This window comes from Lutjanus erythropterus, chromosome 17 (genome assembly GCF_056507025.1).
Source record: "Lutjanus erythropterus isolate fLutEry1 chromosome 17, fLutEry1.hap2, whole genome shotgun sequence".
Taxonomy (NCBI): Eukaryota; Metazoa; Chordata; class Actinopteri; order Lutjaniformes; family Lutjanidae; genus Lutjanus; species Lutjanus erythropterus.
This window is the reverse complement of record NC_139333.1, coordinates 29,099,463-29,169,824: the sequence shown is the minus strand read 5'-3', so window position 1 is coordinate 29,169,824 and position 70,362 is coordinate 29,099,463. Positions and strand designations below refer to the sequence as shown.

At 39.4% G+C, this 70,362-nt stretch overlaps 2 protein-coding genes across 3 annotated transcripts; both read right to left on the bottom strand.

The window, feature by feature from the left end:
- Positions 1 to 45,141: 45,141 nt before the first annotated feature.
- Positions 45,142 to 51,515, bottom strand: kcnj2a (potassium inwardly rectifying channel subfamily J member 2a). Of its 2 annotated transcripts, none has more exons than XM_084740524.1 (2): positions 51,365 to 51,515; positions 45,142 to 48,437 (listed from the first exon to the last, which is right to left on the bottom strand). In XM_084740524.1, the coding sequence occupies exon 2, from the start codon at positions 48,191 to 48,193 to the stop codon at positions 46,910 to 46,912; it is 1,284 nt and encodes a 427-aa protein (XP_084596650.1). In that variant the 5' UTR covers positions 48,194 to 48,437; positions 51,365 to 51,515; the 3' UTR covers positions 45,142 to 46,909. The 2 variants fall into 2 exon arrangements, with proteins under 2 accessions (XP_084596650.1, XP_084596651.1); XM_084740525.1 differs by having other exon boundaries at positions 45,142 to 48,434.
- Positions 51,516 to 56,425: 4,910 nt separating this feature from the next.
- Positions 56,426 to 59,758, bottom strand: kcnj16a (potassium inwardly rectifying channel subfamily J member 16a). Its single transcript, XM_084740775.1, has one exon. It carries the CDS (start codon positions 59,580 to 59,582, stop codon positions 58,332 to 58,334), a length of 1,251 nt encoding a protein of 416 aa, XP_084596901.1. The 5' UTR covers positions 59,583 to 59,758; the 3' UTR covers positions 56,426 to 58,331.
- Between the last annotated feature and the right edge of the window lie 10,604 nt (positions 59,759 to 70,362).

Sequence of the window (70,362 nt, the reverse complement as noted above, 5' to 3'; positions counted from 1 at the left end):
TGCTTTAGCTTGTTGATTCTCATTTGGACGTTTTCCGTTTGTTTACTGTTTGCATCTGTTGATTTTATTGTTTACTGGCTGTATGGAAGCCAACAAGACTGCTGCCTTACAGAGCTGATTTACAGTAATTATTTATCTGTAATATTGGCCGCATTGGAAAACTCAACATGGCTTTTTTTCCTCTTAAAATTATGGTTTTATGTGACAGCTTCTCCTTTCTGAGTAGCTGTGTTGTTTCAGTGTCGTTTCTGTGGTTATGATTCTGGTCACTTTCTGTTTCTGGATGTCTGTCTGACAGTGGGCCAGCTGGGAATGCACACCTCTGCTGCCATAATTAGTTTATTGTCCAACTAAAGTCAGACAGTGGAAACACATGATTGACTAATTTCACTACAGTTGTAACGTCTTGCTTTATCCTTGATGACTTCAGCTGAACTTGCACAAGAAGTGCATCATCTTCTGTAAAAAGGTCTCATTTTGAAAGTGAATGTAGAATTGAATGCTGTAAGAAAAACAGCATGACGATTAAGTTAATTTTACAAGATGTTCTTGTAACATATCCACTTCTTGTATAGTAAAATGTGTTCGTTTAGCACTGTGCAACCTCAATATAGTCTTGGGAAAATGTTTACTGGGACCAGTCCCTGATCTCTGCTGTTGCTTAGCGTATGTTTCATAAGGAGTGAAAAGCAAGGGACTGGGTCAGCTATGGATGCTAAATCCAAAAAAGGAAAATGAAGATTTTAATCGTTTAGGCTCCAGACAGTTTTTTTTTTTTTTTTTATGAAAAATGGCTATCTTGAGAGTAAAGGTTGGAGACCCCTGGACTATATGACTAATTGTGCACATCCCTGCACAGAACAGTAACTGTGTGTGGAAAAGTATCCTCAAGTGGGAGCATTTCTGTTCTGCATAAATCCAGTCCTGTGAGCACAGGGCTGTGACGAGTGCAACTCGATTCTCCCTATGTGCTCGCAAATGGTCAACAATTGCATATAATTGACTTTTTAAAGTTTGGAGGCCAGGATAGAATCAGGGTTTATGTATCTTGGCTTTTTGCTGGTATCACTTGTAGTTTTCCAGTAGATGAAGATGTCAGTGGCCAAAATGTCTGGTGAGAAATATTCCAGATGGACCATATAAAATGTCTGAGATAACAATAGCACATTTTAAACTAAATCTAAGTGAAGTACTTGTGATTGTTTTCTATTCAATATTGAAGTTTGCTGCATGTTGTGCACAGAGCTAAATTAAACAGTGAATTGCGAGAATGACACTAATTAGCACATCTGGCTGTGTGGCGCTATCCACAGTACTGAAAGTTGGGTTGGGGATTTAATTCTAGCATGTTAAATAATCTTTTTGTTAAGTTTTATATACTATAATCACATCCCTTATGTATCCAGATGAGGAAATGACAAAAAAATAACTTGATTATACAGCTATTTAAAACATATGCCCAGTTGTTGTTTGTCAAAAAAAGTCTAGTGTAAGCTCTGGATGGAATAGACAGTGGCTGACGTCTCTGTCCTGTCCTCATCTTACATCATTACAATAATAGCAAAGTATATGTAGGTAAATAATGTTTTGAATATTTGTGGGTAATTCTCTCTGAAGCTTTGAAGCCCCAAACATGTTACTCAGGACACTCACACACTGTATGATTGATATTGTGATGAGAGCATTTACCATGCCAATAACTGAAGAATGAAAATGTGACACCAGCACATACCCGGGGTGACAAGTATCAACACTGCACGCACTTTCTAGTACTAGGGGTGGGAATCTTTGGGCACCTGCCGATTCGATTACGATTACGATTCAGGGGCTACGATTCGATTATAAAACGATTATTGATGCATCTTTATGTATATTGATGCACTTTTTCACAAACACATTTCTTTTTGTCTCACTGAATAAGCATTCGTCACTTGCAATTTTTAAAAACAGCGCATTTGTAATAAGAATTCATTTCGATTATATTTTATTAAACTATTGGAGATATGTGCAAACTGGAAAGTACCAACAGTAGCCACTAGTAGCCGCAGCAACAGCAGCCTGCCGTCTCCCCGACTCCTCCGTCGGGTGGAATCGAGTTACGGCTTCTCATGTTTGTTGTGTTGCCAAAGTATTTTATTTTAGCTCGACACAGCTTACATATAACGTGGCTCTTGTCCAGTTCGCTTCCGCCGTCGACGTTGTAGAAGCCGAAGTGTTTCCACACGGCTGCTTTTAAATTAGAAGGAGCTGTTCGGACCTCATGGCGAGGTGGCTGCCGGTCGGCCATGTTTGTTTTCCGCTGTGCGCGTGTCGCTCCAGGTGCGCGTCCCAAAGTGTCCGGGCGATGACGCGTACCGCGCTTCTTAGTTCCACATTATTTAGAAGCTTCTGTATCACTTTAATTAACAGATTTAAATAATCGAAATTTGGACGTTTGTGAATCGATTCAGATTCGTCCACGTCCGAATCGCGATGCATCTAAGAATCGGAAATTTCCCCCACCCCTATCTAGTACATAAGTGTGTTCCACACGAGTTTCCTGTTAATGCTCCTTTAATACTGTGTATGTGGTAAACAGTCTCCATCAGCATCGACCTTCATGCAGACGATTTACAGACAGAAGTGTGACCAACATGATACTGACCAATCACAGTTAGCGAGGTTTTAAAGGTTCAGGGCCACTGCTGCAGGAACTGGGGATTAACCTCGCCAGAAACTCTACCCGGTAACAACCAGGCATCTCATGTGCTTAAAGCGACAATGTGGAGGTCACAGTGAACAACCTGGCGGAGGCTCCGTGCACAGTGTCACAGCATGAAGTGGGTCACCGGCCTCAATAAAAACTCCTCAGGCTGTAAGATGTAAACAGTGTATATATGGAGTGACAAACTTAAAGAGTTGTCTCGTGCCCATGTTACCTACTGGATTTCCTATGACAGCATGTACAAGGACACCTGGCCAACACAGGGGACAACCAGCCAGAGTTTGATTTCAGTTTGACTTTTGTTTTTCATAATTTATTTTAAGGTAGAATCATTAGGATTTTTGAGCTGAGGTGTTTGTAAATGCACCAGAATCATGCCAGAATGTCAAATACTAATTATTGGCAAAGTGTCCTGAACACCGCCAAATCAGGCAGAGAGCAGAGTCTCTGCAGAAACAGGCACCACCACACACTTACAGGGATTAAATAGGGATTCAACCTATTTAACATCCAGTCTATGGCTCCAACTTGTCATTTGGACTGCTCTACTCATTTTTGCACTCGTAGTTGCTACATATTGCTCTTTTAACATTAAAATAATGACAAATATAGTGTGCAGGGAGAGTGTGATGGCTCAGTAGCAAAAGAATGGCATTATTTTTATTAAAATAAATCAGTTTTAAAATTCACCAAAAAGATTTATGTAGATAATAAAGAGAAAAAGTTCTACAAGTTAGTACACAGAAAAGTGACCTTTATAATGTAGACTGACGGCTACTGCATTTTTGTAGTTGATAACAATATTAATATTTGAGTTAAAAAAAAAATAAGATAATAATATTTTGGCTGATAGTAATTTCTTTCACAAAAGCATAAAAAACATTTTGACAGGGACGGTTTACAGTTGTAATCAATATTTTTATTTTATGTGACAGTGTTGAAAGAGAAGGAGAATCATCAGCTGAATCTGCAGCTCTCCTTGGATTTATGGAGATTTAGAGACTTTCAGCTCATTGTTTAGCTCTTATTGTTTAGCCCCATAACTTTACTTTCTGGTTCAGTCTCACCATATTGTTTCTGGCCACTTGTTGGCACAAACAAACGTACGTGTATGTTCAGTGTTACTCAAGAAAACACAGCATGTGTGTCCATACTGAGTTCTTTGCTTCTTCATAAAACATTTACAAAACAAAAAAAGCTGACTCTTGCAGCAGGGAAAGGCACTAATATTTTTAAGAACTGGCTCCACCAGGCATCTGTATTTGGTAGCCAAAGAGCATTTTTGGTGGCCCAAATGTAAACGTATATAAAAACAATACAGCCCTCCTTAGCTATGAGATTTGTGTTGTTAACCTTTCCCATGAATTGTGATATGGTGTTTCCTGAAGGCATTGTTTCCTATTAAGAATGCATGTGCATCTCAGTGTGCATGCAGCGAAAATTTTGTTTTATATTATACTAACCCAAGGGGCATCTTACAAACATTGCTTACTACTACTTCTAGTGGTTAAAAACTGCAGTGGACACTTTTTTTTTTACACAACTCCTTATTTTGACTGCAGGAAATTTGAGATGAGCATTTTAAAACTTGAGAAAAACACTCACACTATCTCACAACTAGTACATATTTATATTCAAAGATGCCAGACATTAACCAATCAGGACCATGAAGATAGGTCAATAGACTGATGAAAAACATTGAGGAAATATCTGGTCAAAGGCATCATTTCTTATAAATGGACTATCACACTGTCAAAAGCTTAGACAGAGTCTCTTAAATGCTAATATTCATTTAGAATGGAATCTTATTTTTCATCCTGCTTAAAAAGATTATGTCAACATCGTCCATATAACAGCCCCACACTGTCCAAAAGTATTTATTTCAACAAGCAGACAAAAGAAAGGCGAGACAAAACAGGGAGGGAGGCGAGGGGTCTGCTGAGGAGAGCTCAAACTTAAATCCAAAGTTTATTGTGAAGTGATCCCAGCAGCGTAACGTCCACAGAAGAAGCGGCCGAGTGTTTCAGAACAGGAATGTTTGGAGTGAATGAGGAGGGGAAAGCAGAGCAGAGATGTTGGCAGCCTCACACAGTTTCTCCCCTCGTGGTTCCATTGTATCGAATGTCTCCTGCCCTTCTTTCTTTCCACTCGCTCTTCCTCTGTGTAACTCAAGACCACACAACACAATTGGCTGCGGCTTGGAGTAAAATTGGAACATCAAAGAGGAGTTGCTGAATGGATAAAAAGAGACTAGAGATCATGTATTTTTTCCCCCTTCTGCTACTTTGACTCGTCACGTTTTTTCCATCTGAAAAGCCCGGGCCGATCATGTTCCTTGATTGCAGACAGTTTCCCCTTGTTAAAGAGAAAATAGAAGGGTTAAATTTAGATTTACTGAATATCTACTAGGAGACCATACCCTCCTGCATCTGCTGGGGTCAATGCATCTGTCTTGTCTGCATGTATGTCCCCTGCAAATAGCAGCGAGGAGGGACGAGTTGATCTTGATTGATGGTTTTAAATCCGTCATAAAAACCAGTGGTTTTAACTAAGGCTGCACAAGTAATCAAAATATTATTGAAATTGCAATATGGCCAAGCGCAGTATCCAAACTGCAGAAGCTGAAATGTTTTGCAAAATGTGGTGACAAAACAGCATTATAATTATTAGGTTTTTGCAGTGCTCCACAGATGTCCTGACCTACAAAAGATTTGTAGGCCAGAGCATCTCTGCAGCACTACAGTACTTAATTATAATGCTGGTTGTCATATATTTGACTTTTTTAGGGTCTTTTTTGATAGTCATTGAATTGTTATATGTCATTTTTTAATAAAATAAAAAAGAATAACAAGTCAAAATTCCAATTTCAGCTTCTCAAATGTGAGTATTTTCTGGTTTCTTTACTCACATGACTTTTGGACGTTATCTTGGGCTTGGAGTAACAGTGATCAACATTTTTCACATTTTTGTGGACATTTTGCTGACCAAACAACTAATTGATTAATTGAAAAAATAATCATCAGATTAGTCGATTGTGAAAATAATCATTAGTTGCACCCCTAGATCATCATTTCGAAATTGCAAATAATTTCACTTAGACATGCAGTGACATGTTGCACTGTGGAGCCTGGCTGTCATTCAGGAGAGCAGCTGCTGAGGTGAACAAGACACAGTAGAGTTTGATCTACTTTATTTAAGCTGATAGTGATCTAGATCTAAAATATGCTGTGATTTGCCCTGATACAGATCCTCAGGATCATCTCGGGACATCCTCCTCGTCCACAGTGGGGACTCCCGTGATCCCCCTGGTTTCACTGACACAGCAGTGACTCAGCAGCCATTGTCTTGAGCCTGGAAACAGTACCCAGTTTAAGCTCACGGTCATAATCACTTCAGTGTGATTGACATGACATTTACCACCCACTGACAAATCTGACCTTCCCCGAATAATCGCCACTGGAGTGAGAGGTGGAAAAAAAATATGATCCCAGCTGATTCACCATCAGCGGGAAAGTTATTACAGTTGTGGAAAACTGTGCAACTTGACGTGCAAATATTTTATTTTTCCCAGCCGGGATTGTAAATGGGCATCAGTCCTTTTAATAGGTGAGGTGGAAGACACAAAACAGAGTAACCCAAGCCGCAGTATCTGCGGCATGCATTGTTTACTTGCAGCTCAAGATGGGACTGTTTTAAAAGACACTATATCTGAATCGACCCTTTGAGAGGAAGGTGAAATACAATATTTACCTGTCACGAAATGGGACAGCTGCCTGTCCACAAACTGTACACAAACACATACAGAGGTCAGCAGGACAGCTATGAATCATGGGAGCTAACAGGGCTGGTTGGTTGGTTCCATAAAGAACTGTGTCTGGTTTCTTCGAAGCTGCAGAGAAATGCAGTGAATTGGCACTTCTCCTGATGCAACTGAGGGATAATTTGGTTTAACCGAGATTGAGTAAGAAAACGGTTTCAAAAGAGTTTACTGTAATTTCTCTGAGGGAAAGAGGAAGGCCAGTCACATATCCTGAAGAGTGCACTGCAGTCATTAGTTTTGCTTTAATCCAACATTTTAAGACTATAATTCTGTCAGGGGAAATTTTACATCATGCATAATAATGTACAATAGCAGTTTACCAATGTTCAGTGTTTTCCCTGGACTTTTTTCCAGCCTGATGGCACAGACTGAGGGGGAAAAAAGGCATATTGACATCAGTTGTTTTTTTGCATTTAAAGACTTCTTTGCTCGCTATATTCAAGACTTTAAAGAAAGTGATCAGAAGGAGAGGGTGGCTTAATATGCTGTATTTATTACATAAAAATAAGCTGTGTAACCTGTGACCTTTGCAAAAAAGCTTTGAGAAGCTGAAGTCAGACTTTTTTTTTTTTTATTAATATTACACAATTATCAAAACAGTTTGATGAATTTAACACTTGATTAATTTCAGCAATAGATTTTTTGCATATGCTGAGTTTTCTGAGAATGGGGCTGCACAATTAATCTGAATATTATCAAAATTGCAATATAGCAAAAAGCAATATCCAAATCATAGAAGCTGCCATTTTTTGCTAAAGCTAAAATCTGACAAAACAGCATTATAATTAAGTACTGTTTTACTACAGAGATACGCTGGCCTACAAATCTTGTTTCTGCACATCTAAGAAAACAGGTTTGTTTGTTGCAGACCCCAACAAATTTTGATTTTTTTTTTTTTCAGTGAAAAGGAAAATTGTAATACAAAATTTTCATTCTCACTAATCGTCAATCATATTGCATTACAATATCTGTCAAAATAATCACAATGCGTATCACATTTTTTTCCATATTGTGCAATATATTACAATATATCAAACCATAGTCAAAGTTTGATTGTTGCATCATTCTTAAAGTTACTTATTAACTGCACATCTGACCTTTTTTATATGAAAATGTTTTTTTTTAAAGCATAAACTGAAGGGATTCTTTTTTCCAGTCAACATAAAACAAAACTGAGTTCAAACCAACTCCATGCCCTTTGGACCTTGAGTCTCTGGTCTTAAATGTTGCAGATGGAAAATCTGCAGCTTATATATTTCTCTCCGATCCATCAAGCAGACACTGTAGATAAACTTCATTGTATTCATGGTGTCATATGGAGACCTTGTAGCAGCGAGACCTTGTGATGAAGGCTGACCTTTCCCTGTGAGCCGTCAAAAACACACACTCAGGCCTGCAGCTCTGCAGGGCTGCGCTGTGATAAACTGTGAGAGAGCTGACGCAGGCCGGTGTCCGGCCTAAACCGAGCGGCGAGCCTGTAAACAGCTCCTCCACTGAGTCACACCGACTCTCACAGCAGCTGGTTCCACCTATTGTTCCACACTCCCGGAGAAAGCGTCACTGGCCACACAGCGACACTTCTCAAGGGTGTCCCCAGAGCGACCCAGTGCACCTCTTTCACACAATTCATCTCAATCTGTCACGAGAACAGACCCTGAGGGCCAAATCCAGTACTCTACACTAAGTTTTACAGAGTTGAGAAATGCTGAGAGGCAGATTTCTCTGAGCTGAATCACTGAAGAAAAGTTCACGTAATCGTTTAGTTTGTTTAGACTCACACCGTTTGGTCAACAGTGAACGAGACCAAAAAACAAAAGTATCATGAATGCACATGTACCAGTAAAGTGTCATCTCTCACAGTTTGAAGGGGAGTCAGTACAAATTCAGCTCCAGTCCCTGAAACTTAAATCAACTGACATGTTGCATTAATTCAGTGTAGAGTTCATACCAGGTGAAAAACATGAAGACGTGCAGCTTCCAGCAACAATATGGTGGTTCAGCTCCTGTCTCTGACTGTAATCATGAAGGGAATAAAGGTGATTTAAAAGTTTTAGCAACTTATAAGTTTCATTATGTAAAGTCAAATGGATATGGACGAATGTTGATGGACACATTCAAATGCATATAGTTATCCTAAAACCACACAACAGGCCTGTGTGTCAGAGCAGCACCAGTGGTGGTGAATTTTACTCAGAGCAGCAACAACAGATCGTGTGTGTGAGTGTGTGTGTGCGTGAGAGTCTGCAGCAGTTTGGAGAAGCTGTCATTTGTCAACTGAGTGCAGGAATGTCAGTGAGACAGGTGTGGAGGGTGTAGAGAGGCTCGACTACTGCAAGGAAAGACAGGGGATCACCAGCGTGACTGCAGGCTGAAGACTGTAAGCTGATAAATACTCCAACAACAACAACAACAGTAACCTGCAGTGGCTCTGCCCTGTTTGACCTCAGCAGTCTGCATGTTGCCACTGTTTTTACTGTATGTTTTTCTTTAGTCACCGAGGGACACTATTACAGGAAATTTGTGAGAGGATCTGAATCGGGGCCCTTCCTTCTATCTTTTTCCTGAAGTTAGGAAGTCCCTCTGTATATTTAGATCACAGCTGTCCAACATGGAAACATTCAAGGCCCCGAATGGCTCATGGTAGATGAGAGCGATCAAACTAAAACAAAAACTCACACAGAGCCAAACAGGGCTCGGGGGGGGGGGGGGGGGGGGGTGGAGATTTTAATGCAGACACTGATGACGCATATTGACTTAATTCACTGACAATAACAATTTTCATAATCAATTAGTGTTTCCCCTAATCTTTCTGCACACTAGAGCTACAAGTATTAATCAATTTTAAGAAAAAAGTCAAAATTCTCTGATTTCAGCCTCTTAAATATGAATATGTTTTGCTTGCTGTACTCCTTGTTGACAGTAAACTGAATATTTCTGGGTTGTGAGTAGAACAAGAAATTTAAGGACATCATCTGAGGCTTTGGGAAACACTAATTGACATTTTTCATCAGTTTCTGACATTAAAAAAAATAAATAAATAAATCGATTAATCAAGATAATAATCAACTGATTCACTGACTGTGAAAAGAATCATTAGTTGGAGCCCTACTTTTCATAATTCACAAAATGTGAGAATTTGCTGCTTTTATACATTTGATACCGTCTTATATGCAATATTTTTAGTTTGCTTTTAAATGTTGGTCAGACAAAACAAGTAATTTGAAGATGTCAGTGGAGCTCAGAAGCAAACATAATGTACAAGGTTATCAGATAAGTCAAAGAGATAACTAAATACATGAATAAATAACTGTTAGATAAATATTTAAAAATAAAAGTAGAAAAACAAATATTAAGCTTTTCATTTAAGCTCCAATATTTGCCAAAAATGTGACGGATACACTTTTTGCTCCTTCAATTTCTTCACCTTTATCAACCACTTGATCAAACAAATAAAAAAGGAATTTATATAAATAATTATATAAATAGTAATCTTATTTTTAAAAAAACGTTTTCTATACATCTGTCTGCAGCAGCTCATCTGCTTCTTAGGGCAGGTATTTGGACAAAACAAGCATTTTGAGGTCGTTACCTTGAGCTCTAAGAATTGTAATGTGATTGTAATTAATTATGATGAGAAACAACATTAAAACTTTATTTATATATGGCCAGAACAAAAGCAGTTATGACAGTTAATTAAAATAATGGTTAAAACAATAAATTGAAATGGGCTCTTCTATAGTTAAAGAGTAGTAATGCAAATTCCTCAGTGTATTTTTGAGAATTATTAGAAACAGAAAGAGAAACAAAAAGAAAACCATCATTAATCTTTATTACTTTAATAGCTGAGCGATTCTTCTTAATCATAAATTGCTCCTTGTCACTTCCAGTGCCTCCTGTCCCGTCCTGGCTGGGGTTTCCCACAATTCTTCCACGCCACCCTGACCTCAGTAACGTGCACGTTCCCTGCAACCAGCTGTCATGTTGCTCGTGTGAAACAGCTGTGTGTGAAGGGAAAAAGGGTGTGACAGACGGGAGACAATGACTTTAGGAGGGCCGACGTCCGTTTTTAGACTCTACTGACCCGTTTCTAGTGTCATCCAAAGATACCAGAGGAGTGTTTTGACCGCTGCTGCTGCAGGAAGGGCAGGACAACTGTGCCGCAACCTGAAACTTCATCAAAGAGCCGCCCAAAATAAAGTTTTCATCCGCTCGTAATAGAGGTGTTTTTATGTAAAGGTTAGTGAGGAGAGATGCCCCCCATCTTCCTGTAATTGTCCCAGTCATGCTTCTGTTACCATGACTCAGCAGAAACACTGAGTGTGATATGATTTACAACTAGTGAACTAGTGCTCTTAGTGAAATAGATGCATATATCCCTGAAGGTTCTGGAGAAATATTTAGTTTGTACAGGGTTTGTACAAAAAAGTGTGTCATAACCAATGTCTATGGATACCAAATCCAAAAAAAGAAAAATCTCAAAGGGAAGTAGAGAATTTAATCATTTAATTGTGGCTCCAGACAAACTTTTACTTTTTTTTTGCTCTTTTGAGAGAAAAGGTCGCTGATCACCCGGGATAACTGATAATTACCTGCTTCTCATGGTCGATACTGATAAGATAATTGATAATTTCACTTTTTGTACTTAAGAAGTTCACATAACCTGCAATTTATGCACACCTGAGGGTAAGAAAGGCTCAGATAAAATGAGAAAAGATGCATGATTTAATGTTCCACAGCTCTGACTGAACCAAATCTAACTGACATCACACAACAAAAACAAAAATCAATTCTGACTCTAAAAATGTTTTTTTCTAATAAAGTAAATCAAATGACAACATTAACAAAATACACTTAAGGTCTTATAAAGCATCTTGCCAGGAATTCCAATTAAATGCTTTGAGAGTCAGTATTTGTCAGCTAATATATGCCAGTACTGATATGCTGGATAGTTCAATATCGGCCAATAATTTATCTCCACCAGTATTTATCCTGCAGCCCTAAAATCGATGGTACAAATACCCTTGAATTATCCGTCTTAAAATATTGACCAGTTTTCCAGGCTTCCAGCACTGCCCATTTTGCTAGGAAGTGGGAATGAATGTTGCTGTGCTGCCTGGGATTATTGCACTTAAGCTACAAGAAAGCTTATAGGCTAACTGAATGAACGAGTGAATGAATGAATGAATGAATGAATGAATGAATGAATGAATCTCAGGTACCGTCTAAAACTCAGAGGTCTTTTGCATTATGTTCATTTTTTAAAACCTCAAGATTGATATTAATGATTGCATCTAATAAAGCTTTTTATACATACAGTACCTGATTGTAGATGAATGATATTTGTCAAGGTCCTCACATTTATCTGAATCTCCTGGAGACATAATGTAGAACTGTTCAGACCAGCTGCTCTGTGAGGAAGCAACAGGTTTGCATTTGTCACAAAGATCTAAAGGAGCACACTAAGAAACATCCTGGGAGATTCAGACAAAACTGGTCTTTGTGTTTAGACTCTCACAATCACAGAAAACATCTCAAAGCAGATCAGGTAGGTCCAAACAGGAGGGGCATCACTAGGTCAAAGGTCAGCTGTCTTGTGCAAGTTCAAAACTGCCGTTTCTTTGATGTTACTTTCTGCTCAAACTATCACACTAGAAAATCCCTGGATCTGCTTACACAGCAGGTTTGGCTTCTCTCCATCTCTCACCTGATCGTGGGAAAACCACTGAAGCGTTTGACAGAGTGAGCTGGTTTACATATAATCCACTTTAGTGTAACAGAATAGCAACCACACAACCACAAAGCACGTGTGTTTGTAGATAGATAACCAGGGACGTCTACAAAGAAAGGCCGAATTAGTGACAATAGAATTCAGGATATCAGAGATCCATGTTGTTTATTATTCTGCCTCTGGTTTTATTGCTTCCCAGGGAGACCTTTAGCCATTTTTATCTTTTTATTTCAACATGTATATTTTGAAGAACATGACAAGCTAAGAAAAAGCCAAAATCATTCATTTACAAATTATTACGCATTTATTAATTAATTGTTTTCTTAAAACACCTTCATTATTAGATTACAACATTTGTAACTGCATTTTTAACAAAGAAAGCTTTTCAACATTAGAGCTGCAACAATTAATCAATTATTAAATGTATTGCCAACTGTTTTCATAATCTATTAACTGGTTTGAATAGTTTTAAAACAGTAGAAAAAGGGCAAATTTCTCTGACTCCAGCTCCTTAAAAGTGAATATTTTCTGGTTTCCTTACTCCTCTCTGACAGTAAACTGAATATCTTTGGCTTGAGGTCAAAACAGAACATTTGAAGACATCATGTTGGGCTTTGGGGGAAACACTGATCCTCAATTTATAAGACCAAACTGCTATTTGATTAATCAATAATTGAGCCACTTATATAAACTGACTTGGAGACATTTAGGACTTCTGAATTTGAGGAAGGACTAAGCAATGTTTACTACATAACAGGTGTTGAAAAATACAGAGGAAAATTATACCTGTGGATATAATAAGATACAGCCCTCCCATTGAACACTGACAGGCTCAAATAATGTTTAATTCCACATAGTTTCAGTGTGAAAAAAACTTACAATTTCCAAAAGTTGTTTATCTCATATTGTTGTCAGTCTGAGTGAGCCTGGAGGCAGAGTCAGTGTCACTGAGGAACTATCACATTTCACATAAGTAGAAGCCACAGAAGAAGCTGTGAGATTGGATTTCCCGTCCAAAAAAATGAAAGAAAAGATGGAGCCTTTTACGTACAGGCTTTACCCTGCTTCTGATGTCAGCGCGGTGGATCACATGTAGACACGCTTCAGAAGATTTGTAGGACGTTCGGCGGAGCTGACCGACATGAGATACAAGTCCAACCACTGAGACTGCAGGCGGTAGAATGTTTCTCTGCACTGACTAAATGCTAAGAAGAAAATGTTAGTATTACTGTTTTTAATTTTATTATTAAAAATATTAATCTGAAACTAAAGCAGACTGATATTTTCTACTGTATTGGAAGGTTATACAGTTTCCTTTTTTAATGTCTCATTAACTTTAACTGAACTGATGAATTCTGCCTGTCAATTATTGAAACTGAATGCTCATTTTGATTGATTTTCAATTTAATATTGAAATTGTGACACCTCCAGTTACAGAAATACAGAAATATTAATAGCAGATAAAACTTGGTATTGATAGATGAACAGCATCAGCAGAAAAACAGTGAAATGTCAATAACAGTTTCCGCTGTTGATGTTCTGCCATGGCTGGTCCTTCATCAAAATGTTTCGCTGCTGTCATAATTTCCTCAGTACATATGTGGGTGTTGCTGCACGATGTGTTTGTTGCTGATACAGTTTTGAAGCCTGATTCAGTGACTGACGTTACTGCATGTTATTGCCTTTATAGATCCCCACCTCTGAACTGTACTTGAGTCTTGAGAGGCTATTTTGATTTACAAAAGCCTGACTCATAGCTGCTAACTAGGTTTTCATCATCCAGACCAGCTCTGCCGTAAAGAATCCAGGATGACGTCATAATAACGTTGCATGAACAGGAAGTTATTATGTCTCTTCAAGGGCAGCAAATGCAATAGCATTGTGCAAAACACAACCTTTCAATTACTATTATTCTGCCACCTGAGCTCATATCAATGCTTTAGGGCTGCCTTAAGTTACGTAACCACCTTTAAGAGTTACCTAATTATACTCTAATAGGTACATAATCATGAATCACTTTCCTGTGGCAATCTGCTAATATTTCTCTCACACACTTGGAGACACTCACATACAGGTTACCCAGGTATTACGGCTTAATGATTTTGAAAAGATATCCAATTGCAGTTTTCACTGATATTGCTATTGCGATATGATTTGCGATATGAGTGGTAATGACAATGTCTACAGTATTATTCTTATTTTTTATTGAAAAATGTGTTAAAGTGACTATGGTGTGTAATCTGTACCAAATGAAGATGTTTTATTAAGTCTGCAGAATCTGATTTGTAGGACAGGACATCTCTGCTTCACCACATTCAAGGTTTTGACACATTTTGCCTTTAACAAATATTGCACCTCCTGCAATTTGAAAATGCAGACTCCAACATGTCACACCATCAGGATTTATTTACTTTTTATTGAAAATCAAAATATTGGTGCAAAAATCACCATTGCCATTAAGTGTATTGCATATTGCAATCTAGAGCTTCCAGATTATTAATAGATTTTAAATTAACTACCAACTATTTTGACAATCGGTTTGGTTTGAGTAGTTTTTAAGAAAAAAAAATCTAAATTCTCTGATTTCAGCTTCTCAAATTCTAGTTTACTTTAGTGTCCTATGACAGTAAACTGATTATTTTTGGGTTGTGGACTAAACCAGACATCTTGGGATTTTGGTAACACTGGTCAACATTTTTCACCATTTTCTGACATTTTATAAATCAGACTACTAACTGATTAACAGAGAAAATGATTGACAGATTAATCAATGATGAAAATAATTGTTAGTTGCAGCCCTATCGCCATTGAAATTTCAGTCAAAATAATCATATGACTTTTTTTTTTGTTTTTTTAAACCATATCGTGCAGCCCTAATATAATTATTAAGCAGTTGTTTGGCTTGATGGACAAAGAGAGATTGAAGATGCTGACAGGAGAAGACAGGAGAGGCAAGCCAGTCTCCTCAAACACTGCACCTACCTCTTGTGCCACAGGAAACACTGCAGTCATGTCAAACATGGAGAGGAAATTGTATTGTGACGCCAAAGAAAAAGATCAGAGTATTTCACTTACACCACTGACTCTTCTGATGAAAACCTGCCAGTCAGGCAACCCCTCGTCTTTTGAGTTACTCCACAACATGTACAACAATCCACAGCAACAGAAGTCCTGCCAAACGGAGTGGTTGTTTTTTTGGCCCTCATCCAACACACCAAGTCCTCACGGGGTATTCCCTCATTTAGTTCCTTGATTGATTTGTGTCAATCCATCAGGTACATGATGGGCAGCACTGCTGGGTCCAGGAGGTTCACTCTGCTCTCAGAACAAAAGGGGAACATGAGAGATTTTGCATCAGCGTTGTTTTCGAAAGACCTTAACTTAAGCTGATTGCATGTGGTTTTGAAGCATGTCTCCCAGGTTACACACTGATCTTGGGGACGAGTGGAAAAGTACAACGGGCCCATGTCAAACTGCACAAAAGGCTGACTGGCTGCTGGAGGCCTGCTGGTTAATTTCCATAAACATGCTGAAGTAGCTGCCTGACACCAAAAGAACAATGACAGATCGAATATATTCTGCCATATGGCACACAGTGTTTCCATAAAAATATCTATCAGATTTTACAGAACAGAAAACACTTTAAATGAAATCAGGATCAGTCTTCCAACCTCAAACTTCTCTTCTGTGAAAATGGCTGGCATACATTGTACAATATTTGGTACAATTTCTTCAATCAGATAAAGTCTCAGTGAGCCCTCAGCTACCCTCAGATTAGTTGGTGTCAGTTTGGTGCTGACTGCGAGGTTAGCTAGCACAATGGCTGAGGAAGGACAGAAGAGCGAGGCAAATGTGGTTGATGAAGACCTTGTAGTCAAAAACAGCAGCACTTCTGCTATTTGGATTATTTTTGGATTCAGGAGACTTTGTTGTTGATGTTTTTTGAATCACACATAGGATTTCTGTATTTTCCTCCTACTGCTTTGTTTAAGAACAAAATGAGAGAAAAGTAAGAAAACTTTAATGCATGACGCCCATTTCAGAGCAAAAATGTAGGATGTCATAAAAGGCTTTTTGTAAATTTTTTGTCATGGCTGAATTTTTTGCCTAAGGACAAACGTCCGTGCATTTTCCGCTACGTCTGCTTTTCTACTGCTACTTTTTTCTTGTGAGGTCTCCACACAGTGATTTAATAATGACAAAACCAAAAATAAAAATAAAAAAAAAAACGGCACACATTTGTATTTTAAGACATCATGATAATTTGACAACATGTCACCAACATAACACCAAGCTGGACATTGTGAGTCATTTCTCCGATTATGTAATCTGGGACCATACAAAGCCTTGTCTCTCCCTGATGGTGTCTCTCAGTGTGTGAATGGCACTTGGGAGGAGACTCAGCTGAAGAAACAAACAGCTCTATTGATGACACAATAAGAGGAGCTCTTTCCTCTCCTCCTTATCTCAGGATGCATCTCAGGCCTCTCCTAATACCTGCCATCCTGTTTAGATGTGGAAAAAAAGATCTGTGCCCTCCTTCCTCCTCTAATTGCATCATCTGGATTGATTGTTTTGAGATTAAATTAGATACTTTTTAAATAGATGGATGCTCCTATTTCAGTCAGCCAGTGGAACTTCACAAAATCTGAGCCAGGAGGTTTTGTCAGCAAGTTCCCACACATACAAATTATGACTGACTGATCACACTGTATGCTGTGCCAGCTGGATCCTGTTCACTTTGATTTTCCCCTGACTTTTCAGTGAACACCATCAGTGGGCCTGTTGTTTTGTAAATTTTCCAACAGGGCCATGATGATTTCAAAAACTATAATGACCAATTGACAAGGTCAATTACTGCCGACTTGAGCTGTACTTTGAACTCAGTGGCAGCAGAGAATACTAATGCATTAATTAAGAGAGTAATCTCCCAACATGATGTTCAAATTTACTTTTTTCTGAGCACCATCCTATTATGTGGTCAAAGTTTTTATGTTCTGTCAAGGACAACTATACATTATGTTACAGAGATATCTGCTGAGGTCAGCATGTTAATTAGCTCATTTCAGCCTGTCCTGTCTCACAATACTTTTTTTGTACCTCAAGAGGTGATAGTGAGTCACTGTAGTGTCCAGTCTGCCCTCAGTCCAACAACACTGGTCCGCTAGAGACTCGCTTCCAGTGCTTTGACTCACTGGATGCACAGTGTGGGCGCAATCCCTGGTAGCAACCTCCGAACTGCAACCTACACGCTGGCAAATTAGTGACTGGGAAGCTAACAGCACAAACATAAACAAGCTAACAGTTGTTACCTTTTCTTTTGCAGTGATGTAGTCATTTTAATGCCAGAGGTCACCTCCCAACATGCAGATGTTCCACCAAAAAAAGTTCCCCCTTGATGCTGTTTTGCAGTAGCACCGTCGCTGCATCCTTGGTTTAGTGCCGTGGAAGAGGGTCATGAGTGGTTTAAAGAAATACAAACAAGGTAGAGTGTGTTTTACCTTATAGCAGAATGTGAATGTGTGAGTGCTGTGGCTGTCTGGCTATGCTATGCTACTTTTCCACTAAACTAGCTCTGGTTCTTGCTCTGCAACTGGTTTCCATTCAAGATTCATGGGTGTTTTCTAGTTCATGTTCTGAACCAGTTTGTTTTAGGTGGAAATGCTTAGAATGGTTCAAAATTAGGTGGAACAGTAACAGGGCTGGCTGGTTCCATGTTGGTGGAAAGGCTAATGGGAGGCTGCTGAATCTGGTTCCATTACCTTCTGGCCTGGCCAGCAAGATATAAGGATCTAAGAACAGCAAACTTGTCTCTCGGTTTATGAATAATAGAGGCTCACAAGGCCACCAAAGAGCCTTGTTATGGCTGATGTACAGCACACAGAAGATACTTGGTGGGCTAACAGAGACGAGAAGGGAATACAGAAGACATATTATCCGTAAATATGTTTCAACCTGATGATGAACCTCCACTTACTGTACATTTTAGCGTTAAGAACATGGTGTTTACTATAGCTAATACCTCTGGGACCTCCTACTCTAAAGGCCCCAAGGCCTTCAAAGGATTCCCTAGTCTCTTATACTGGAGAAGACTTGCTTGTGACTTCAGGGACCACACGGTACTGTAGGGCTGGGAGTTGACATTTAATAAAGAATCTTCACTGATGTCGAGCACTTGCATCCAAACCAAGACAACTTTCCTAAAACCACTTTATGGAGCAAGTGAAAACTGAATGAGACAGAAAAAAATGCATTAATGTCACTTCCACTTCAACAGCACAACAAAGTGTTGACGGTAAAAGTTCATTCTGATACATTTTAATCAAGTCATATAACAGTGCATCAATGAAAGCAGAGATAATGTGGTTAAAATCTAACCATCGGTAAATGATCTCAACATCACACTCAAGAATGTCTAAGATGTGTTTACCTGACTCCACACACCCAGCTGGTTGCTATGGAGAGGTGAGAGCTGCAAAACGACGAGTCAGTGACTAAGGACCCAGGCAGCAGCAACAGCAGGGGCATCAGGCCAGGTGACACACACACATATACACACTTACACACTCACACAGCACCATTAGCATCCATAAAAAGGCAGGGCTTGTCAGCATTAATCACCCCCGGCCTGTTATTGTGAACTCTTGAACATCTAACAGCAGGTTTGTCCCCATCATCATGTGTGCACAGCACATGTGATCCACAGGAACAGCAGGGTATCAGAAATTCATCCTGTCCTCCACCAGGAAATTATCACAGGGTGTGAAAGAAATGTAAAGCTTTCACTGCCCAAAACTTAAGGGCTGTTTTGTACAAACAGGTGGAAAGACACTCAGCAGCATAACAGGAACACATACATTACAAAGTGAACTGCTGTTAAGTGCCACATGTTTCATAATGTGTATCACTGATTAAGAGCTAGATATGCATTAAATGCATATGCGACATTAACCTCAGACATATGACCCATGGTGACACAAAGGTGCTATGTAGGTGGGTCATCTGTAGTCCCCTGAGGTTTATCCCCATACGTGAACCTTTGTCAACATGTGACCCCTTGTCTGGCCTGCAAAAGTCACATTAACATCATGCTCACATCAGCATCATGCTCACGTGACAACAGTGTTCACAGCACACTGAAGCATCTGTCTATATAGGAGCATTTGTCCAAGTGTCCAGCAGGAAATGAGCAGAGAAATTTTTACATATCGTCCAACCCTATCAGCCACCATCTGCCCATCAACTGGCGATATATTTGTCCTCCCATCCTCCCGACTCTCAGCTGGGAGATGTGTGTGAGTGGTAAGTTCACTATGTTATGTACTAAGGGTGTAATGATTCACTCATGCAACCGATACATTGGACTTAAATGTGCAAGATACGAGTGCATCGGTTCAGATGGCCTGTATCAGTTAAAAGCTAAACATGAATCTGAAACAAATCGATGTAGCACTAGTGCGCCGACACCTTTTGTTAGGACGCGGATGTGTTTAATTTTTGGCATCAAGGAGCTGCCGCTGTAACTTTCCTCCATTTTCTATCGCCTCTTGCCTCTGCCTGCACCAATCTGGACGCCTGCTGCTGCACTCACACACACAACAAGCGCTCTCTCCTCCTTCTCCTGTGTCTCCTCTTCATTTGCTCTAAACAGATAGCCCTGAAAACAGCGACAAGTGACATTGTACTGCGCCGCACCATCAAACTTTCAGAATGCGCTAGTGTGGAATAAGTTTGGGTTTTGTAAGAAAGATGAGAAACACTGCTGCAAATCTTTTAAGCAAAATGTGTCAGACAGCAGAATACAGAGACACAAGTCTGACCCACAGAGACGTCATGTCACTGTGAGAGCAGGTAGCATCACTATTCCTCCACACTAAACAAAACCACAACACTCTTCATGTGAAACAGAGCAGCACATCACCTTACCGCAAAAATACTAATATTTTAAGCAGTTTTAAAGTTTGTTCACAGATTCTCATTTAGGCTACAGGATCTCATTTACACATGAGACTCATAGTAAGATGTTAACACCACTGTAATGTAATGCTCTCTCTGTCTACTGTTATTATATATAATAAAACTATCATCATTTCTTTTTGCAACTAAAAGCATTAATTGAATCAAAATGTAAAGATTTACACATTGCATTGTCTTGTATTGCATCATTATCATCGTATTAAGACAGAACAATCACCAACTCTGGTTTGCTTGAAATAAATCCTTAATTCATTGTGTTAGATGTTTAAAGAGTCTGTAGGCTGTTTTCCTCTCACCCCTCATCCAGCTCAGAGCACTCTGTTCTGGCTGAGTGGGTGTGTATTGTACTGCTGAATGAGAGTGCGTCACGGTACAGCACCTGTCACTCTGCAGACCATTATTTTATCAAAATAAAATGATAAATATCACCTCCAAAAATTGCCCCCAAATTAACAGCTGGTGATGGATTCAGCCCATCACCAATAGGCGATATATTCGTCCAATCGCCCAACCCTAATGAATGAGGATGTGGATGAGAGTGTCCATGGCTGCACTCAGAGCAGACAGATGTTGGTGATCAGAGCAGAGTGAGTAAAGTTAAGCAATAAAGTTGTCTAGTGGCAGTTCATGTGCATTTCACACACAAACACAGACTACAGGAGAAGTTCAAAAAGTTGCTGAGTCTTGCATACTAGCTGCTGGGTAACGTGAAGGGAGAGTCTGTCAGATTAAACCAGAGCTGACCACACTCTTCACTTGAGAGTTGGGACAGGGGGTAGCAGTTCTACAAAACATCCGCAAATAAATGCACATTGACACACATTGGATGTGACCCAGTTCCCATAAATTGTACTGCTTCATGTTTTAAAGAGGTTCATGACTAATTATTCACTAGGCTGTGTAATTACTGTGGTAATTGTATAGTAAAAGAAACTCCAGACAGTTCTGATTGGTGTTTTTACCTCCTCCACTCTAGTGTGTATTGTTATACAACCTTGTATTGTAAAATGACCATAACATGAACCCCTTGAACCTTGAAGCACGTAAAAAATATCAATTTTTTCCTATTTAACAGTGGACTCAGTAGTTGCAGGATTTTCATTGGTTGCCCTGTTGTTGTCAGAACTAAATTAAGCTTCTGATTGAGGAGAGTGTCTGATCCATCAACTGAAGACCGGTGCTTCTGCTCCTGGTTATTAATAAGATGAATGAAGCCACTGTGCTCCAGAGCACAGCAGAGAGCACTCCAACTACCTCATATAAATGAACCGACAGCAGTCCGGATTGAAAACATGTCATATGAGGACAGGGGAATCCATCATGAATGGCAAGATTACTTTTACAAATGAACTGAAAGTCCATTTTTGTCGGTTTTCTCTTAAGCAGAGTGATTTCAGTGAGCAGACTTATTTAAAATTGTCTTTAATCAGGGCACAAATCTGTCAAAGCAGACATAATTAGCTGGGGCTGAAACAAACTGTTTTCATGCCTGATACAGATAAGACAACCAATAATTTCATGTTTTTGTGTCAAAAAGTTCATATAAACTGTAATTTATGCCAAACTTGAAAGTAAGATAAGATAAGATAAGGCTCAGATAAAGTGAGCAAAGATGGATGATTTAATATTCCACAGTACTGACTGAATTCCAATAAAAACAAACACCACAGTTCTGACTCTTCAAATGTTCATTTAGTTTTTCATGTAAAGTAAATTGAAAAACAATCACATTTTACAGAGCATTTTACCCAAAATTACCCTGTGACACCTGTCAAATCAGATATTATAGCTTATATTTATCAGCAGCAATTAGTTATTTAAATGATAAATAATTCTATAAATTTAGGCATGCAGAAATTTATCGTGAATCCCTAAACAACCCCTTTCTCAATTGATTGTGCTATGAAATGTCATAAAATGGCAAAAAAAAATGGCCAAAACCAACAAATATATTCCATTTATAATGACGGCATAGCTTAATATTTGGCACTTCTGCTTTAAAAAAATGACTTCAATAAATGATCGATTACCAAAGAGTTGATGTTTTGTCTGTTAATTGGTTAGCCACTTAATTGTCTGATCGTTATGCTACTAAAATCAACCAAAGAGGTATTAAAAGGACCGGTGTGTATAGGGACCTAATATGGCAGAAAATAAATGTAATATTTGTTTGTTTTCATTAGTCTATAATTACCTGAAAATAATAATTGCTGTGTTTTTATTACCTGAGAACGAGCTGTTTATATCTAAAGGCCGTGGATCTTCCTTCATGGAGCCCGCCATGTTGCAGCGTTCTAGGGTAGCCCACAATGGACAAACCACACACTGGCTCTACATACATCCTTTTATTTTTTTCTCAAATTTTGTAACCCCTGTAGGTTCTGTTTGTTTGGAAGGGGACAGCGAGGTGAGGTGTTTGGATTCTGCAACATCTCTGCTCTATCCCACTAAGTCCTAAAGATTGATCCTTTAAAAGATGACTCAAGTTATTAATCGGTTACCAGAAGAGTAGCCGATCGATTTAATCGACTAAACAGTTATTTAAAAGGAACTAAAGAGACAAACAAATATTCTCAAGTTGGAATTGCCCTTTAATTTCAACAGCTGCTCATCAACCAGAAAATAAAATCAAATAAAGAGCAGAAAATCATAAAATGTGAGCCGTGTGGTGAAAATAATGAGGAGATCTTTTGATCTACAAAGTTTATCAGTGGAAATCTGTTGGTTTTCAGGCGTAATGGTGATGACATAATCTGGTTTGGCTTTGGGCCAGTGCTGGCACAGCAGTGAAGCCAACTCCACCAAGTCCTGCAGGAATAAAAGTTTACACAGTCATTTCTTCACAAGGTGTTAGACTGAAACATATCGCCATCTTTTTCTTTTAATTTGATCAAACCAAATCTTTTTCTCCAAATAGTCCACAGTATGAATAAAGAATCACGTTGCCTCTTCACATCGAGTCAAACTGCAGCCTTCAGACACGACAGGCTGCCACACTCGGCTCTGCATGAACCAATTACTGTTTGCTTAGATCACAAAGCACACAGGTATTTTTGGCAGATTAATTCTTTTATTCTGTTCCCTTTTAACTCATGTACTTGTACGCTACCTGTTCCTTCATCTGGCTCTCTCAGGGGAGTGTGGACCCAGAGCTGACGTGGTTGGTTGTTAGCGTCCTCCCACTCCAGGCTGTGTGCCCATAGCAACAACTGGGCACAGTCGGGGGAGGAGGGGGGGGGGGGGGGGTGTCACATCTCTGGTGTATGCAGAGATAAAGAAAATGCATGATATTCTCCTGTGCAGATACAGAGCAGGGTGTGCTGCTGGGATCCAAAGCTACTTTTATGACCACTTAACAAAACATTTGACACATTTTTTGCATGAATTCCTGTTAGGAACAGTGTGGGTCTTCTTTCAGTTTGTGGCCCTGAAGAGGACGAGTCCTGGCTGAAACAGTCAGTTTATCCAAACTTCAAAAAGACACATTTTCTCTCTTAACCCCAGAGGTATCTACACAGATGGTTTCAGTTTTATGTGCCAAGATTGTGAGATGTCTACTTCTGAAACTTAAGCTGTCTCAGTGGAAGTGAATAGAATTTATTTTGTTCATCTCAAATCACTGAAAACATAAGTTTTAAAACTCAACAGCAGCAGATTTTTCCATTAACAATGTCCCAGGTTAGTGTCTAGTCACGACAGAAAATGGAACAGTGAAATTCAGTCAAGCATCCTCGCAAAATAGTTGGAGCTGGAAAGTTGGTGACTGTAGTCATCACCTGTGGGGCTAGTTGGCGAGCCTTTGTGGTGGCGAGCTAACTGCTAACATGCTTGTGCTAGCCAGTAGGGGCTGTCGTGGTGAAGGAATTTCTCCTGGAGGGATTAAAGGTGGGTCAAAAGTGTGGTATAATATATTAGCGCCATTTTTTGTTTGTTTTTGCAAATTGCCTCATATATGATAGGCCTAAATGATGTAATTCAGAGCAGTAATGCTATGTGTAATGAAGGAGTGGTAATTTTTACATCATTATTCTCATTTCCATTGAAAATCATGGGAATTATTGTGGTGTGATTTTTTTGTTTTTCTTTTCTTTGAAGGGATCTGTACCCAACAAAGAGATTTTCTTAAGTCTGTAGAACATGATGTATAGGTAATGAATTCATTTCAAGTGGTATTTTGACACACACTTTACCTTTAAGAAATATTCTGCCTTCTGGAATTTGAAAATTGCAGTAGGCCATATTGCAGTTTTGTTAAAATGTTGATTAACTGTTTAGCCCTACTGAACAAGCTAGCAGCTGGTCGTTAGTCACAGTTACACAATGCTGCCAGGCAAACAATTTCCTGCAATTTGACCATGTCTTTTTCACACATAGTGATATGGTTACCTTCAGAGCATTTCTGTCAAGTAGACAGCAGCAACTCCCACACATACCTGTGTGGAGCAGAACAACAAAGCTAATGTTCGAACTAATGTTAGCGCTACAGCATAGCAACATGAAAAAACAGTTACTGGCGTCCATCCTCGTTATTTAGATTGAAATGAGGCTCAATGTTAACACAGTCTCTCTTGACTGCTGCAACATGCTAACCTTGTGGGCCAGGACGCCTCTGCATTACCACAGTATTTAATTTAAATGGTATTTTGACACACATTTTCCATTTAACAAATATTGTATATCCTGCAATTTGAAAATTACAGTAGACCATATTGCGATTTTGATAAAACTTTGATTTTTTTTTAATATGTGAGTTTCCTCCATGTTGGGCTCACTGTTGCACAAGGATTTGCAACACTGTGTTGAGGAAACAAAGTTGAACTTTCCAAGAAAGCTCTGTGTAGTCTGACCAGGCCTCTACAATTTAATTTTGCCTCGATTTTCAATTCAGAACTCTTTATTGGCTTGAATGTTTGGGGAACAATATTGCCAAAGCATTAAGAACAACATTACATACTCAGCATAATCCAGTTTTCACTAAAGACCTGTAGATTATCTTGAGTTACTGGAATATCGTCTCTGGAAAGTCATGTTAATGTTGGGTTTTGCAAATTTAATTTTCCAATCCTTTGAGCACCACACTGAAATTTAATTCACCTCCACTGTGTTTGGGTGGCAGCAGAATTTTCAGACTGACATCTTTTAACATTGCATAAAAGCAAAACTGTCTGCAGGGTGGCATACTGCCCATGTAAAATATAAAGTTATCTTCTTGTAATTTGGGTGGACTGACCCTTTAAAGCACTTTTTCAACACTTTGATTGTATAGTTTGTTCTAACTGACATGTTTTGAGGTCAGGCAGGAGCTGGTGTAATGTATCCAGGATGCGGCTGCTCTCAGAAAAGGTGAGAGAAGTGAAATGCTTGCCAGACTTCTGCCAGTGTAAGGCTCCCTCTCTGAAACAATCCCATCCTGTCCACAGCTGTTGTTTTCTCTCCTCTCTGCCCCAGTCCCCCGATTAACCACACTGACCAGTGAATAACCCCCCCTCCCTCCCCGTCCACTCCTCCCTCACTCTGAATAGTTAATCCCTCTCTCTGTTTGTCTGTAGATATCTGGCACACACAGCAATGCAGCCTTATCCCGAGCTTCTGTGGTGTCCATTTAATCATTGACAATGTCTTTGTATATCTTGCATCCTGTGCGATAAAATCACCATGCTAACAAAGCCATGAGCCCTCATGACAAAATGAAAATGAATGGCACTGTACATGGAGCTCTGCAGTTACCGTTTTCAATGCTAATTGTTGACTTTGTGTGCTCGCTGTAGGGGAGAGTGTACTCCAAATACGTCATGCATGATGTGATGTTACAGTAAAGTTTGTTTTTAATTAATGTGCCTGCCAGGGGTTTGCCAGGGGCTCCATTAACTGGATCATAACATGTTCTGATGTAGGGCAGCAATGATTTCCAGTACTGATAAATCACTTATTTTTTTGACTAATCGGTTCGACCATAAAATGTAATTTGTTTTATGTAACAAAAAGAGGACATCGTCAAATGTTGTGTTTTGTCAGACCAACAGTTGAAAATTCAGTTTACAGCGATATAAAGCGGTAAATCATCATATTTGAGCAGTAATTTTTTTCATTTTTACTTCAGCAGTCTATCAATAATCAAACTCATTCTCTTGATCAACTAATCCAATAAGCGCCACTCTGCACAATTCAGTTTATCCTCTTCCTGTTATGGACACTGACCTCTGACAGTAATTTGAGGTAATTTTTGCTGCCACTGAAGGGAAATACCAGTATATATTTGATGATATCATGGTCACGACAAAATGCCGGATACATACAGTATCTGTAAAAGATGAAACTGTTTCTAGATTAAAATACAAAAGAAATCATGACACACTTTTTAGATCTTAATATGGAACCTGTTAAACATATTCTGACTTTGTTGAACTCAAAGACAGGCCACATTTGTATTTTCTGCTGCTACATTTGTTGAAAATCCTGACAAAAAACCTAAAACAAATAACCTAAAGGCTTTTTTTTAACACAAAACTATTGAGTCTGCATGCATATTACGCACAGCACTCGAGCATGGAGGCAACGGGGGAACGATGCATTTGTAATTCCTGCAAGATCAAGGTTATTGTGAGGCAAACCAATGTGTGTTTGTATTGAAAGCTAGGTTAGCTTCAGTTACCGGAGTAAATAGGACTGGATATCGAACCTCAGTGGCCACCTTTTGAGCGTCAGTACTTGACACTGTCATTTAGAAAACACATACGCATGTCAGCAGGAACATTTTCCCTGATTAGTATTTTGTCCAGTATTTTGTCCATTCACCATCCATTAAAAACCATTAATGGTCCATTAAAAACATATATATTTTGATATACACCTTATTTCTAAATTAATACACTGTAAAGTTTTACAATAGTTCAGACTTATCACTTGATTCCAGCAGTCACGCTTGTGCTGCAGTACGTCTGCACCACATCTGCTGGAGCTGATTGCGGCTATTCTACACAATGCTTGTGATTCCACTGGTGTGTCCCAGAAAAGTCTCTCCGCTCCCCTTTGCTTCAAATATGCGCTGAGTCTATTTTTGATAGATGCTGCATTCTGCACAGAGCAGGTCAAGCGGGCAGGAAGCCAGACACAGAAACACCATAGAGAATACAGTCCATTTTCAAAATAAAAGACCCCGTGCAGACTTGCATTCACAAAAACAGACGAAAAAAAAGAAACAGTTTAACTATGTAGAATTCTGATCCGTGGTAGAAGCACAAAAAGCTTCACCAAATTCTGAGTACGTAAACAAAATCAAGTAGGCAAAACGCTCCGCTGCTAAAACACTTCTGAAATGTTGCTGAATCATCATTGTACAAGATGCCTCCTGTTTGTCCTGCAACTGTTTAGATGCAACAAGTGCTGCAGGTTTAAATGACAAAAAACCTTATCTAATTTTTAATACAGTCGTGCTTACTTTCCCATATTATTCAAAGTTAGAATTAAAAGATTATACAAAGTTGGGCTCATTGGTCTCTCTTATTTTGTTTGCTAATGTGTAAGTCAGTTTCTAAGCAAAAAGTGAAATTGTGATTTTTATTTATTTATTTATTTTTTCATTTAAGTGCAGGGTACTCTAAAGATGTATGCCCAAGCTGTGTAGGCCATGCATGCAAAGCATATTCTCCAGCCACTTTTGTCTCGGAGAAATCCAGGGAAAACCCTGACATGTACAACAAATGTACAGTGTAGCTCTTGTAAATGAACCCAGCAGTATCATTGTGTGTCCTCCTTTAAGTCAAAGAGGACGACTTAAGGCTTTGTCTGAGACACACTACATCCTTCCCATTAGGGACTGATAGCAACAGAAGACTTCTGAAAAGCTCTGGGATGAAGAGACCCGCAGCTATAACATTTTTGTTCCCGTAATAGCACTTTAAATCTTAGACAGCAATGAGGGAAGTGTACAGAACTGACCTCGTTCTTTAAGGGGTAAACCCTTTAGAATCAGGCGAGCTGACATCATAACCCAAATCTTAAAACCAAAATATTTTTAGCTCCCCAAATAATTGAAGTAAGTTAGTCACTGTGGCATTAACTAGATGCTAAGAAGCACATGTTTGTGTCAGTATAGATAGATCCTCTGGTCATAATAAAACCACTCACCCTGCACTTGACCACCCAGAAGAGGAAGAGTCAGATATCAGCTGTAAACCTTAAGCAAACAGTCAGTAGATTCTATGAGGATATCGCAGTAATCCCTCTTATCACTGGAGCCGGAATTACTGACACGTCTGTGTGGAGAAAGAGCTGGTGACAAAGTGTGAAACACGATGATAGTGGTCAAACAATAAGGGAACCCGTGCAAGGACCAGCAGGTTGGCATGTGACCATCTGACTCAACTTGTGAGCCTTGTGGAAAATCTGACAGGTCGAAACTTCTGGTAAAATATGTCGCACAACCACAGAGTCACATTGTGAAGTCCCTGTTAAGCCTCTTAGGATCGTCTTTAATCATATGAGTTTGTATCAAGAATAAAAGCCTTGCTAGCACTCCAGTAAAGCTTTAATGCTCAGTACACACCAGAAAACAAACTTATAAGATTAATGAAAACTGCACTAAAAAGCACTAAACAGAGTAAACCTGAAACTGCTGGGAATGTTATTAGTTTTGCAGATTAAGTCATAAAATGGATACGGTTTTTACTTGATGATGCAAGAGGAAAAGTCTGCGGATCACTTCTTCATGATTCATCCTGAAAGGAACATGAAGGTCTGTGCAACATTTCATGGTAATCCATCTAGTAGTTGAAGTATTTTGCCCTGAACAGGGTGGTGGACCAACTGATTGGCAGATTGACATTGCCAAAACTGTGACGTTACCATAACTTTAAAAAAGTACTTTGGCCTGAGGATGGTGTCGTTTTAAAATGCCTCAAACTCATGTTGATGAAAGTTGAGCCCATTCTAGAGGCCCAAACGCACTAAAAGCATTTGACACTCACATTTTGAAAACCACCTATTGTTTTAAATGGTAGAACATGCAATACAAGGATTGTGAGGTGCGTCAAACTGCATTGACACTCCGACTCCTACCTTGTTTCAGTTCTGGAGTGTCAAATGAGGACCAAAGCTTTTTTTTCCTGCAGCCCCAGTATGTGTTTGGGGAGAGTTAAATGGAATAAAAAGGGCTCGGACACAAGGAGCGAATGCTGATACAGCTGCAGCTCTACCTGCAACCAGCAAAAAGAAAAAAAGAGAGAGAGAGAGAGAAAGTGTGTGAATATAAGAGATTAGGGCTGTGTGATGGTTGGTTAAAAGGCATATTGCGATTATTTTGACTGACATTATGCTATGCGATGCGATTAATGATCACTTTTGCATTACAGTTTTCTCGTTCACTGAAAAGGAATTGTCATGACATGACATTTATTGAGGTCTGAACCAAACAATCACATTTTCTTTGATCTTGAGAACAAGATTTTTGGGTCTCAGCATCTCTGCAGCACTACTTCATTATAATGCTGTTTTCTCGCACACTTTTCTGTTTTCAAAAAATTGTGGTTTGGTTCTGTGATTTGGATATTGCATTCGTCCATATTGCGATTTTATTGCAATTGCAATTAATTGTGCAGCCCTAACAGAGATACATATAAATAGTGCAGCATGCCATAGCAGCATCATTTAACACACGGCAAATGAGGTGCATCAGTTTGTGCTTTGAGTGGATTACGGCCTTGACAATTAAGAACTAAGCTAAGTCCTAAGATATGCTCGTGGTTCATGGATCTTGATTTTACTGTATTACAGCTGTGCCTTAGCCACCAGAGCTGGTTGTGACCAGCGACTCTCTGCTCTGCTCTGCAGAAAATTTGCACCGATTCTATTTTCGACAGATCCGGCGTCAAGCTGCACAGAGGACATTGAGCAGACAGGAAGTCACTACTTACCGATGGTAGAGGCATCCAGGAAAAATGACCAACTCAACAAAATCTGAAGCCGTGTGGAGGACGGATCAAAACCATGGTACAGTTAACCCCTAAATACAGGGACATATCATGTTCACTGGTCCAAGGCCATCATCCAGCAGGAGTGCCAAATGACTGAGACTGACATGCTGCTGATCAGCGTGATAGAAAACGAGCTTGTTCTGGACCTTGAACCCGTGTACGTTAAGTGCCATCAAGAGCTACTGTGGCTAAACGCATTGAAAAAACATTTTGAGGAGAAGAAGAGTGAGCTAAAGTCAAACGTTGACCGCTGGAAAGCTCTCACAAGTGAAATCTACATCACAGTACCATGTCACTTCATTAGTGCTGACTGGGAGATGCAGTCCAGTGTTCTCCTCACTCAGAGTCTCTCCGTATGCCAGAGGTTGTCTGACATCCACCACACAGTCTTGCTGAGAAGCTGACAGGTGCCAAAGCCAGCAAGTGCCTCCTTTATTTCACATCATTGCGTTTTTTTTCTTTAAAGTTAACAGATTACAGGAACCATGAAAATAAAACCTAGCTCGTCTCTCACTTGTGTTGTATTAATTCCCAGTAAAATCAAAGCCTGTCAAATTTTAATCAACATTCACTGCAGCAAGACAGAAAATCAGAAATGAATCCTCCGTGCAAGAAGCCTCTGGTTGTGCTCTGAGTGAAGTTCCCTGTGTTTGACGTCACCAGTCAAAATATGATCAACAGCTACGTTCCACTGGGTGCCACTGGCAGTGCAGTTATGGTGAGCCCAGTCTGTGCCAAGGCCTCTTCTAAGTCCTCACTTCAATAGATCATCATCTGCCGTCGAACATTACACAATACGATTTAGCTGCCCAGCAGCTGCCATGTACGATGTACACTGTCGCTATCCAAATTTAGGTTGAGCAAAGAGTGAACACAAAGAACACTCTTTCACACACACGTCCTTCCAGTACATCAGCCACTGAGCTTAAATATACTTCATGTAGGAGTCTGCCATTAATAAACTACTATAAATGTAGTTGTGGTCAGTTTTTTTCATGCTTCTGATGAGGTGGGACGTATTCTGATAATTGGACTGATTTGCCATTTTGTATCACTCCATTCATTTACAACAGTAATTCATTATAGTAAGCCATTTTTATGAGGCAGAGGGGATTATTTCACCCCAACCAATGATGTTTTTGTCATCCTTATGCTCATTTCAGTCGATACAAAAGCTGTGACAGAGTTTGACTGTAACCATGGCCTGTGGCCACAAAACATTAGCTCCTCTCTGCCATCAAAGTTTTACCTCTACAGAACCCTTTTCTGTTAAGGGTTCTATAGAGACTATTTTTTGTGGGCGGAGCTTAGGAGGAGGCAAAACAAATTCAAAACGAAAGTTGTCAGTTTTGGGCAACTAGTTAATTAACATTAACTTTTTCAAAGCCTGTGTGGAAAGTATCCTTCTTTATTGTGCTGAAACATGGACAATGGTTAAAGATGTCCAGGATCATCTTGATGGAACGTACGTAAGACTCCTCATGCGTGTCCACAACCTCTCTTGGAGGAACCGTCCCACAAAAGCTCAGATTTATGTTGGCACCCCTCCCACTTCCCTCCCATTTCCTCAGTGAGGAAATGAGCGACAGAAACCAGTGAAAGCAACGTGTGCCTCAGATCTCAAGGACTCTCAAAGGATGATGATGAGTTGATTAATCGTTAATGTCTAAAAAAAAAAAAAATGTCTAATCGCCTATCAAAATAGTCATTAGTTGCAGCCCTAGTGCTGTGGGCTATCATTTTCTTCAAGTAGACATGTCTTTTGTGAATATGGAGATCGACCTGGATTGACATGAGAGTCAGGGCCTCAATTATTACACACAAAGGTTTCTTGAGGTCAGAACTGTCTTTTCCTTCTCTCTTCCCCAGACACACAGTCGCGTGCACACACATGCACATGCACATACAAACATCCCTATTTATTGCCCTTAATTAGCAAGGGTCATAATAAGACAAAGTAGATCCTTGAGCTGCTGTGGGCAGACACTGTGAAGAGTGAGATTTTATTATTGCTCAGGCTTATCAAACTTCTCAACAAAAGTATAAGCACTTTTGTATTTGTTCCACTTTTTCATGAGTTAGAATAAGAGATTCATTGTGCACAAAAGGTTCATTTCTCTCAAGTTTTATTCACAAATTTGTTGAAATCTGTGTTAGTTAGCATGTCTCATTTGCCAGGTTAATCCCTTCTACCTGACAGATGTGGCAAATAAAGATACCGATTAAACAGAAGGATTATCACACAGATGTGTCTTTGACTTGTCACAATTAGGACACTCTAAAATGTGTGACTTTTATTAATGCACTAATTTATGACTATTTCAGGGCTGCAGAAAGTCATGACCTGCTCTTCTCTGCCTCTGATTGGCTAGTACTCGTTGCCTTTCTTGGTGGGGTTGGCATGAGGAGTGACTGATTAGGGTGAGAATATCAGTGTAAGCAAAATAATAACAAATAAGTTAATAACAAAGTTGAGAAAACTCAAGATTTCAAGGTAAATTACTGTAAAGAGCACAACTCAAACTTAAGTTTTTGAAAAAGTTTTTCCAACTACTTAGCTAATTTTTTGTTGTGATACTTTACTTTTCTTTATTAGATAAACTTGAATCTTTAGTTTTAATTGAAAATTCAATGAGTTTACTCTATTTTTGAAATACAGTTTTTGGGGTTTCTAAAACTTGTGACAGATACGGTTTATAGCTCACTGTGACCAATTTTAGAAATACCTCTTTTTTTTTCTTCTGAAGAAGAAAAGTAAAAAAGTTTAAAGTTTATTTCAAAACTCGAGTTGTTAGAAAACGTGCTGCAGTGACATTCTGAATTATCTTGACATTTTTTTTTTTTTTTTTTTTTTACAGGTTACTCTGGCTTTAACACTCCCCACTGAGCAGCTACAGCAGCCTCAAAGGGTCAAAACTCAAAAGTTTCAAAGTTCAGTTTAATATGTGAAGGATGTTAATTTACAGGTCCTTTGTGTTGTGTGCAGTTCTCTCAGAACTCTCTTCATTTTAGCCAAATATCATTTTATGTATTATTTTCATATGGCACCAGCTTCAGCAGCAGGAAAAAATATTACTACTTTTATATGCAGTATAGTAATGATGCTGCTGAAATAAAAAAAACTTTTCCCAATGGTGTAGTGTTAAATAAGCAAGAAATTGCAATAAATTATAAATATCAAGTTGAATACTTGTAGAATATCAATACATATCAAACTGGAAGCTTGAAGTATTGTGATTGTAGTGAATTGAAAAAATAATTTGTATCTTATGTGAAATATCCATACTGACATGAATTTTGAACAAAAACAAAGTTTGAGAGAAATAAACTTTTTGTGTGCATAAAGGAAGGAAAATATATTTTAACTCTAGAAAAATGGGAGCAAAAACAAGAGTTGCAGTTATATTTCTGTTGACTATAAATGCCATAAAGCTACATTAGGCCTGCATGATTTCCTGGTGTCAGAGTGTCCTGTGTATGTTGATGTTGGTGCCTGCACACGTTTTTTTGTGCTCTGCTCCCCTCTATCACAGCAGGCCTGAGAGAGAGAGGCTGCTCTCTGATTTGATTTGTTGAACGTGTCATGCTCTATAAAAAGAACAAGTGAGGCCAGATTGGCCTTGTAATGATGATGATGATGGGAACGCTTCCTAATTGGCCGTTACAGTGTGTGTGCATGTGTGCGTGTGTGTGGGATGAGGCAGCAGAGATCTATGTTCCTACCACAAGGTGTATTAACCCGTAATGTGTACTTGTCACCCTCTCCGAAGCATTGTCACCCTGTTGTGGTCGGGTACAAAAGACCAAATGACTGCGCTGTTACGCAGCTACATCACACTGCCATCACTCACATCACTCACATTCTTTGGCTTTTTTGCCAACCTGACATTCTAGTGGGCGTTTTATAAGCGGATAATAGGAGGATCAGAACTGGAATTCGTTGAACAAACTGTGGTGCTTTGACTCGGAAACCTTTTTTGTGGGTCCACAGAGTCCATAATGCTGCATTCTTCGCTCAGGTGAAGCAAACGGAAAATGGTATTTAACACTTTAATCACACATTTGATGCTCTTTGAAAACATAAAAAAGGCAAAGAATGAGAAAAAAAATACACAGTTAGACCCGGTGGTTCGAAACATTATAGAATTTTCTGGAGAAAACTTGTATAACTTGAAGGTCCTTTTACAGTCCACAAAATAAAAAGACAAAAACAGGGCTGTTCAAGTTCACTTCTGGCTTGAATTTAAAGATTATTTTAGACACTATGGGCTGGGTAATCCAGTATCAGGTAGTACTGAAATTTCTTCAGAGAAACAATACCTGCATTCAATCTTTTTAGTACCCAGATCTAGAAAAGAAATACTATTTGTGTGTTTTTTCTTGTAGCCAATCACTGCAAGCTAAGGCTGCACAAGTAATTGAAATGTTATCGAGATCGTAATATGGCTTTGTGCAATTTTCAAAGCACAAGAGATGCATTATTTGTTAAAGGCAGAGAAAACATCTTCATTTGGTACAGTTTCCTGCAAAAAGATCACATCATAATCATTTTAACATGTCTTTCAATCAAAAATAAAAATTATGTAAAAGTTATCGTTACCTCTAATGTCGCAGATCATATTGCAATTGCAGTATCAGTCAAAATAATCTCATGTTCAGACATATGCGTCATGTCTCCTCCCTGCTTGTTGGACTTGTCACAAATCACAGTTGACTGACAGTTTTGTATCCCGACATGTTTCTTCTATTCTCCTCGTCTGTCAGCGTGCATAAAGAGGCTAATCTGTCCCGTGGTTAAATATGAGGACAACCCCATCTGTCAAAGAGTAAAGCCCCCCTGCCAGGCTCAGGTTGCTGTGAGGGGCTGCACCTGACGTGCCCCCCACCCCTGCCCCAGTGTCCTGTTAACCTCGACTACCTCCACCACGGGGAAGGTCAAGGTTAGACCGCATGTGCCGGGTCAAACGTAGGTCTAATCCTGTCACAGTCTGCAGAACGGACTCCACCTCCAGGGGAAAGCCTCCAACCAAAATGATCACCGGAGTATGTTTGGCATGCAGTCAAGTTATATTTGACATTAAAAGAAACCCCACAGGGACCAGCTAATGAACAAAATACTTCTCAAAGATTATCACACGTACTTTCTTATAATCCTGAAAATTATCATGCTGCTTCACTTCCTGGAGGATTTTCAAACCACCCTAAGAAAAAATAAAGTTACAGTTGTAGATTATTACATCACTGGTTATCAGAACATTATTGGTTTAAGGACACTTCTAGTACTGTTATTGATTTTTATTTCATATGTCATAGAACATATATTTTGCAGTCAGTGTCAGCAGGATGTCCAGTTGAGATCTGCAAGAGTTGGTTGACAAATCAATTTTGTTGGCAACTATTTTGATAATTATTCATTTCAGTCCTTTGTCACGCAAAAATGGCAAACACTTTCTAGTTCAACTGCTTAAATGTGAGGATTTGCTTCCAACCCCGGAATGCCCCCGAGTCCTGCACGACTTTGTAATTCTGCTGCAATTCCCCTGATCACTGTATCATTATAGTGTATCAATCAGTCCCTCCAGGAAGCTGCGATATTGCGATCACAATTAACGCAAATTCAACCAATCCCTGTGAATTCTGCACAGTCCTGCAATTTTTTCAATAAACACAACTTTTTTTTGCAAATTTGTCTAGTTATTAGCTCCACCAATCATAGCAGTCCCCCCTACAAACATCACACATGTATGGTTCAATCAACCGACTGTGTTTCTTTTTCTTTTTGCTATATTTTTAGTTTTTGATTTTGTCACGGGTACTGAAAAGAAACTGAGATTGTCATTGCCACTGCCATTCATCAGTGCTCTGTACACTTTTATTTATATATATTTATATAAATATGTTACGTATTCTATAATTTTGTGCTTGGTTGAGTTTGAGCTCCAAACAGATTTATCTTCTTTGTGGAAAAACACCCAGGTGAACATTTATTTAAAATGTAGTCTTTGCACCTTTTTTAGTTTTTTTTTTTTTTTTTTTTTTTTTTTGCAATTTTCTCATGCTCCTGCTTCATTGCAACTTCATTTCAAAAAACACCTAAAAACGTTGCAACATGTATCACAATATTTTTTAGAAAAGCTGCTGTGAAATCAGGCATTTTAGGCCACAACAATCCCCCAAGAAGCCTGTGAAACCCTGGAAGGACTGATCAATGCTCTGTGCTCTTTTATATTTTAGAATTTAGTAGCTGTCAGGTAACTTTACATAAACACTTTCACAAGGTTCTTGTTCTAAAACATGACAGATGGAAACATTAAAACATCAGCTGGAGACTTCTCAGCTGACTCAAGGAGTTAGCATTAGCATTAGCTCACAACATCCAGCTACACTTATGAAATCAGCTTGTGAGTCATAATTTTAGCCGACAAAATCCACCGTCGTCAGCTAGAAATGAGAATCTGCTTTTGTTTATGTCTCTAAGGAACCACAGACCTCCTGTTTCAATAATTACTCCCAGTTTCAATGTTAAATCTGCGACTGTTATCACTGTAAATTGCATAAATGCAGGGCAAGAATGGAAAGTTTGGCAGGTGTAGTAACAGTAACTAAGGAAGGTGGGGTTTAGCGAAGGGTCAATTCATGAATCATAGCTCTACACAGGACATATATATTAAAAATCATGTTTTCAGAATATATCTGAGTATCATTTGACCACTAAAAACACTACAGACTGATTTCTTAACGTATTAAAAAAAGAGCCTTACAGATTAAGACGTCAACAACAGATTGTAGCATGTGTTAAACAGTTAAGGTTAAACAGCAGGTCAGCAAACAATATGTTGCAGTTATGTCACATCCTGAATAATTCATTAGCGTCCCTGTTACTTTTCTTCTCATGTGTTGTCCTCTTTGAAGGCAGAACTAGATCTGCTGTCCTACTGACCAGATGAATCATATCCCCAAAAGAGGCATCTCCATTTCCTGCATCTGCCCACTGACAGCTACTCCACAGACAACCAGATGTTTCACACTTCACACAAACAGTATTTAAAAAATCTATAGGAGTATAACGTGCAAAATGTTTGTGCTTTAGTCGCTTTCACATCTGTAGTTTGGTTTATTTGGTCCAGACCATCATTGTTGTATTTCCTTATCTTCTCAACAAGCTCACCAAGAAAAAGACATCTGTGAACATTTGTGTAGACTGCAACTGACTGATTTTATGAGCAGTGCTGACAAGGCAGAAATAAAAAAGATGTATCTTTTACCATAATATTACAGGAGCAATAACTAATGTCTGGTCTCTAGTGATGGGAATTGAGAACCGGTCCAGTTGAGAGCTGGTTCCATTTCGTCCAATCCATCAGAATCATATGCTTCCTCGCTTCCCAGTTGCTTTTATTGCTACCAGCATGATTCTTTTTTTCTGACAGTTGTACGTTGTAAAACAATGACATGAGACCCATACATCTGAGACGTTGCAAACTTGTGACAAGGCGAAGTCATGGTGGTGAGGAAGAAATGGTCCAAAGCCTGGCTGTCAGTAAAATGATCATTTCAAGTCGTGCGACGCAGGCTTAAATTCCAGGAATCTGACTATGTACACCCAGGAGCTACTGCATCCCAACTGAGCATCACGTCCGCCGCAGATTTTTTCTTTGACTAGTAAAACTAAAATAATAACAAAGAGAATGAAATGGACTGTTGCTACAACTAAGGTATCAAAACTAGCAATTTTCATCCTTTGTAGTCTACACTACTACTCACTTATTAGTAAAGAATCACACTCAACTCTTTTTCTACTTTCTGATAAATCAAGGAAAATCCCTTCACTCCTCCATGATTTGTATAAAGATATGCTGCTTATAACAATGTTTCCTTGACAGTTCAGCCAGTGGATTTCACTGCCCTAACACAAACCCTAATCGATTAAGTAATATAAAAAATCTCTAACTCCAGCTTCTCAAATGTGAATATCTTTGGGTTGTGGACAAAATGAGACATTTGAGGATGTCATCTTGGGTTTTGGGAAACACTGATCAACATTTTTCACCATTTTATGGACCAACAACTAATTGGTAAATCGAGAAAAAATGGACAATGAAAATAATTGTTAGTTGCAGGTTTAGTTTAGTGCAGGACTCTGTTTCATTCTGTTTTTACTCTCTGTGAGCTTCCTTTGACATTGGCTGTGACCTGTTTGTTGACAACACAAACCAGAGATTTGACAAAGCGCCCATCTGTCACTGCTCTGCATTTTGCCAAATAATGTCACCAATGCACACAGACCTCTGCAGAATGCCGTACACCAATACTCATGCAGGAGGATCTGAAACACATTGACCGGTTCGCTGGTAAAAAAAAAAAAAAATTCAACAACGAGAAGAAAACTTCGCTGAATGCAGAAGAGGTTACGGTTGAGGAGAAAACGATTATGTGCTGTCGGTTGACAGGGGGTTTTGTCTCCGTCGGTGACAGTGTTTGGCGTCACATCAAAGACGGGTCAACAGCAGCTGGCAGAGCTTCAAAGTGCAGCTCCAGCGAGAGGCAACGAGGCGTTTCAGGTCCACTGGATGGTCAGCTCCTCGGAAAATTCCACCGCCTCTCTGCAGGCCTGCGGTGTGCTGTAATACACAGTAACCTCCTCCATTATTATTATCATTAATATTATTATTGAATGAGTACAAGTGTTCCTGGCTCAGGGAATTCCTGTCGGTCCTGCAGCAGATATTTGTGGTGTTTGTTCGATTATTTTTTGGGAATATTAGATTTTAAGATATTATCTGCCAAGGCAAATGACATACTGAGCAATCTTTCATCTACAGCTGAATCTGTGCCAAAATTTGACCGTTGAAATGATATGTCGATTAATCAAATTGTTAATTAACATAATAGCTTTGGTTATTGATTTATTTTTTGTTTATTTTCTCCAAAATTTCTCCACCAAAAACACCATCTGGCTTCTCAAATGTGTCTGAAATTCTGTTTGTCTCTTTCATAGTTTTGTAAATTGAGTTTTGGACTGTTTGGCAGACATTTGAGGGAATTGTTGTGGAAATATCTGAATGGAGGAATCTGACAGAGCAGTTCTTTCAGGGGTTTGCTGAAATATCATTTGCAAATGGACTCTTGTGCTTGTCCGCTAGTCTCGCATAGTCAGACGTCTCTCCTCAACAGCACTGGAGGAAAAGTCTGGCTCCATGCATTCACATTCTGCTATAAGGGAAAAAAACAACCTGCCTTGTTTTCATTTCTTTATACCAGTCACAGACGTCTTGGGCAGAGCTAAGTCCAGGATGTAGCGATGGTGCTACTGCAATATAATGCCAAGGGGGTACTTATTTTGGTGGCATATTTGCATGTCAGGAGTCATGCTCTGGTATAAAATGACTACATCACTGCAAAAGCAAAGTTAGCTTGTTTACGTTCATACCATTAGCCTCTCAGGCACTAACTTGTCATTTTAAGCATGTATAGCTTGCAGCTCGGAGGTTGTTCTTGTTTCCCAGAGCCTTTGAAAATGTAGAGGGTAGGACATCGTGATACTGCTTGAAGCAAGTGACCAATAGCAGGACTTATACCTGCATTATGCATCCAGTGAGTTAGAAATACAGCTATCAAAGCTTCTTCAAGAGACTCCTCTAGTGGACAAGAAGTCTGTCTTTGATCGTACATCACAGACCAAGTAGGACTGTCCCCGACAAACACAATAAGAAGATTCAGTTAAGTGCACCACACTAAATTCCTCTATCAGCCTACATGAGTTTTTTTTTTTTTTTTTTTTTTACCAGTAAGACTCGTATTTCAATGCCTTTCTTCATCATCTGTGATGAGAAAACATCTGGTTGTCAGACAGTCTGAGAAAGTAAAAATGTGCATCCTCTGTAGTTTAGTTATAAAATCAGCAGAGCACGGAGCGTCTCTCCTCAGGCTGCAGCTCCTTTTCCCTTTATTCTTATTTATTCTAAGACATGTTTGCTGTCTTATATTTACTGTGTTTTAGTGTCTTTTGCTTGTGTTTTAGTTGTTATTTCAGTTTTAGATTTTCTCTGCTTCTTTTCTGCTTCTGTCTGGCCTCATGTTTTTTTGGCTTTATGTTGACACATTGCCTATTTTGCTCTGTCTGTCAAAGCACTTTGTAAACTGTTTTTAAAGGTACTATATAAATAAAGTTCTGATTATTACAATTATAAATGTGGCACTGATTGATCTAACATAAACTGGTTCTTGGCATTACCAACATAATTGGTTGTTACCCTGAAAAATACCAGTATTCAACCCTAAAAAGTATCAAGATTAGGCCTGCAAGTGACAATTATTTTCATTATTGATTAATCTGTCGATTACTTTCTCAGTTAATCGATTAGTTGTTTGATCTATAAAATTTCAGAAAATGGCCTAAGATGACATCCTCAAATGTCTGATTCAGTTTACTGTTAGAGAGGAGTAAAGAAACCAGAAAATATTCACATTTAAGAAGCTGAAATCAGATTTTTTTTTCTAAATTTGTCTTTAAAAATCAACTGAGATTATCAGATTAGTTGAGGATTAATTTATCAAGTAATTGATTACTTGATTATTCGTTGCAGCTCTAGTATCGTTGTCGTGATAATGACCTTTATCATAATGTGAGGTTGTGGTCATATGACTTGGCCCTGTGTGAGTTCTGTCCCAGCTGAAGCACTGGTTTGCACTCCTTGACTTTCTCTGTTCCCAGAGTCTAGCTGATAATATCCGTGTTCCCATTATTTTGCTCCTATTGTTGTGGAAAGTGTTGCGTTCACAGGGGGAAGGTGATTTTTCAAAATGGCACTAAAAATGTCGTCATGGGCATTATGATATTACATTGGGAGGTCAGAATTTCCACTTTGTTCCGATGGGTAATAACTTTCAGTAATTGTTCGATACTGTATTCATTCATTGCGTCGAAGCGCCTGAGCGGATCGGGCCGTCCACCTTGTGCGACGATGGTTTTGTCTGGCTGAGCGGGGGTCCGTGTGAAGCAGGAAGACTTGGCTTCAGCTAAAGACAAAACACACAGAGGATCACAGGTCTGGACGAGAGCTGGGTCCGTTTGAACGTCAAGTTCCCAGAAGCCTCGGTAGAGGCCCTTGGGGGGGGTTCCGGTTATAGTTCAGGAGCACAGATTGTGTTTGTGTTGCAGGTCCAAGCTTTTTACTCCGACGTTGTTGTTTCCAGATTGTAGAGTCTGAACAAGGCTCAATCAGCTGTGCAGCGTGATGTATAAAACACAAATAAATAGTGATAAAAAGTAAACTGTTTGGATACTTGATATCTCAGGGGTTTACACAGAAATAATGGAAGTTGGCCTAACATTTACCTTTGGATGTTTACTCTGCTGATATACAGTGTTATTGTTTTCATAAACAGGGAGTGAGCGGAGCTGCACAATAGAAACACACACGCTCACCTACAGCAGCAACTATTACACTGCACAGCGCTCAACAATGTGCCACTATTCTTCCTATCGGCCAGGAAGTCACCTCAATGTGCCTTTCCTGGTCACAACTTTAAATTAATAATTCAATAAATAAATGCAATATTAAATGGTGTGACCGGAAAGGAACTCCTTACTTTCCCACCAGTGTCGCCCTTCAGGGACAAACTGGTGCCACCTTCTGTGTTTGGGAAAAAAAAAGCTTTTGTTTACCAAAAAATAAACAAATGAGGTGAATTTCTTCTCTGCCACCGTGTTGGATTTGTAGTTTTCTACATGCTTGACTTATGTATTTTCTGTGTTGTGTTGTCTGTTGTGGTTTAAAGCATGAAATGTGACTTTAAATTATGTCTCATAGAGGAAATATGAAACACAGATCCTGATTATAATAAGCAACTCCAACAACACTGACTCATTTTCTCTTTCATTTCTTCCTCTTTCAAAATGATCAAGATGAATCAGATACCGTAACTGCTTTATGTCAGATGAATGGAACACACACACACACACACACACACACACACACACACACACACTCACACACACAGAAGCATCACGTTCAAAGCTCGAGCTCTGACTGGAGTTCTGACTCCAGAAGTTGACATTAGTGTCAGTCTTCCTTAATGGTAAACCAAGGAATTTTCCATTGAGTTGGGTTCACGTCCAGCTTTTTTTTTTTTTTTTTTTTTTTTTTGTCTGTCTGTGCAGCTGAAGAGAAGAAGAGGTAGAGTTGTGGAAGACAAAATGTTATGAGCATGAGAAAAATGCCTTCTCTTTCTCTGCTTTCTCAGAACTGATAACTTAAGACCAGAGAAGTGAAACTATCCAGGAAAAAGAAAAAAAAGGATAAGGGTAGTGTGACTTTAGCTTAAAACAACAAGCAAGGCTGGTGAAAGCACTGAGACTGAACCCAAACAGTAAATGTTCTGTAAAACAATCAGCCACACACTAGTAGCCCTGTGAGGCTGACCTTGAGCTAATGTCATCATACTAACACAGTCAAAATAATTTGGCAAAAGTTGTGGATGGTACCAGTAGAACCACTGCAGACATCTGCAGAGAGTTGGAGCAACCTGATGTGGGATTTCCCAATTTTTTTTATTTTTTTTTTTTGGGCAACTTTCTGTCTTGCAACCTGCAGCTTTTTCTCAACAAAATAACACTTGTCTTCTGTAATAAATCACCGCATACTGAGAAGAAAGAGCACAGTGTGAATTAATAAAAGCTGCAGCTTCTCAAGACCAAGAAAAGTCTTGTTTGTTTCTCAGCTGCTGGAAACTAAGTACTGTATGGGGTTGAGATACATGTAGGTACATGTTACATCGTATACCAAAAGTGTTTGGTGGAAATGTGGCTAATGACAATTAGGGCTGGGCAAAATATTGTGATATGAGACAAGATATCATTAGGGATGTTCCGGGCGACTAATTTCCCTGTCAATTAAATGCCAATTTAATTTAAAAACCATTTGAAGCTATTAATCACAGTCTGCAATCACCAAATCATATTCTAAATGCTGCTGAAATGTGTGCCACTTTGCACCGTGCAGTATGAATGCTGCACATTAACCTACTAAACATGACGACAACTCACTGAATGCTTCAACTTTTCAGACCGAACAGGATCACAGTGTCTGCAGGTAAACGACATAGTTCACCCGCAGCTGATGTTAGCTGCCAGCCTGAAACACAGTGTGACCAATGTTATAATTCAGCGCAGACTGAAAACCAACACACTGATCATGCATAGAGTTTTGGCTAATAATAATGAGCTAAAAGAATGCTAATGCTAATATAAAATATAGTGGAGCTTGTGGCCATTTCACTACCATAAGAATATAAATAATAAGTATTTTACCAGAAAATGTGTTTGTCCCAGGGTACATATATATGTCTTTAAAACAACATTTAGACTTGTTGATTTGAATGCGACTCAGTTTCATTGCTGTGAACGGATGAGAAATGAACAATTCAGTGGACGTTAAAAAGACCAGAGAGACAGATGAAGAGCGAGAGAGGATGAGAGGCTGACGAAAACAATGTATGTCAAGAGCTGGAGAGAAAAGAGAAGGTGTTAATCCCTCCTGCGACAGTAAAGGACGCAGGACGAGGCAGCTGGTCAGTGTCACTGTACGCTGCTGCTGGAGAACATTAGAGATGTTACACTCGTCCTCAGCATTTCAGGAAACTACTTGTACTTTCTACTCCATTTATTTAATGACTGGAGTTTGAACTAATGTGATAGTCGGCCTGTTGGCTGATGGCCAGTAGAAATCTTGTATCTCAAAGTCATATTTTTGAGAAGTTTCTCAAAGGTGTTTTCTTACCGAAAAACACCCAAAATGAAACTGAATTTTTGCAATGATGCCTCAAGCATAAGATTAAAGGGATAGTTCAGATAATCTGAAGTGGGGCTGTATTCAGGTACTTGTTGATGATCAGTGTGTTACCTTCAGTAGATGTCACATGTTTTCAGATTCACAGATTTGTTGTCAGCCTTCCAGCAAACCAAACTCCATAGATGAAATTAGTAATTTTACCTCACAGAACACAGGGGTTGCTGGTCCACAGTGGCTTTGATCAGTTAGTTTTAGTGTTACTGTGTGACTTTGGTGACTCCAAACTAACCTGTTCAAACAGAGGTCACACAACAACACAAACAAACAAACAGCAGTGAGAGGTACAATTAATGATTTTTCCCATGGAGTTTGGTTGGTTTGGAGAGAGTGATGTTTGGCTTATCTAACTGTGACATTACCTGTCAGAAATGGCTCTTGGATGGTAAAATGAAGCAGTGAAAACATTTAAAATATAACAAACTTTTATCCTGATATTGATATTTTTGTGGCTATAATATGTTTTGTTGCTCCTCTCTGTTACTGTAGGTGATACACTATGGATAAGTACCTCATACAACTCTACATCAAATAATACATACTAAAAAACAGGTATGTGATATATATCTTGATATATACATTTTCTTTTAAATAACAATCTGTTTGTGTTGGACAGGAGACATTCATTAATTTAAAAGTTTTGACTATGATAAAATTTCAATTAATTGTGCTGCTCTACCCAACAGTATGTAAAGTAGTTAGTGCAGATATAGACATTAATGCTTTGCCAAAATATCAACAGTTAGATTTTTGATAAACATCAGTGGTGTGGATATAATGACTAAGTGGGTAAAGGCAAATAAAATAAAACAAACAGCTACAACAGTCTGAAAAAGTTCTGAAAATCACATAAATTTACTGTAATGTAGCTTTGAAAACCAGAAAAAGGCAACACTGATGTTATATGATATAATGATATCCAAAGTCTAAGACGATATCCAATGTCACATCACAATATTGATATATTGATATACTGCCCAGCTCTATGTTACTTTTGAGGACTTAATTTCATCTGATCTGTTCCTGTAAAACTGTCAAACTTTTTCAAACAGTTAAAAACTTTCAATATTATGAGAAGCCATGAAGCATGATTCTGATTGTCCTCTGACATTTTATTGAAAAAAGAACAATATAACATCATATACAATAATAATAATAATATTAATACAAAAATCTGTACATTCTGTGGTTTTGCAGTACATTTGGAAGACTGATACAAAATAACTGCAACAGGGAGGGAGGTATTTACACATGTAGGATCTATGGAGCCAAGTGGCCTTCCGTCACTGTTTTTTCCTCTTAAAAAAAAGATACAGGATATAAATTTGTATTGATGCTTGTGCAGTACACCTTCATATGCCGGGGTTACAGTACATTTGGCTTTGAACTATGCTTTTTCAAATTTTACATTCTCAAGTAAAACAAGACGCGTTACAACAGAGAATGAAAAGTCAAGTAGTGTCGATAATGAAGGAGGCCGATCTGTCGTCTGCATACAGCAAAAAGGCTCGAAAAACTCAGAGATTTGATATTTTTGCAAGACAACATTTTTCAATCTCCAATCATAACACTGTATCAGAGTCAGACATTAGAAAGGAGATCCAGTTCTCTTTGCAAATAATGTCTTTCCACTTCATATTTTATAACCTTTAAAACAGGTTTTGGCTTTAAAAGTCAACTTTTTGGTTCAAGTTGAGATCTAAAAACCCTCCAAACATGAGTGGATTATTGTTTAAGTTCAGCAAACACTACAGAAGTTGTGATTCTTGTTTACAGTAAAGCCTTTGCCACCTTGGTTTGATTTATACACCTTCACTTCCCCACCTTTTTGACTTTCCAGATTAAGGCTTGATGAAGTGGCTCAAGTTAACGATGATCGACGTAAAAAAAAAAAAAAAAAAAAACTGTACACACATTCTTGAAAAACAAACCTTATTAAAAACTCCCTAAACATTCTACTTCTCTGTACCAAATCTAACCAGGTGTTGTTTTTAAGAAACACATAACTATGATAATAATACTCTTTGGCAGTTTTATCAACCGTTAAAAAAAAAGAAAAAAAAGAAGCAACATCATAGCAGCACTTTTAAGAACATTCAGATTCTCATATTTACCCCGGTCTCTGTTTAAATTAATGATTTTTCTGTCAGTTTGATGCCGTTAATACTACCCTGCTCTATCTCTTGACCCGAGCAGGCATGTTTCTATCAGTCTGACCAGCTATGAACAGTCTCTCAGATCAATAACTGCAAAGGATTAAAGCAGAGGGATCAGAAAATCAGTGCTGTCAAGTCAGTGGAAAGTTTTCTACATGTCAGAAAGTTTTTGGTGCAGTTAATTGAGATGTCTGCGATGAGACCAGCTTGTGAACAAATACTCTACTTGTACCTTTGTTCCAGACATCTACCTTTCATCTGCTCTTTGGTTCTATAAGAAAGCACAAAGTTCTATTTTCTAGCAGCACTTGAGAACATGTTCTACCTACAAAAACCACCTTCTCTGAAAGTGTCTTGTTCATGCCGGCCAGAGAAACTGAGACATGCCCGCCATTTTCAAGTCATCTCGACAACCTCCGTCCACTCTGTCATCTTGCAGTCACCAGACACTGAGCACACATTCATGGGGACTTCATGGAGAATTCTTCCTGCAATATGCACATGGTTCATAGTGCTGTGTTTTGTCATACTGTATGTAGTCAAAGTTCAGACTCCTACATACAAAGTCCTAAACCTTTGCCGCTTCCCACAGCAGTACCGTTCGGCTTGTCCTCTACCCAAGGCCCAGCTCGGCTCGTTGTGCCTTTTGGAGCAGAGAGGTGATTTCAGAAAATCTCTCATGTGAGGTCTGAGGTCTGAACAGTCATATTTCTGATTCTCGTCTCAGAGGCCGGGGCTCAAGCGGCACCGTGGCTTGGCTGTGTTCAGTCTCTGAGATGTTGTCCGTCTGGGTGCCGTCGGGCCCAACGCTGCCCCCGTTCCCCTCGTCCGTGTCCTCTTTGTTCTCCAGTGCCATCTCGTTCTCGTAGCAGAAGGAGTTGGAGTTTGAGAGAATGTATTTTTTCTCTGCAAGGTCTCTGGCGCTGCACAGAGGGGTGCTTGGCACCTCGTATGTTTTATGGAAGCGGGAATAGTCCACCTTGTAGTAGTTCTTCTCCTCGAAGAGCACAGGCTCGAAACGATGGCCCCAGAGGATCTCACTGGCAACATAGGAGCTGCGGCACTGCGTGGTCATGGCGGTTGCCTCGACCATGCCCTCCAGGATGACCACGATCTCAAACTCTGAGTTCTCCAGGTCCTGTTTGCTCATGTCGTAGAAGGGGCTCTCCTCGTTGATCTTGTGGACGATGGTGATGGGGGAGACCAGGAAGATGCGGTCGACTCCGATTTCGAAGCCCACGTCTATGTCCACCTGATCGAGGGGGATGTACTCCCCCTCTGCTGTCGTTCGGGATTTCAGAAGTTGCGCCCGCACATGTGCCTCAACCAGGTGGCTCTTCCTTAAGTTGCCCACACGCCACATCAGGCAGAGCTTGTTGTCCCTCATAGCCACTGTGGCATTGTGGCTAAAAACCAAAGTTTCATTCCTCTTCTTGGGCTTTGCCATCTTTGCCATGACGGCGCCAATGATGAAGGCGTCAATAATGCAGCCCACGATGCTTTGGAAAACCACCATGAAGACGGCGACAGGGCACTCGTCTGTCACGTATCTGTAGCCATAACCAATAGTAGTTTGAGTCTCAATGGAGAACAGGAAGGCAGCGGTGAAGCTGCTCACATTGGAGACGCACTTCTGGGCGTCATTCTCCAAGTCCCCGTGGAAGATGGCCACCAGCCAGAAGACGCAGCCGAAGAACAGCCATGACAGGAGGAAGGCGAGGCAGAAGATGATGAACATCCACCTCCAGCGGATGTCCACGCACGTGGTGAAGATGTCAGCCAGGTACCGCTGACCCTTCTCACTCACGTTGATGAACTGCACATTACAGTGACCGTCCTTCTTTACGAATCTGCTCTGCGGCTGGTGCCTCGTGTGCACCTTGCCCTTGCCGTTACCGTAGCCGTTGGGTACTGCCATAGTGGCAAGCTTCATGCCGTCCTCCTCTGATGACACAATGCTGTAGCGGCTGGCTCGCACGCTTCCCATCACCTCAGTCTGGGAGGGCTGTGCTGCTTCTGCTTTGGAAAACAGTCTGAGTTTCTGGAAAAAGCGTTGGAGAAACAGTTTTGAAACACTTCTGGGGGACCAACTCAGAGAGGAAATGGTGGCAAGATGAGGCGGGCTGAAGGGTCTCTTCAGCCTCACTGGCCCCTAGATGTAGTGCAACAAGAGGAGGATGAAGTGGTCACTCCTCTTTCATCAGCTGACTGGACCTCATCAAGCTCATCTGCTGCAAGAAAACAGAGAAGACAACTGTTAGTCAAATCAGCTCTATCAAATCATCTTCAGGGCATTCAATGACAACATTGTCAAAAAGAAAATGTAATGGTTCAACATTTAAGAAATTACTTGTTGAACATGACCTGTCAGAACAGATAACTCAATCATTAAGTCAGACTTGCATGCAGTCTGAGGAAAAAAAAAAAACTTTATACCCAGCATCAGCAAAGTTTGACTGATGGTGCCAACAATATTTCATCCAGTTATGACAAACAACAACAGTGATGTTTAACCCCGGTCTAACATGTCAGCTTTCACTGAGAGAGGCCACCCTGTAATTGCACTCCAGTCCCATTATTGGTCACTGACAAAGTCGACTTGTTTTCCTTGGCTGCCCTGCACTGACTTGATCATTTCTTGCTGGATTGTGGGTTAGAGCATTTCTACAGGATCCCATGAACTGATGGTTTTGCATAACTGATGGATCAAGTTAAAAACTTCAACTGAGAAAGTTTAGATGTGCAGATCATTTTTGAATAATATATTGCAAGAAATGCTTGGGCATAAATGCTTACTGGACTAAAACAGAGTTTGTTTGAGGTGTTCTTTAGCCAAGGCTACATGCGTTCAAATTAATCAGAAAAAAAATCCTCTTTGAAAACAATTGAAATGCCTTTATTGTTATGGCACGGTTTTGACTCACTGATGAAGGCTTGGTTCCGAAACATGTGGGAGTTTGTTTGTTTTAAGATTGAACATGACCATGCAATGACAATAAAGGCTTTTTAACTGTTCTAAAAGAGTGCCTTGAAGTTTTTTGTGATTTATTTTTATATACTACAAGAAACTGAAAATGTACAACTTACATAAATTGAACCAAAGCCACATCAAGTCTAGATTTCAAGCCGTCTCAACTGCTCAGTGGTACATGATTAATGCACACTTGTGCACAGATAATGCCTTCTCAGAATCCAGACAGATGGATGTTTTGCATGTGTTACTTAATTTTGAACTTGTTCTGTTGCCAACAGCACCCACTGAGATTGACTGATGATTTTGGATCTGTGAACAGCATCTCTGAGGGCACATCTTGGACACTTAATGGTGCAATGTGTTAGAACTGACCACTACCTTTAAGATTGTCAGAAGTATTGATGCTTCAATACTTTTTCAACACTGCTTGTTTAAAATGATAGAATTTCAATTAATTATACTATTGAAAGTACTGAAGCTATTAAAAAAAATGATCTAAGTGCACATTCAAGACTTCAGTTCAGTCTTTATTGTCCTGCCTGAAGTTTAGCTTGCAGCAAAACCAGATAGTGTTCTGTGAGTTTTCTGTACTGGCACTGTGTGCAGGTTGTTAATGTAAGGACAATGACTTTCTCCTTTTTACTGTGGTATGAAAATAGGTAGCATGTATTGCATACAGTGCTTTTTTATACCACTTTTGTATCAAAATGTAAAATCTTGGTGTCATGAAAACAACATTTAAAATTATTGTCATTGGTTGCACTTGAGACTTGGAATAAAAATGCAAAAAAAAAGTGACAGACATCGTGTCAGCCTCAGATTTAGAGGTCTGTGATTTTAAAGAAGCTATAGTGTGAGTGTGAGCTCGGTCTTTGGCCGTACAGCAGAGATGCACAGCTTGTTGACTCTCACCACGTCCTCTGGGACTTCTTCTCTGTGCTGAAATAATGGCTGTCCTGAGAGGATTCTCCTGGCACGACTGAAGCAGTACTCATTAGTTTTGGCTGTCCTAGCAACAAAGTCTAAATCGACCTGCTGCAGTCTCACTGTGCTCTCTCTCTCTCTCTCTCTCTTTTCTTTTTTTTTTCTTTACTTTTCTTAAGATGGAGGTGCAGGGTGCAAAAGTAACGTTTTTGTCCACCAGCCAAAATTTTACCATTGTGTTTTTTTTTTTTTGTTTTTTTTTTGGCTGCTGACTGAAGTAAATCTACCAGCCACAGGCCATATTTTAGCTACATTTGTCTGGTGTCTGGTGCTAATTTTGTGCATTGCTGAGGCGTGAGAGTTAAAGATGAGAAGCTTGTAGTGAAAACTAGAAAGTTCCTCAGGCCTGCTGAGTCATAGTGTAGTTTCATACCTGCAAAAAGTCAAACTGGCTGATGCCATTTGTCTGAGACTTTTACACACACAAACTTTGCATTAAGTTTCAAAACAACTACACAAGCATGCACCATTGATCCTACTTACTGAGGATGCTCTATTGCTGAACATCTGTAATCTTTGCTCAGATGATGGTGGATTTGCAGACATCAATAAGGAATGCAGCAGATTTTCTTATATTAATTATATGCAGCAAAATCAGTGCTTCAGTTTCGTAATGAGCAGTTCTCTGAGAGATTAAACTGAGTCACATGTTACCCCGCTAAACAACAAAATAAAATATATACTTATAATTGTATTATTATAGATATCTACTCCTTTTAAAAGAGTGTTATTAAGCAGTGTGTGACTGTTGGGAGACACACAGATCTGCGCTCTGAATGCACCAAATGCCAGCGACAAATGTTAACAGGTGCGGGGAGAAAAAAGGAGCTGACTTCTGATGCAATCATCCACACACACCCCTCAGACTGAGACACATGCACGCTTCAATTCCAACTTTCATTTGTGTCAGAAAGTGGGACCTGTCTTCAAGTCACAACATAAAAAGCGAGACTTTGTATGAGCGGATAAAGCAAAACTTTTGGCGGGTCATCTGACAGTTGTGTGGCAACAGAAGTCGTGCGTAAAAGCCAGGAAGTCGGCGCGTCATGGAGAATAAAGTAAACCATCACAGCTTAACGTGAGCGTCTGTTTGCCAGTAAATAAACACTTCTGCCATGTGTTAAGCTCATGTTAAGGACATCACATCTCATATTACAGCATAAAAGTTCTAGTTTTATCAAATACTCATGTTTTCTCTACCTGTTGCTTATTTGTGGACCGGTTGGATTCAGCTCGCTGAAATATAATCCAGATGGTTTTGTGGCCTGCTGTTATCCTCGGCGTCCCTTCCTTGTTATTTATTTTGGCCGATCAAGTGTGAAAGTTCTCCGTCACATCTCTGGAGGACCGGTCTCGGTAATGTGCCTCGCGATGAGTTCCCTCAAAGCGTTTTAAACAGCACGCACCGGCACGGCCCGCCCCCCTTTTGGGCTCGGCCAATGGACAGAGGAGGGGAGAGCACACTGTGAAACAGGCGCAATTACTCTGTTTTTGTGTAATTTCATGTGTTTGATCAATGATGTGAACACAACAAGACGTGGAAGCAACGTACAGCAATTTGGCACTAATTGAGCGGTGACACGTTAAATCTCAATCAGGGGTTAAATAAAACCGAGAGGATCAAAGAGGTCAAAGAGTTCAAAAACTGAAAAATAAATACAAATAAATGAGTTTAGCAGCAAGAATAAACAATAAAAACATCAAATTAGAGTTTTCCTTGAGAACCTAAACTTGGTTAAGTCATAATATATTAAAATTATTACATACGAAGTCCAAGTTATGAGATTAAGAGTCATAATTATGAGATGAAAAGTAGAAATTATGAGCCATGAAGTCATTGTCAAAATTATGAGAAAAAGTCATGAGATAAAGAGATGATGAAAGAAGAAAGTCTGTGTCCTATAGTAACTATGAGATTTAAAGGCAAGATTCTGAGATAAAAGTTATAATTATGCTTTTTTCCCCCGCATAATTCTGATATATAGTGATCATTATGAAGAAAAAGTCAAAATTATAAGGAAAAAGTCCTTATGATATCAAAGCTTGGAAATATGAGTTTAAGTCCTAATTATGGGATAAAGAAAATTATTAAAATTTAAAATTATTAGAAAATTCAAATTATGACATAAAAACTTGGAAATATGAGATAAAAAGTCATGAGATTAAAAAAAACTTGATGATATGAAATAAGTCCTAATCATGAGATAAAGTCAAAATCCAGACATCATAATTAAAAAATAAAAAGTCCTGCTTATGACATACAAACTCAAATATGAGATTAAAAAAGGTCTTAATTATTAGAGAAAAAGTCAGAAATGTGAGATAAAAAGTAATTGTGAGATTAAAAAGTCATAATTTTGAGATTAAAAACCTGGAAATATGAGATAAAAGGTCTCATGTATGAGATAGAAAGTTGAAATGATGAGACAAGAAGTCTTTTATCAGATGAGAAGTCAATTAACAGATAAAAAAGTCAAAAATATGAGAGGAAAGATAGAATTATGAGAAAACGTAATTATGAAATAAAGTTATAATTATGAGGTAAAAAGTTGAAATTATGAGGTTAAAAAAGTAATAAATATGAGATTTAAAAGTATAAATTATGATACAAAGTAATAATTATGAGATGTAATGATTTATCTCATAATTTCTACTTTTTATCTCATAATTATGACTTACTATGGGGATATTTCTTTCTTTTTCTGGGAGAAACAGGCGTCCAGAACTTTATAACAAACACACAGGTTAAATAATGTATGAATGTTTGTGGTCCAGCTCTGCAAAAAACTTCAGTTACTATAAAGTTTCACAATCAAGCAACAACTTTTAACATGGCTGATACAAAATATAAAAAGGAAAAAAAACATCCATCCTTCCAAAGATCCATGTCAAAACAATAATTCATCTTTTCTCTGCAGAGGCACTAAAATCCTCCACAAAAAGTCTGACCTCTGTGCTCGTTACCACCTGCTGCTGACAGCGTTCAAACCCAACTGGCCGTCACCCTCATTTTTGTGATATCCGTTGTTTTTATAGATCTTATTTTTTAATGTGGGTATGGAAAATGTGTTCTGTCGGAAAGAATGACTCACTCAATAAAGGCCTACATGCCTGTATTATGATATGACTGTCTTTCTCCACTGAGCTATCAAGTTGCTTCGGATGTTTAGACTATGCATCTGTTGCCCTATAATTTTAGGTCAGGCTGTAGCCGTGTTGTCTTAAAGCCATTGACTAAATCATTCTTCCTGCTTACTAATTCATGATAAACATTAACCCACAACTACATGTTTTTCAAAAAGGCTTTTGAACTCCTTGTTTTCTTTCCCCCTGGGAGTCTTATTTTTAGTCCTGGTTATTTATAGCAGCACATATATTTAGCCCAAACCACCTGTGTCAGTGATGTGCACGGTGTGTGTGTGCATGTGTGTGTGTGCGTGTGTGTGTGTGTGTGTTTGCTTTCCATGCCCAATTTCCAGCAATAAAGAGAGCGATGCATGCAGTAGCCAGTGCTGCGTGTGGACCACAAGGTGGAGAGCTGGAGACTGAAATTAACTAGTGATTGCCTCCCACAAACAGACACACACACACACACACACACACACACACACACACACACACACACACACACACACACACACACAAACACACACACACACACACACACAGAGAGAGAGAGAGAGCTCTGTAATGTGAGCAAGCAGCTGACAGCAGCACAGGATCGGAGGAGTAGGACACTGAATCTTAACTTTTTATGCAACTTCTGTCACTGCAGCATCTGAGGATTGAGATAAAATGTGTGAATATTGATGTTAATCATAGGGCTGCATGATATAATTAAAAAAGTCATATTGCAGCTTTTTTTTTTTTTGCCTGAAATTGCAATATGTAATACGATTAGTGGGAATGATCAGTTTTGCATTAAAATTTTAACTTTCACTGAAAAAAAAATTAAAATTGTGATGTCATTTGTTTTTTGTCGGTAAAAAGGATGTGCGTGATTAGTTGACTACACGATTTAACATCGACACCCTTGCTAGTCGACACCAGAAATACTAGTTGATTTCACTATTTATCAATATTATATTCATGCACAATGCCAAATAACTGGTGCCTTATGGTGTTATGCAGCTGCCTGCCACTAGTCAGGCTGCTGCCCCTCTTGCCCAGCCTGTGTGCCCCAGCGGCCCTCACAACCCATAGGACTGTTTGTTTGGCTATGGCTGCAACTTCTTACCCTAAACATGCTTTTTACTCTCTTGTCTGACCCAGCAAATATTTTTTTCCATTAAAGAATAATAATGATCAGCAAAGTATTGCACTTTTAAAAAGGCCCTTCAGCCCTGTCACTTCTTATTAGAGGGGAAGATTTCAGTAGAACTTGCAGTTTTTTACAATTTTGGTCCTTCTTGAGTACTTTTGTCCTTCATTTCTTCATGTATAATACCATTGTACTTATAATTGCTGCAGCAACAATAAATCAGACAGGACAAGAAACACAAGCAGTCAGACAATCAAACAGTGAAGATGACATTTTCACATTAAGTACTACTGCATTTTGTAATCACCTTCAGAGAGCTTTATAAAGCCTAAAACCCTGACTTAGACTTAAACAGCTCTGCAGTGTGGCCTAGTGTAGCCTGTATTAATGAAACATGCGTTTACACTGTGCAGATTGGGGGGGGCGCTGACCTGACCCGAGCCAACCTAAAAGGGTCTCTTCCCTCAAACCAAACCCAACCATGCCTTGTGCTCACGACTTAACACATGTGGCTGTGCTGGTGACTGAAGAGGAAACTGTGCTCTACTTTCCCCTATTAACTTATGTTTCCATACAGCTGCAACGAAGGTGTATTTGAGCTGTTTAAATTTGCTGTTGATGTAAATAGAACATTTCTTGCTGCTACTTCACAATGAAACTCCACTGGTGAATCTGCAGAACTGAGGCTTCTATTGTGAAGCAGCTGCTGTAGAGGGAAGCAAAACATTTATCACACCAGTAGTGGTTACTGTTTGCCTTATTATATTCTTGGCATAGAACCCACACATTATGGCTGCTGTAGTTACACTCCTGGATTTCTTTTGCACAAATATTTGACCCGGCTGACTTTGCAACTGCGTGCTGTACATTTGCCAAAGTCTAATTTAGCGTATAAGTCACCTGACTATGGATCTGATCTCCAAGTCAAGTCAATGTGAAGGACTGGTATATTACCTGCACGACTTGGGTGTATGCATTGCATAACTGCAAATTCAAAAGTGTAAAGTCCTGTTCATGGTGTGCTGATTGAAAAAAGAACTATGAGGTGTGTGTGCTGGGTCTCTCTAACTTAAAATTCGAGTTGGTGAATGACAGATAGTTATACGGCCATCACAGTAAATCAGCAGTGTCATGATCGCATGTCTTACTGGTGCCTGAATAACATCACGAGCTTCAGATTGATCTATTTTGGATAGGTGATAAAAAACAATAATGTTTTTAACAGGATTACACAGTGAGCACGTTATAAAGCAGCATCTGGTTACTTTTGTCTGTCTGGTTACTTGACATCAAAGTGACCTTCCCGATCAGAGCTTTTGTTCTTCGACAAGAACCATGATCCATCACAGACAGATACACAATAATGAGAGGAAGCAAGGACGCAAACCAGACGTTTAAACATCACTTTATTCAAATTATTGACACTGGTGTTGTCTTCTCAGCAATAGTGTTCTAATATTTTATAAAATCTGCTTTATGATACATTATAAACAAAATTAGGTTGTTACAACAGATTCTCATGTTTTTTTTTTTCCTTAAATATTTTAGAATATGAAATATTGTAATTTGCAAAACTCTAACACAAAAAACAAACTTCATCACTCTTATTCAGGTCAATTGTTCTTGTGTTAATAGTTTGATGTCCTGTTAAATACTAAACAAAGGGGAATCCACCACCACAAACATAAAGAAAACTTAAAATTTTACATGTTTTTCACATAAACTCTGACTGTACTCATAAGGGATATTGTAGTCACCCCTTTGACTGTTTTTTTTTTTTTTTTGTACTATTTATTGTGATTAGACTTTAAATTTCAGTAAGTTAAATTCATGTAACCTGAAGCCTAAAATATAGAGACCTTCATTTTACACAAGTCATATTCACCCTCTAAAGTTTTGTCTATTGTATTTTCTTTTCTTTTACACTATTTACACAAAAAAGAATATAAAAACAATGTCACCACCGGATCCATTTAGTAGCTGCTCTGGAGCAAGCTCTGCAGCTTCTGATCGTAAGAGTGTACATGATCTTCTTCGGCAGGTCGCCCAGGTGTCACGGAACTGGAGATGTTCACATTTCCATTTTTTTGAGCATTTTGCGGACTTTAAAACAAACAAACAAAAATAACATCCATGTTGGCTTAAAGGTTGAGATTGAAAGTTCATTCTTGACCTTGGAAACAGCAGCTGACAAAACAACCACAAGGTTCACAGAAAGTATAAAAATATTTTTTTGACCTACTTAAATATGAATCTTGTATTTCACTGTTTTCATTATTTAATATTACAAAAAAAAAAAAACGTACCGTAGGGCTACATGATATGATAGTCATATTGTGATTATTTTGATGGCAATTGTGATATACGATTAGTGAGAATGAGCAATCTTTTCATTACAATGCTCATTTTTAGTGGAAAAAGTCAGGGGTTCCTAATATGCTCAGTCCAACCATGGATGTATCAAAAGGTCAGTTCAAGCCAAAATTCAAATTACTTATTTTTCTCTTACCTGTAGCTGTTTATCCATCTAGACTGTTTTGATGTGAATTGCAGACTTTAGAAGTATCTGCCTTCTCTCCAATATAATGAAACTAGATGGAGACCTGGTTACTCAAGATAATCCACAGACCTTGCTGTGAGGAATTTTGTGCAGGAAATACTTTTTCTACCTAACTATGCCCGCTAACTGTATCATCACACTGAAGGAAGCGTGCATCTACTATAGGACGAGAGGCTCATGACAGCAGAGGATGTAAACATTAATGGTGTCCTTCTCGGCTGTAATGGCTAGACGAACGCCTCCGTCTGTGCTGTGATGCGGATGGCGGATAAATATTTTCTCCATAGATCGCCATTATTATATGGACATTTGTTACAGACAGGGCAACTCAAGCTGTGATCAAGGCCTCTTTTTATTACAAATGTTGGGAATGTTGTTGGTTGGTTAATCCACCACTGCATTCCAGTTTTTACAGACGTCCACTGGTGATCCTTTGACTTTTCTTTTAGTGCCATCATGAGGTTTTTGGTTGTGAGAAAGATTTCTCAGCAGTGGTTGAATGGATGGCCATAAGACTTGGGCCATCATCTAGTACTATCATGACCTAAAACCCGCAAAACATTCACATCAGTCACAGCTGTACTACGCTTTTAGTGTTAACTGTTGCAAATGTTAGCATACTAACATGCCAAACCAAAGTGAACATGGTAAAAAGAAATTAAGTGCTATATATCAGAATGTTAGCATTGTCATTGCGAGCATTGTTAAACTATAAATGTTTAATAAAGCTTTTCCAAAGTATGTATGCATGTATGTATGTATGTATGTATGACTGTGATGTCATCTCAACAGAGTCTGAGGTGGAGCCCTGCCCTTTTGGGGATGAGAAGATGGACCTTTTTCATTTACCTTTGGGAGATACTTACTGCTGTGATCTGCAAGGCGATGGTCATGTGACAAATGGAGGTAGCAAAAGAGGTAAGTCAGCTACTTTTCTTGTTATCTGGTTACAATTTTTTTTTTCCCCAGGATGCCAAAGTCATGACCTGTAATACTGTGACTCAGACTGGCTAGCAGTTGTTGAGTTTGTTGGTCATGTTGGTTAGGTTTAGGCATGAGGAGTGAGACAGGTTAGAGTTAGGGTAAGAATATCAGAGCCAGAATAGGGCAGGTCTTGCCTTCACCATCCTGGGGGTAAAAAATGTGTGTGTACAAAGTTTGAGACAAACTTCAGCTCGAGCATCACTTTAAACAGCTCATATGCTAAATGACACAGATGCCAGGACTTTCAACTTTCTTACAGTGAATGTGATTCAGTAGTATTGTTGACACTCCTCTTGAGCAATTGCTTCTTTGAAGAAATGACTAAACATTGTCTTGCTGTCTTAAACGTCCTGACTCTACTTTTACATTTCTTTACTTGTGAGGTCATCTGGCAGAGTCAAAGTGTCTTGATGTTGACTGTCTGCTTGAGATGTTGAAACAGTTGTTTCAGGCTGACTATCATTCACAAGTTCAACAGTTACCGTAGGGGGCTTCAGAAGCTTTTCGTGATGATTTTGCCGTGGTGACCTCGGAGACGGGCGCGGGGAAGTTCTCGGTGAATGTCGTGGGGAGTGCCGGGGTGAATGCCGCAGCTGCTTCTTGTGTTCGTACTCCTCAGCACTGACCTCAGGAACCAGCACCTTAGCGGTTTGATTGAACAAATTGTAATCCACCCTGTAGTGCCTCCTGCTGACCCTGATTATCTCCTGGAACAGCTGACCCCAGAGGATCTCAGCTGGAGTGTACGAGGTTCGGGTTTGATGCAGGATACCTGTGGAATCGTCCGTGTAGGTGAAAGACACCACCAGCTCAAAGTCGGCTTTCCGCAGATCCGCCAAACTCATCTTGTACAGAGGGCTGCCGGGTTCGATCCTGTGGAAGATGGTGGTAGGTGTGACCAGGACGATGTCCCTCTGCTGTATGACCAGATCTTGGTAGGTCACGTCCATTTTCCCTGTTGCATGAACTGTGGAGTAGACAAGTTGGGCACGAGCCGTCCCCTCCACCAGGTGGTGCCTACGAAAGTCACCTACTCTCCAGGAAAGACACAAGTAACCATCATGGAGATTGATAACAGCACAGTTGCTGAAGCCTACTGTCTGTGCCCTCTTTCTTGCCGAGGCCATTTTGGCGACAACAATTCCGATAACAAACGTGTCGATGAAACAACTGATGACATCTTGTATAGTGACAATGATGATGGCAATCATGCAGTTCTCAGACATTCCTCTGAAACCGTAGCCAATGGTGGTTTGAGTTTCAAGCGAAAAGAGGAAAGCTGCTGTGAAGCTGCGCACCTCGTACACGCAGGGCTCATTTGTGACATCTTTGATGTCGCTATGAACGAGAGCGATGACCCAGAAGAGGATGCCGAAGAAGAGCCAGGACAGGATGTAAGACAGGGCAAAGATCAGGAACATCACCCTCCATCTGATCTCCACCAAAGTAGTGAAGATGTCGGTGACAAACAGCAGCCACTCCTCAGGAACATGGCGGAACACAACGTTACAGCTGCCTTCTTTGCGTACATAGCGTTTCTTTGGAAGAGGTCCATTCTCAGTCTTCACACTGATCTCAGCAGTGGGGCTCACTGATGTATACTGTTTATGCATCTTCAGGAATCTGTAGGGAAGATACCAAAGAATATTTAGCAATTTTATTCATCAGCATGATTTGGTAAATATCAAGCATTATCAACACATTGACTTTTGAGTCTTTCCGTTAAAGTAACTCTAGAGGATTGTTCTGTCTTCATAAACAACTGCTTTGGCTCAGAAGGTAGATCACTAATTCAAAGATTGGTGGTTCAATACCTGGCTCCGCCAGTACACATGTCAATGTGTCCTTGGGTAAGATACTGAACCTCAAGTTACCGTCAATGGCTGTTCCATCTGTGTGTGAATGTGCCCTGTAGTTGTAAAAACGCTTTGAGTTGTCAAGGGAATAAAAAAAACACTATATAAATGTAAGTCCGTTTAATTACCATTACAGCATTGCTGTCTGCCACAAGGTGTTTTTTGAAACTACCACTAGGGGGCACCATAGTTGGAAATCTTTTTCCAAGATTTAGACTTGGAAGGCCAGACATGGTTCCCTATCTTAGGTCCTCAGTGTCTGTCCTTCTCAGCCTTGGGACCAGATGAATGTTCAGGCTTATGTTTCGTTTGCTCCGTCCTGGATGTCTTTCACAATCACAACCTGCCTATTTCTCAAATGTATGTCTCACGTTTTCACATCTTAGTGTACCGTTTAGCTGTAATTTGAGAAACAAACACGTGTCACTCAGCAGTACATCACATGCTTCATTACTCTGACTGGTTGCCCCAGTGAACAGAGGCATTTTATCTGTATCCGTTTACAACACCCCTTGGAAATCAAAAATGAACAGAGATTCCAGACAAATTCGTATTTCGGAATAATTGCAATTAACTGCATTTACCTTGCAGGTAACCCAGGTGTAAATCAGTCCCAAATCAGCAACTTTCTAACATTTGTTAATGTGGACTAAGAGCTTTTTAGTTTGTTGTTTTGTTGTTCTGCTGATCCAAAACAGTGAGAGGAGGTCATCAGAGGAATGCAGGTCATGAGAGCAGGAGCAGAGAGACGACTCTGCAAGTGAGACCAAACAGCTACTGAGAGCTGTCTGATCTCTGACCCACATGAGGATGGGGAAGTCCACATTTACATGGATTTCATACATTTTTTAGTTCCATATCCCTCTTAAAGAACAGATTAAGTCAAAGAAGGTGCATGTAGTATGTGAGACTCCACTGCTGCTCCACTGCTGATTGACAATTGTGTGTTTCCACAGCTGGAAAAGAAAAAAGTGACTAAAACAAGCAGGAGAATTTCTACAAATCCCGTATGTGAGACAGTAAAGGCAAAAATCTGGTTAATTAAGGAATGTTTTGATGCTGCGGCAGTTACATGCATGATCCAGAAAGCTCCCAAAGGGCTTCCCTCATACAGAAAACAGCCATTCACCTAAACCAGTCTTGCCCATTTTCCGATTTTTCTTTCCAGCTGTTGTTGTCGGAGGAAACAATTAACAGCAGAGTCTTCCATGTATCAAAAACACTGGCAGATCACTGGAAATCTCCAGCCGTTTCTAACATCTAATATACATACATAATGACAACAAGAACAGTAAGACAGAACAAAAAAAAAAACACTGACAAGCGGAAAAAGAGTCTATGTTGTGTTGCTGTTTTTTATTTTTTGTTTGTTTTTTCCGTTATGGCTCATAATTTCATTCACATGTGTTCTTTCATATTTTGTCTCCCATTTAGTTTTTTGTCTGTGCTCTGGAGTTCTATTTTTAAGATAGCAATCTGGGAATGTTTACCATGTAGAATTTTCTTTTTCCTGCCTCTTTGTACTGTGTCAATACATCTAATCATAATGGGGCAGTTGCCTGGAGATACAAACCCACTGCAACAGTTTGCTTGGGCTCCTACTTTTTTTCTGTGCCACTTTATGGCACTGATTATGTTTCTTCTGGTGCAACAAACCAAGGACACCGAATGCCTTGGTCACTCTACATGACTTTTTACAGTTGTCAGATTGCTACACAAGATCACAACTTTCTGTCTTTAGGAATCTTGCAGTCGTGGTTTTCACACGACATGACTGATCAGCGACAAGGGGTCAGACATGACAAGATCTTTGACCTGAAGAATCCCTGATGAGTCTGTCAGCTTTGCAAAGTATTAGAGATGGGTATTGTTAGGATTTTATCAATACCAATATCGACATATGTACTGCTTATCAATACTGATACTTATAGTTACTCTTACTGTTAGTACTCACTTTAATTTGGTCCACAAAATAAAGACATGCCATGAAAAAAATGTGAAAAGCTTCAAAAGTTATTTTATTATTACTTTTTTCATAGAGGTGACATGTTGAATTGTTTCCTTGTTATTGCATTTAGCTGCGTTTTCATTAAATTTAGTAAAGCACACACTTTTGATTGTTTTGCCTGAACAGCTGTTTATGTAATGTTTCATAAATACTGATTGCAGTATTGATTGTCCAGGAGTTTATTGATATTTTGATACTGGCCAGTCCAGTCCATCCCATCAAACTACATTGTGTCACAAAAACTCAAGCAAGAAGAGACACTTGATTGTTAAAACTGATGCATGCAGTATGTCCCTGTTGTTGCTGCTGGAGGTGGAGCTACTTCGAAGTATTTTATAACATTATAACTACTACTTTAGGGTTAGTTTTTGCTCATTTCCCCTCAATATTTGGTCTTTTCTAGCTGCTGCTCTGAGGCTCCCCTTCCTGACTGACGCATTGATGAACTTTCAAATCAGGTCTCTGAACAGTTCACACATAGCGACCAGGCATCACAGCAGAACTACAGTTTCAAGAGTAGCGTAATTACTGAACTGTGAAATATGGGTTTATAAATATGTATACTATAGGAATGCATAATACTGAACTTTTGCTGAGATCCGATATATGCACATTCTTCTCCACCTGTTTGTTCTTTACTAACTCATAATAATTGGGATGATGGCGCTGTGCAGTTAGATGCACCATGTGTCAAAAACTGACTTGCTGCTTATTCTCTGTGAAGCAGAGCAGACATCTAGAATGGCTGCAGTCAGCAGCAGCAGCAGCTGGGGTGCAGTATCAGTGTAAGAATTCAGCATTAGTTCATTAAAATTGATAAAATTATCTAAATGCATCAAATGGTGCAGGTACAGAGAACATTTCATGACCAATCTGTTTAGCGATGAGTGTCTGCTGTTCTGTAGTAGGATGTCTTTTGCCCCAGTCACGTTTAATTCCCTGTAAACATACAATAATGTTTCCATGCAAAGGTTTGCTGTTGTCCAAAGCACTGGACCAAGACCATTTTTTTTCTGGGTGGAGGTCAAAGAACTGTCAGAGGGCCAATAAAGGAAGCGCCACAGGACTGAACTGGTCTAAGTTAGCAGGGGAAAAATGAATGTGGAAACTGGAATAGTGTCATGGTGCGATCACGGGCAGAGGAAGGATCAATCACAGCCAAACCACTGAGAGCATCCTCTACGCCCAAAACAAATGGGGTTTGAATCACCGCTATCTGACTGAGTGAACTGGGCTCCAGTCACAGACTCCACTTTCTCCTGGCTACAGCGAACGTCCCCACTGCCAGACTGGAGCTCACTCCATGAGGTCATAGAAATAACGTCCTATTAGCTTCCCATAATCCCCTCCTAAATACCCCGATATGGACGAAAGGAGAAAAACGCAGCATCCAACTGGAAAACCGAGAGGCGCTGAGTGACTGCAGCATTCAGAGGTTATCAGTCTGAAATCAAATCTCTACCTGCCATGCAAATATCATTTTCAAGACACGCAGCTATCTGTACTTCCTTTGTTGCACTATACAGGTGTGTCAACATGTTAACTTGTGGCTGCTTTATTCTGCTGAATGAAACCTCAACCTCTACTGGATGGATTGCCATTAAATTTTATTCATTGTCCCCTAGAGAGTAAATACTGACTTAAGTGATCCACCAACTTTTCCTGTGCCACCACCATGAGGTTTGTGGTTTTGAGTGAAATATCTTTAAAACTTTTGGATGGACTGCCATGAAGTTTGCTACACAATTTTATGATCCCTTTTGGCTGAATTGAAAAAATCCTGCAACTGTTCATTTAGCATCGTTTTTTTTTTTTTTTCAATACTTGAAAAAATACACAAGACTTGCAAAACTAGTGACATTCCTGTCTGCCTTGGCTGTTTTAATTAGCAAATGTTAGCATGCTAACCTTCTAAACATGTGAAAACGAGACAAATCACAATGCTACAAATTTATTTGCCTGTCTTAAGAGCCGTCACCCCGATTATTATGATGATATTAGTGAAGAATAGGTGGAGAACAATTTGCATATATTGGATATCAGCAAAAATTCATTATCATTTTTTATCAATTTTATCAATCAGTATCATATTCAATATGGTTTAAAAAAAAAAGGTTACATTGGGATTATTTTGACTGAAATTGCAATTGTGATATGTGACACAATTAATGGGAATGATCATTTTTGCATCACAATTAATTTTTTTATTGACAAAAAAACTTAATATAGTGATAATGTGATATTTATTGGGGTCTGTACCAAACAAACATTTTTCTTTCAATAAGGTTTTTAGGCCGGGGTGTCTCTGTAGCACTACAGTACTTCATTACAGTGCCGTTTTCTCACACACTTTTCCTCGTTAAAAAAGGTATTGTGATTTGTTTCTGGTTCAACGATTTAGTTACTGCACGCGGCCATATTGTGATTTTGATAATGTTGCAATCAACTGTGCAGTCCTACCCTAAAGTATACATATTTATAAAGTCACATGTCAACATTTACTGATTGCTCTACTGTTGAAACAGTAGTTCTGCTGTGTTAAGGGACGTAATTTTCTCTGCTTTGTGGAGTCTGGACTAACAAGGATTAATGAAGACAAATACTCAGTCCATGTAGACTGTGTCGCTCTAACAAAAAAGTATTTTAACACAGGCATAAAAATTAAATTAGGATGCTGCCATGTTGTTTCATGTGGTCGGCTAATAAATTGAACCTCAAAAGATGCAATTAATACACTAATTAATTCTACATTTTTAGCTTGATGTAACTGTTGTCGGAGTGATTCTGACCATATTAGCATGTGGAGTCTCAGGCCATGAAAATACTTTTTAATCAACACTGAATGTTTTTTAAATGGTTCAAGACACTGAGCAGGAATTTCCACCACTTGCAGTCTGCTTCATATACTGTATTCTAGTGTAATATCTGGGATTCTTTTGTTTTTCAAGGAAATGCTGGACGGTCACCATGCTGAGCATTAAAAAGCTCTGCTAATTAACTCATTTGCATTTTTACTGTTTGATGTGGTTTCACCCACTGAGCAGTACGGCTCAGTCCGCCCTGATCGCTCCCTGTGTTGTGTTGACCCACTAGGTTGAGCTGTTTTCTCTACATTCACTCTGCTCATTATTGAGCTTATGACCTGAAACAAGCAGCTCTGTGTACAAAACAAGACATCACACAGAACAACCGCTTACAACCAAAACACACCCTGACCTTTGGCACAAAGTTTCCACTGCACTCTCCATGAACAAAGCTCTGATACTTTATATTTTCTGAGGTTCAGATCATTGTGTTTTCTTCTGAGAGTGTCCTTTTGTGTTGTAAAGTTAGACTACAGGTCCGTCACCCACCGCTGACAATAGAAATCGAGGGATGAACTCTGGAAACAACTTAGGCAATTGGCTTGTTTCCTCTGCTGCTTGGGGCACTTACAACTCCATTACATGCTCACTTACTGCAAATGACATTGTGCCACCCATCTGTGGTTCACTGGAACAGAACCGCGTACACGGGTGGCTAGTCTCAGCTCTGCCCCGGGGCTTTCTGCCACCTCTAATGACCTTCAGAACCCCAACGCTGAAAAATATTTCCATCTTCACAAGTCACTCAGCCTCTTGCTCGCTCGTCAAATGAACTGTTCAGCAGCGATGGTGAGATCGCTCCGCTTGTTTCTGGACTTTTTCTGCAGAAAAGTGTCAAATCTGTTGATTCTGATCTGAACTGATGTCCAGAGGTTTGTTTAATGGCCAGAGTGCTGAGACGTTTTACATGATCGAGTCAGGAGTTGTGTCTTATGTTCCTGAAGGTTAATGGTTTATCCAGCCTTCAAAGAGACAAGTGAACCACAGCACGTGTTTGGTTTGGTTTTGCTTCATCAGAAATAGCTTAACGTTGCTTTTACAGAGGAAGCACTTAAAACCAGACACAGGACTTAATGGGACTTTGGATTGTTCGACTTGGGGTTGTATGAGGTCTGAGGCCCAAAGTCTGGAGAGGTAGCAGGAGTACTAGTGTAGGAAGCTAAGCAGTCTACTGCTGTGGACAGGGTCAGCAGCACTAGGTAGGTTTAATTGTAGGTAGGTCTGGCCTACATATATATATCAAGATGTTTTTTGTAATCCATATCACCCAGGCCTAAGTGTACACTATACTTACAATAGTTTCACTGCTTGACTTTGCCATCAGACAGCCTTTTCTGACTGGAAACCACTGTTATACAAGCCAGATTATCACTCTGTCCAAAGCCAGCAGACTCCTTGCTGGTCTACCGCTGCTTTCATTGGTTAGTTTATGTTTTTGTCTGACTTCAGTGTTTCAAAGGGTTAATGCAGATTCACAATTCAGAAGTCACACAAGAACACAAACAAACTAGCAGATCGGGGCAGTGGTAGACCAACAACTCGTGTGTTCTGTGAGGTAAAATTACTGTTTTTTCCAATGCAGTCTGGTGGCTTTGGACAGAGCGAAATTTTCAGTGTTGAGTAAGTTCACACTTCACAAAAGCTAGCTCAAAGTGCAGTTCAGTCATTTAAATGAACAACACCAAAGTCTCACTTTCCAGACTTAATTAAATACACCATAATGCATGAAAAGTGTAAGGAGATGGCGAGGGAGACAAAATAGAGAAGATGAATGGACTAACGCAGATCTGTCTTGTCTCTCACTGTAGCAGAGACTCCAGTCTGCAGGATAATTCATACACTTAATGCTGCATGATCAAAGAAAGTATTTAGGCTATATCGGGTTAACACTTCAGTCCACACATGCACACTCTTTCTGTCTCTCTGTCTCACTTTCCTGTGAATGACGCTCAATAGTCTCATATTTATGAAACAAAGTCAGTCCTGTTGTGTCAGCAGTAACGCAGCCTCACATTCATATCTTCTTTACACAATCCTCCACGAACACATTAAAATGTATTATTCTGTCAATATTTTTAAAGAAAAAAACCCTGCCATTGCATGCAACATTAACATTTTTCCCTCTCATGCCTGTGAATTTGATCAGATTTCATTGTGAAACGTGATCTCAAACATTACTTATCACCTTGACCACATCTTGTTTTGTTTTTTAACCATTCAGGTGTTGTATTACCGCTCTTAATACTGTAGCTCAGATTACCGATTGTTCTGCTGTCCAAAACCTTTGCTTACTTGTTGCCTCAGATTTTCTTTTTTTTTTTTTTTTTTTTGAGCTCAATCAGCAACTTCTGAAATATACATTTGAGTAAGTGGTGGAGAAGGTAAATAAATATTCATATTCATTAGCCAGCATAGTACTTTTAAGTCATTTTAAGAACTAATAATATAATAAATAGAATAAAATCCAGTTTTTAGTATCTAAATGCTAGTAAATACGACATTGTCCTATATAGTTCACAACATACTCAATACCTTCCTCACATAATCAGATTTTATGTCCCTTCTTATGTCCTCTCAGAAAAAAAACAACAGATTTCACAGATTAGCGCCTACCTTTGTGTAAAAAAAATATAAGGTGAATCAGTCGCAGGAGTGTCTGTACCTGAGGAGAAAAGCTCTCCGAGGGGCTGTTACAGTAGCTCTAACAGTCACCTGCTGGAATGAGCCAGCCCACTTGTCACAGCAAAAACTAAAGATTAACACCTCCCTTCAGCATCACATGGTCTCACACAGACACACAGGTGAGTGTTTGTGTGTCTGAGTGTGTCTGTGCAGGTAAACATGAATATACATGAGTGTTTGTTGTGAGTGAGAGTACATGCAGGTGTTTATTGGGCTTGATTGGACACTACTAACTGCTGCAGTCTACTAAATTTATTTGGCACATGTTATTTTACACAATCTTCTTGATTTAAAAACTGGATATCCTGGTTGATCAGCTTCATCCTGAAATTGATGTGACACACTCAGCCAGATCATTTCACTAGAGGCGACTTTTTCACACATTTTACCGCGTATACAAGAGAAATTGTTGCGCTGTAAAGTGTCAACAGGCTGAGGTGAACCAAAAGTCTTGTCTGTCTTTGTCTAATCAATGTAAGTTTATGAGATTCAGTATAGTGACAGAACACTTGTGCTAATTATAGACGGAAAGCAACGTGTTTTTAAGTTTCCACCACCTACCCATAACAGTAGGTCTCTTCTTACTGCCAATACATAGATAGAATATATAACAGGAAAGAGGATAGAGAGAAGGGAAAGACACGCAGCAAATGGGCCATAGGTGGGAGTCGAGCCGGCGGCCGCTATGGAAGACCAAAGCCCCAGCATATGGGGCGTGCGGTCTACCAACTACTGACAATATATTTAATATATGAATTTGCAACTAGTGACAAATCTAGTGAGTTATTCAGACCATCAGTGGGAAACTGAGAAATATACACAAATCTGTTATTTTGTCATTTATTTCCATACGTGGTGTGATCTTAGTCAGCACTCCTCTGGCAGCAACACAGCAGCTCCATCTCCCTCTGCACTGTGCACCTCAGGCAGGAGACTGACAGCTTTTACTACACTGATAGGGACACTGTCTCTCCATACCTCCCCATAACGCTCTGTCTGTGTCTCTGTTGCTCTGAAACTTTGCAGCAGGCAGCAGAAGAACAGACAGACAACACAGATGGCCTGTACATTACATAACAGTTATGGTAAAAAGACATTTCAATCATTCCTGTCCACCTCGTTTCTGCAGTTGTGTCCACTGCACTGTCCACTAAAAAGGCACTGAATAAATGTATTTATCGACATTGTGCAACCCAGGCAGAAGAGACGGTAGACAGTAGTTACTGTTCACTTAATCCCATCAGCTGTACACATGGAGGTTTCAGGATTTCAAAAAGAGAAAGAGACAGCATCAGTGTAGGATTGATACTTGATATTGGCCAGTGTACAAAGTTTGTGTCAGTTTCTGTATCCACAGAGGAAAAGTGGGATTTTTTCATTCCTAAAAACGTGAGAGTTACTGCCATAAGTCAGTAAGATAAGTGATACTGTCTCTACTTGACTCAATCTTTTACATTCCAAGAAACTCCTCTCTTTTACCTGCATGACCGCACATTAAAACAATCTCCAAGTATATGTTGTTCCAAAAGAATTTGTTCTCCTCCTTATTGCTTCATTCATGACAACAAATTACAAATTGTTGAACACTGTACCTCCTTTGTGCGTCTCTTTTTGAAAGACTTGACCAAAAATCCCTTATTCCCAGCCTGAAACTCCTTAGAGAGCTTAACTCAAATATCTCTTCCGCTCACACTTAATAACTGCTTTGCAACCAAACTCTATTCATTGTCCGGAGCAGAAAGCCTGAATCAGGTTTCAAACGTGGAAATCTATTGACTGTCAGGCTGTGTTGGTGTGGAGAAAAGGCTCGCAGGTCTGACATATTGTGATAACACAGCCCGTCTTTCTTATGTACCCACAAACAGATCTGGGACGATGGAAATGGGAGACCGCCGTCAGGTCAACGTGACTTTCCTGCTGGTGTAAATGTTTATTGTATGAATAGTGTGTAGGTGACTGAGCAAATGGCTACTGAACAGGGTTGTGTGAGGGCGTTCTGTGCCTTTAACTACACCATCTGAGCTGGACTCACTTTCTCAGGATGCACTTTACTGAAGAGGATGGTGAATGGATCAGTAAAAGCTGGAGACACATTCACATAATGAACAGAATATTGTGCAGCTTTGTTACTGCAGAGGTCGACGTCTGAAAATGAAAATGTGGCTTGGTTTAATTAGAGGAAGATCTCTTTGTCTTGTAACCCATGAAAAACACCACATGGACATGTTAGCAAGGTTAAAAACATGATTTCCTCTGGAGGGGGTCTTTGAAAATAATAATAATAATAATGAGGAAACGAGAGAAAAGCCAACAGCCACTCTAACACACCTTTGCTAACATACAGTGAAACTGCTGATGACGTTTACATCAGCATGTTGAAATCTAGCATGTCAGCATGTTTTTCGACCGGAGGTTCGGTAAAGAATAAGACTTGATTAAGATAAGATATCGATAAGACTGTGTCGCGGCTTAGACTGTTCAGCCTGATGATGATTAAACACCTGAGATCGATGACGTGTAAGTTCTCCTTGTCGGCATAGATGTCAACCTGCGGTTCGAGGACCTGAGGTATGGACATTCAGTGATGTTAATGCTGGACTAATCAATATTATGCTGACTTATATCTAGAATTCTTCCTTTATATAAACCACCTCTGTTGCTTTTTAACATTGAGGTTATATACTTTTTCATGTGTGTGTATCTGCCCACTTGTTTGACATTTATTGTGCTGCTCAACCATTTTGATTTTGTTTCTATTTCTTCCTCTGTGTTAAGAGGTATTATTATAGCTTATCACAGGAACTGGGAGCCTTCCTAGGTAAAAGTGTTGAGAAAGTGCTACCAGAAGTTATTTGAAATAGTGTTTAGCCTGCAGCTTGGCTCAAAGAGAGCGACAAGTATAGGCTTAGTTCTAGTTTTGTTTTTGTTTTTGGATAGGGTTAGGGATAGGGGCACCATCATATTTTTGCAATGTATACTCACC

What these genes read in the sequence shown, in the direction of transcription:
- kcnj16a (XM_084740775.1), bottom strand. Translation starts at nt 59,582, where the DNA reads ATGCATAAACAGTATACATCAGTGAGCCCCACTGCTGAGATCAGTGTG.
- kcnj2a (XM_084740524.1), bottom strand. Translation starts at nt 48,193, where the DNA reads ATGGGAAGCGTGCGAGCCAGCCGCTACAGCATTGTGTCATCAGAGGAG.